We start from the raw sequence: 72,089 nt of genomic DNA, 5'->3' as shown, positions 1-72,089 counted from the left end.
GTGTGTATTAACTTGTTGCGATTCGTTTTATCCGCTATGTGCAAACTTGAATCGCAGTTCTGAGCCTAACCCGCGCAAGCTGGATTACCGCGTTTTGCACATCATGCCTAAAAGGGCCTGTAAGACTTTGTGTGTATTAACTTGTTGCGATTCGTTTGAGCCGCTACTTGCAAACTTGAATCGCAGTTCTGCGCATAATGCGCGCTACTTGGAGTGACTCCGTTTTGCACATCGTGCCTAAAAGTGCCTGTAAGGGGTTGTGTGTATTAACGTGTTGCGATTCGTTTGAGCCGCTATGTGCAAACTTGAATAGCAGTTCTGAGCCTAACCCGCGCAAACTGGATGACCCCGGTTTGCACATCATGCCTAAAAGTGCCTATAAGGCTTTGTGTGTATTAACTTGTTGCGATTCGTTTGAGCCGCTACGTGCAAACTTGAATCGCAGTTCTGCGCCTAATGCGCGCTACTTGGAGTGAACCCGTTTTGCACATCATGCCTAAAAGTGCCTGTAAGGGGTTGTGTGTATTAACGCGTTGCGATTCGTTTGAGCCGCTATGTGCAAACTTGAATATCAGTTCTGAGCCTAACCCGCGCAAGCTGGATGACCCCGTATTGCACATCATGCTTAAAAGTGCCTATAAGGCATTGTGTGTATTAACTTGTTGCGATACGTTTCAGCCGCTACGTGCAAACTTAAATCGCAGTTCTGAGCCTAACCCACGCAAGCTGGATGACCCCGGTTTGCACATCATGCCTAAAAGTGCCTATAAGGCTTTGTGTGTATTAACTTATTGCGATTCGTTTTAGCCTATGTGCAAACTTGAATCGCAGTTCTGAGCCTAATTCGCGCTACTTGGAGTGAATCCGTTTTGCACATCATGCCTAAAAGTGCCTGTAAGGGTTTGTGTGTATTAACGTGTTGCGATTAGTTTGAGTCGCTATGTGCAAACTTGAATAGCAGTTCTGAGCCTAACCCGCGCAAACTGGATGACCCCGTTTTGCACATCATGCCTAACAGTGCCTGTAAGGCTTTGTGTGTATTAACTTGTTGCGATTCGTTTTAGCCGCTATGTGCAAACTTAAATCGCATTTCTGAGCCTAACCCACGCAAGCTGGATGACCGCCTTTTGCACATCATGCCTAAAAGTGCCTGTAAGGCTTTGTGTGTAATAACTTGTTGCGATTCGTTTGAGCCGCTATGTGCAAACTTGAATAGCAGTTCTGAGCCTAACCCGCGCAAGCTGGATGACCCCGTTTTGCACATCATGCCTAAAAGTGCCTATAAGGCTTTGTGTGTATTAACTTGTTGCGATTCGTTTGAGCCGCTACGTGCAAACCTGAATCGCAGTTCTGCGCCTAAGGCGCGCTTCTTGGAGTGACTCCGTTTTGCACATCATGCCTAAAAGTGCCTGTAAGGGGTGGTGTGTATTAACGCGTTGCGATTCGTTTGAGCCGCTATGTGCAAACTTGAATAGCAGTTCTGAGCCTAACCCGGGCAAGCTGGATGACTGCGTTTTGCACATCATGCCTAAAAGTGCCTGTACGGCTTTGTGTGTATTAACTTATTGCGATTCGTTTTAGCCAATGTGCGAACTTGAATCGCAGTTCTGAGCCTAATTCGCGCAAACTGGATGATTTCGGTTTGCACATCATGCCTAAAAGTGCCTATAAGGCTTTGTGTGTATTAACTTGTTGCGATTCGTTTTAGCCGCTATGTGCAAACTTGAATCGCAGTTCTGAGCCTAACCCGCGCAAGCTGGATTACCTGCACATCATGCCTAAAAGGGCCTGTAAGACTTTGTGTGTATTAACTTGTTGCGATTCGTTTGAGCCGCTACGTGCAAACTTGAATCGCAGTTCTGCGCCTAATGCGCGCTACTTGGAGTGACTCCGTTTTGCACATCATGCCTAAAAGTGCCTGTAAGGGGTTGTGTGTATTAACGCGTTGCGATGCGTTTGAGCCGCTATGTGCAAACTTGAATAGCAGTTCTGAGCCTAACCCGCGCAAACTGGATGACCCCGTTTTGCACATTATGCCTAAAAGTGCCTCTAAGGCTTTGTGTGTATTAACTTGTTGCGATTCGTTTGAGCCGCTACGTGCAAACTTGAATCGCAGTTCTGCGCCTAATGCGCGCTACTTGGAGTGACTCCGTTTTGCACATCATGCCTAAAGGTGCCTGTAAGGGGTTGTGTGTATTAACGCGTTGCGATTTGTTTGAGCCGCTATTTGCAAACTTGAATAGCAGTTCTGAGCCTAACCCGCGCAAGCTGGATGACCCCGTATTGCACATCATGCTTAAAAGTGCCTATAAGGCATTGCGTGTATTAACTTGTTGCGATTCGTTTCAGCCGCTACGTGCAAACTTAAATCGCAGTTCTGAGCCTAACCCACGCAAGCTGGATGACCGCGTTTTGCACATCATGCCTAAAAGTGCCTGTAAGGCTCTGTGTGCATTAACTTATTGCGATTCGTTTTAGCCTATGTGCGAACTTGAATCGCAGTTCTGAGCCTAATTCGCGCTACTTGGAGTGACTCCGTTTTGCACATCATGCCTAAAAGTGCCTGTAAGGGGTTGTGTGTATTAACGTGTTGCGATTCGTTTGAGCGTTATGTGCAAACTTGAATAGCAGTTCTGAGCCTAACCCGCGCAAACTGGATGACCCCGTTTTGCACATCATGCCTAAAAGTGCCTCTAAGGCTTTGTGTGTATTAACTTGTTGCGATTCGTTTGAGCCGCTATGTGCAAACTTGAATAGCAGTTCTGAGCCTAACCCGCGCAAGCTGGATGACCCCGTATTGCACATCAAGCCTAAAAGTGCCTATAAGGCTTTGTGTGTATTAACTTGTTGCGATTCGTTTTAGCCGCTATGTGCAAACTTGAATCGCATTTCTGAGCCTAACCCGCGCAAGCTGGATTACCGCGTTTTGCACATCATGCCTAAAAGCGCCTGTAAGACTTTGTGTGTATTAACTTGTTGCGATTCGTTTGAGCCGCTACGTGCAAACTTGAATCGCTGTTCTGCGCCTAATGCGCGCTACTTGGAGTGACTCCGTTTTGCACATCATGCCTAAAAGTGCCTGTAAGGGGTTGTGTGTATTAACGTGTTGCGATTCGTTTGAGCCGCTATGTGCAAACTTGAATAGCAGTTCTGAGCCTAACCCGCGCAAACTGGATGACCCCGTTATGCACATCATGCCTAAAAGTGCCTGTACGGCTTTGTGTGTATTAACTTATTGCGATTCGTTTTAGCCAATGTGCGAACTTGAATCGCAGTTCTGAGCCTAATTCGCGCTACTTGGAGTGACTCCGTTTTGCACATCATGCCTAAAAGTGCCTGTAAGGGGTTGCGTGTATTAACGTGTTGCGATTCGTTTGAGCCGCTATGTGCAAACTTGAATAGCAGTTCTGAGCCTAACCCGCGCAAGCTGGATGACCCCGTATTGCACATCAAGCCTAAAAGTGCCTATAAGGCTTTGTGTGTATTAACTTGTTGCGATTCGTTTTAGCCGCTATGTGCAAACTTGAATCGCATTTCTGAGCCTAACCCGCGCAAGCTGGATTACCGCGTTTTGCACATCATGCCTAAAAGCGCCTGTAAGACTTTGTGTGTATTAACTTGTTGCGATTCGTTTGAGCCGCTACGTGCAAACTTGAATCGCAGTTCTGCGCCTAATGCGCGCTACTTGGAGGGACTCCGTTTTGCACATCACGCCTAAAAGTGCCTGTAAGGGGTTGTGTGTATTAACGCGTTGCGATTCGTTTGAGCCGCTATGTGCAAACTTGAATAGCAGTTCTGAGCCTAACCCGCGCAAGCTGGATGACCGCGTTTTGCGCATCATGCCTAAAAGTGCCTCTACGGCTTTGTGTGTATTAACTTATTGCGATTCGTTTTAGCCAATGTGCGAACTTGAATCGCAGTTCTGAGCCTAATTCGCGCTACTTGGAGTGACTCCGTCTTGCACATCATGCCTAAAAGTGCCTGTAAGGGGTTGCGTGTATTAACGTGTTGCGATTCGTTTGAGCCGCTATGTGCAAACTTGAATAGCAGTTCTGAGCCTAACCCGCGTAAACTGGATGACCCCGGTTTGCACATCATGCCTAAAAGTGCCTATAAGGCTTTGTGTGTATTAACTTGTTGCGATTCGTTTTAGCCGCTATGTGCAAACTTGAATCGCAGTTCTGAGCCTAACCCGCGCAAGCTGGACTACCGCGTTTTGCACATCATGCCTAAAAGGGCCTGTAAGACTTTGTGTGTATTAACTTGTTGCGATTCGTTTGAGCCGCTACGTGCAAACTTGAATCGCAGTTCTGCGCGTAATGCGCGCTACTTGGAGTGACTCCGTTTTGCAAATCATGCCTAAAAGTGCCTGTAAGGGGTTGTGTGTATTAACGCGTTGCGATGCGTTTGAGCCGCTATGTGCAAACTTGAATAGCAGTTCTGAGCCTCACCCGCGCAAACTGGATGACCCCGTTTTGCACATCATGCCTAAAAGTGCCTCTAAGGCTTTGTGTGTATTAACTTGTTGCGATTCGTTTGAGCCGCTACGTGCAAACTTGAATCGCAGTTCTGCGCCTAATGCGCGCTACTTGGAGTGACTCCGTTTTGCACATCATGCCTAAAAGTGCCTGTAAGAGGTTGTGTGTATTAACCCGTTGCGATTCGTTTGAGCCGCTATGTGCAAACTTGAATAGCAGTTCTGAGCCTAACCCGCGCAAGCTGGATGACCCCGTATTGCACATCATGCTTAAAAGTGCCTATAAGGCATTGTGTGTATTAACTTGTTGCGATTCGTTTCAGCCGCTACGTGCAAACTTGAATCGCAGTTCTGAGCCTAACCCACGCAAGCTGGATGACCGCGTTTTGCACATCATGCCTAAAAGTGCCTGTAAGGCTTTGTGTGTATTAACTTATTGCGATTCGTTTTAGCCTATGTGCAAACTTGAATCGCAGTTCTGAGCCTAATTCGCGCTACTTGGAGTGACTCCGTTTTGCACATCATGCCTAAAAGTGCCTGTAAGGGGTTGTGTGTATTAACGTGTTGCGATTAGTTTGAGCCGCTATGTGCAAACTTGAATAGCAGTTCTGAGCCTAACCCGCGCAAACTGGATGACCCCGTTTTGACAATCATGCCTAAAAGTGCCTCTAAGGCTTTGTGTGTATTAACTTGTTGCGATTCGTTTCAGCCGCTATGTGCAAACTTGAATCGCAGTTCTGAGCCTAACCCGCGCAAGCTGTATTACCGCGTTATGCACATCATGCCTAAAAGGGCCTGTAAGACTTTGTGTGTATTAACTTGTTGCGATTCGTTTGAGCCGCTACGTGCAAATTTGAATCGCAGTTCTGCGCCTAATGCGCGCTACTTGGAGTGACTCCGTTTTGCACATCATGCCTAAAAGTGCCTGTAAGGGGTTGTGTGTATTAACGCGTTGCGATTCGTTTGAGCCGCCATGTGCAAACTTGAATAGAAGTTCTGAGCCTAACCCGCGCAAGGTGGATGACCCCGTATTGCACATCATGCTTAAAAGTGCCTATAAGGCATTGTGTGTATTAACTTGTTGCGATTTGTTTCAGCCGCTACGTGCAAACTTAAATCGCAGTTCTGAGCCTAACCCACGCAAGCTGGATGACCGCGTTTTGCACATCATGCCTAAAAGTGCCTGTAAGGCTTTGTGTGTATTAACTTATTGCGATTCGTTTTAGCCTATGTGCAAACTTGAATCGCAGTTCTGAGCCTAATTCGCGCAAACTGGATGACCCCGTTTTGCACATCATGCCTAAAAGTGCCTCTAAGGCTTTGTGTGTATTAACTTGTTGCGATTCGTTTGAGCCGCTATGTGCAAACTTGAATAGCAGTTCTGAGCCTAACCCACGCAAGCTGGATGACCGCGTTTTGCACATCATGCCTAAAAGTGCCTGTACGGCTTTGTGTGTATTAACTTATTGCGATTCGTTTTAGCCAATGTGCGAACTTGAATCGCAGTTCTGCGCCTAATGCGCGCTACTTGGAGTGACTCCGTTTTGCACATCATGCCTAAAAGTGCCTGTAAGGGGTTGTGTGTATTAACGCGTTGCGATTCGTTTGAGCCGCTATGTGCAAACTTGAATAGAAGTTCTGAGCCTAACCCGCGCAAGCTGGATGACCCCGTATTGCACATCATGCTTAAAAGTGCCTATAAGGCATTGTGTGTATTAACTTGTTGCGATTCGTTTCAGCCGCTACGTGCAAACTTAAATGACCGCATTTTGCACATCATGCCTAAAAGTGCCTGTAAGGCTTTGTGTGTATTAACTTATTGTGATTCGTTTTAGCCTATGTGCAAACTTGAATCGCAGTTCTGAGCCTAATTCGCGCTACTTGGAGTGACTCCGTTTTGCACATCATGCCTAAAAGTGCCTGTAAGGGTTTGTGTGTATTAACGTGTTGCGATTAGTTTGAGTCGCTATGTGCAAACTTGAATAGCAGTTCTGAGCCTAACCCGCGCAAACTGGATGACCCCGTTTTGCACATCATGCCTAAAAGTGCCTTTAAGGCTTTGTGTGTATTATCTTGTTGCGATTCGTTTCAGCCGCTACGTGCAAACTTAAATCGCAGTTCTGAGCCTAATTCGCGCAAGCTGGATGACCGCGTTTTGCACATCATGCCTAAAAGTGCCTATAAGGCTTTGTGTGTTGCGATTCGTTTCAACCGCTACGTGCAAACTTAAATAGCAGTTCTGAGCCTAACCCACGCAAGCTGGATGACCGCGTTTTGCACATCATGCCTAACAGTGCCTGTAAGGCTTTGTGTGTATTAACTTGTTGCGATTCGTTTTAGCCGCTATGTGCAAACTTAAATCGCAGTTCTGAGCCTAACCCACGCAAGCTGGATGACCGCCTTTTGCACATCATGCCTAAAAGTGCCTGTAAGGCTTTGTGTGTATTAACTTGTTGCGATTCGTTTGAGCCGCTATGTGCAAACTTGAATAGCAGTTCTGAGCCTAACCCGCGCAAGCTGGATGACCCCGTTTTGCACATCATGCCTAAAAGTGCCTATAAGGCTTTGTGTGTATTAACATGTTGCGATTCGTTTCAGCCGCTAGGTGCAAACTTAAATCGCAGTTCTGAGCCTAACCCACGCAAGCTTGATGACCGCGTTTTGCACATCATGCCTAAAAGTGCCTGTACGGCTTTGTGTGTATTAACTTATTGCGATTCGTTTCAGCCAATGTGCGAACTTGAATCGCAGTTCTGAGCCTAATTCGCGCTACTTGGAGTGACTCCGTTTTGCACATCATGCCTAAAAGTGCCTGTAAGGGGTTGTGTGTATTAACTTGTTGCGATTCGTTTGAGCCGCTATGTGCAAACTTGAATAGCAGTTCTGAGCCTAACCCGCGCAAACTGGATGACCCCGGTTTGCACATCATGCCTAAAGGTGCCTATAAGGCTTTGTGTGTATTAACTTGTTGCGATTCGTTTTATCCGCTATGTGCAAACTTGAATCGCAGTTCTGAGCCTAACCCGCGCAAGCTGGATTACCGCGTTTTGCACATCATGCCTAAAAGGGCCTGTAAGACTTTGTGTGTATTAACTTGTTGCGATTCGTTTGAGCCGCTACGTGCAAACCTGAATCGCAGTTCTGCGCCTAATGCGCGCTTCTTGGAGTGACTCCGTTTTGCACATCATGCCTAAAAGTGCCTGTAAGGGGTTGTGTGTATTAACTTGTTGCGATTCGTTTGAGCCGCTATGTGCAAACTTGAATAGCAGTTCTGAGGCTAACCCGCGCAAACTGGATGACCCCGGTTTGCACATCATGCCTAAAGGTGCCTATAAGGCTTTGTGTGTATTAACTTGTTGCGATTCGTTTTATCCGCTATGTGCAAACTTGAATCGCAGTTCTGAGCCTAATTCGCGCTACTTGGAGTGACTCCGTTTTGCACATCATGCCTAAAAGTGCCTGTAAGGGTTTGTGTGTATTAACGTGTTGCGATTAGTTTGAGTCGCTATGTGCAAACTTGAATAGCAGTTCTGAGCCTAACCCGCGCAAACTGGATGACCCCGTTTTGCACATCATGCCTAAAAGTGCCTCTAAGGCTTTGTGTGTATTATCTTGTTGCGATTCGTTTCAGCCGCTAGGTGCAAACTTAAATCGCAGTTCTGAGCCTAATTCGCGCAAGCTGGATGACCGCGTTTTGCACATCATGCATAAAAGTGCCTATAAGGCTTTGTGTGTTGCGATTCGTTTCAACCGCTACGTGCAAACTTGAATAGCAGTTCTGAGCCTAACCCACGCAAGCTGGATGACCGCGTTTTGCACATCATGCCTAAAAGTGCCTGTACGGCTTTGTGTGTATTAACTTATTGCGATTCGTTTTAGCCAATGTGCGAACTTGAATCGCAGTTCTGCGCCTAATGCGCGCTACTTGGAGTGACTCCGTTTTGCACATCATGCCTAAAAGTGCCTGTAAGGGGTTGTGTGTATTAACGCGTTGCGATTCGTTTGAGCCGCTATGTGCAAACTTGAATAGAAGTTCTGAGCCTAACCCGCGCAAGCTGGATGACCCCGTATTGCACATCATGCTTAAAAGTGCCTATAAGGCATTGTGTGTATTAACTTGTTGCGATTCGTTTCAGCCGCTACGTGCAAACTTAAATGACCGCATTTTGCACATCATGCCTAAAAGTGCCTGTAAGGCTTTGTGTGTATTAACTTATTGTGATTCGTTTTAGCCTATGTGCAAACTTGAATCGCAGTTCTGAGCCTAATTCGCGCTACTTGGAGTGACTCCGTTTTGCACATCATGCCTAAAAGTGCCTGTAAGGGTTTGTGTGTATTAACGTGTTGCGATTAGTTTGAGTCGCTATGTGCAAACTTGAATAGCAGTTCTGAGCCTAACCCGCGCAAACTGGATGACCCCGTTTTGCACATCATGCCTAAAAGTGCCTTTAAGGCTTTGTGTGTATTATCTTGTTGCGATTCGTTTCAGCCGCTACGTGCAAACTTAAATCGCAGTTCTGAGCCTAATTCGCGCAAGCTGGATGACCGCGTTTTGCACATCATGCCTAAAAGTGCCTATAAGGCTTTGTGTGTTGCGATTCGTTTCAACCGCTACGTGCAAACTTAAATAGCAGTTCTGAGCCTAACCCACGCAAGCTGGATGACCGCGTTTTGCACATCATGCCTAACAGTGCCTGTAAGGCTTTGTGTGTATTAACTTGTTGCGATTCGTTTTAGCCGCTATGTGCAAACTTAAATCGCAGTTCTGAGCCTAACCCACGCAAGCTGGATGACCGCCTTTTGCACATCATGCCTAAAAGTGCCTGTAAGGCTTTGTGTGTATTAACTTGTTGCGATTCGTTTGAGCCGCTATGTGCAAACTTGAATAGCAGTTCTGAGCCTAACCCGCGCAAGCTGGATGACCCCGTTTTGCACATCATGCCTAAAAGTGCCTATAAGGCTTTGTGTGTATTAACATGTTGCGATTCGTTTCAGCCGCTAGGTGCAAACTTAAATCGCAGTTCTGAGCCTAACCCACGCAAGCTTGATGACCGCGTTTTGCACATCATGCCTAAAAGTGCCTGTACGGCTTTGTGTGTATTAACTTATTGCGATTCGTTTCAGCCAATGTGCGAACTTGAATCGCAGTTCTGAGCCTAATTCGCGCTACTTGGAGTGACTCCGTTTTGCACATCATGCCTAAAAGTGCCTGTAAGGGGTTGTGTGTATTAACTTGTTGCGATTCGTTTGAGCCGCTATGTGCAAACTTGAATAGCAGTTCTGAGCCTAACCCGCGCAAACTGGATGACCCCGGTTTGCACATCATGCCTAAAGGTGCCTATAAGGCTTTGTGTGTATTAACTTGTTGCGATTCGTTTTATCCGCTATGTGCAAACTTGAATCGCAGTTCTGAGCCTAACCCGCGCAAGCTGGATTACCGCGTTTTGCACATCATGCCTAAAAGGGCCTGTAAGACTTTGTGTGTATTAACTTGTTGCGATTCGTTTGAGCCGCTACGTGCAAACCTGAATCGCAGTTCTGCGCCTAATGCGCGCTTCTTGGAGTGACTCCGTTTTGCACATCATGCCTAAAAGTGCCTGTAAGGGGTTGTGTGTATTAACTTGTTGCGATTCGTTTGAGCCGCTATGTGCAAACTTGAATAGCAGTTCTGAGGCTAACCCGCGCAAACTGGATGACCCCGGTTTGCACATCATGCCTAAAGGTGCCTATAAGGCTTTGTGTGTATTAACTTGTTGCGATTCGTTTTATCCGCTATGTGCAAACTTGAATCGCAGTTCTGAGCCTAATTCGCGCTACTTGGAGTGACTCCGTTTTGCACATCATGCCTAAAAGTGCCTGTAAGGGTTTGTGTGTATTAACGTGTTGCGATTAGTTTGAGTCGCTATGTGCAAACTTGAATAGCAGTTCTGAGCCTAACCCGCGCAAACTGGATGACCCCGTTTTGCACATCATGCCTAAAAGTGCCTCTAAGGCTTTGTGTGTATTATCTTGTTGCGATTCGTTTCAGCCGCTAGGTGCAAACTTAAATCGCAGTTCTGAGCCTAATTCGCGCAAGCTGGATGACCGCGTTTTGCACATCATGCATAAAAGTGCCTATAAGGCTTTGTGTGTTGCGATTCGTTTCAACCGCTACGTGCAAACTTAAATCGCAGTTCTGAGCCTAACCCACGCAAGCTGGATGACCGCGTTTTGCACATCATGCCTAACAGTGCCTGTAAGGCTTTGTGTGTATTAACTTGTTGCGATTCGTTTGAGCCGCTACGTGCAAACTTGAATCGCAGTTCTGCGCCTAATGCGCGCTACTTGGAGGGACTCCGTTTTGCACATCACGCCTAAAAGTGCCTGTAAGGGGTTGTGTGTATTAACGCGTTGCGATTCGTTTGAGCTGCTATGTGCAAACTTGAATAGCAGTTCTGAGCCTAACCCGCGCAAGCTGGATGACCGCGTTTTGCGCATCATGCCTAAAAGTGCCTCTACGGCTTTGTGTGTATTAACTTATTGCGATTCGTTTTAGCCAATGTGCGAACTTGAATCGCAGTTCTGAGCCTAATTCGCGCTACTTGGAGTGACTCCGTCTTGCACATCATGCCTAAAAGTGCCTGTAAGGGGTTGCGTGTATTAACGTGTTGCGATTCGTTTGAGCCGCTATGTGCGAACTTGAATAGCAGTTCTGAGCCTAACCCGCGTAAACTGGATGACCCCGGTTTGCACATCATGCCTAAACGTGCCTATCAGGCTTTGTGTGTATTAACTTGTTGCGATTCGTTTTAGCCGCTATGTGCAAACTTGAATCGCAGTTCTGAGCCTAACCCTCGCAAGCTGGACTACCGCGTTTTGCACATCATGCCTAAAAGGGCCTGTAAGACTGTGTGTATTAACTTGTTGCGATTCGTTTGAGCCGCTACGTGCGAACTTGAATCGCAGTTCTGCGCCTAATGCGCGCTACTTGGAGTGACTCCGTTTTGCACATCATGCCTAAAAGTGCCTGTAAGGGGTTGTGTGTATTAACGCGTTGCGATGCGTTTGAGCCGCTATGTGCAAACTTGAATAGCAGTTCTGAGCCTCACCCACGCAAACTGGATGACCCCGTTTTGCACATCATGCCTAAAAGTGCCTCTAAGGCTTTGTGTGTATTAACTTGTTGCGATTCGTTTGAGCCGCTACGTGCAAACTTGAATAGCAGTTCTGCGCCTAATGCGCGCTACTTGGAGTGACTCCGTTTTGCACATCATGCCTAGAAGTGCCTGTAATGGGTTGTGTGTATTAACCCGTTGCGATTCGTTTGAGCCGCTATGTGGAAACTTGAATAGCAGTTCTGAGCCTAACCCGCGCAAGCTGGATGACCCCGTATTGCACATCATGCTTAAAAGTGCCTATAAGGCATTGTGTGTATTAACTTGTTGCGATTCGTTTCAGCCGCTACGTGCAAACTTGAATCGCAGTTCTGCGCCTAATGCGCGCTACTTGGAGTGACTCCGTTTTGCACATCATGCCTAAAAGTGCCTGTAAGGTGTTGTGTGTATTAACGCGTTGCGATTCGTTTGAGCCGCTACGTGCAAACTTAAATCGCAGTTCTGAGCCTAACCCACGCAAGCTGGATGACCGCGTTTTGCACATCATGCCTAAAAGTGCCTGTAAGGCTTTGTGTGTATTAACTTATTGCGATTCGTTTTAGCCTATGTGCAAACTTGAATCGCAGTTCTGAGCCTAATTCGCGCTACTTGGAGTGACTCCGTTTTGCACATCATGCCTAAAAGTGCCTGTAAGGGGTTGTGTGTATTAACGTGTTGCGATTAGTTTGAGCCGCTATGTGCAAACTTGAATAGCAGTTCTGAGCCTAACCCGCGCAAACTGGATGACCCCGTTTTGCACATCATGCCTAAAAGTGCCTCTAAGGCTTTGTGTGTATTAACTTGTTGCGATTCGTTTCAGCCGCTATGTGCAAACTTGAATCGCAGTTCTGAGCCTAACCCGCGCAAGCTGTATTACCGCGTTATGCACATCATGCCTAAAAGGGCCTGTAAGGCTTTGTGTGTATTAACTTGTTGCGATTCGTTTGAGCCGCTACGTGCAAATTTGAATCGCAGTTCTGCGCCTAATGCGCGCTACTTGGAGTGACTCCGTTTTGCACATCATGCCTAAAAGTGCCTGTAAGGGGTTGTGTGTATTAACGCGTTGCGATTCGTTTGAGCCGCTATGTGCAAACTTGAATAGAAGTTCTGAGCCTAACCCGCGCAAGCTCGATGACCCCGTATTGCACATCATGCTTAAAAGTGCCTATAAGGCATTGTGTGTATTAACTTGTTGCGATTCGTTTCAGCCGCTACGTGCAAACTTAAATCGCAGTTCTGAGCCTTACCCACGCAAGCTGGATGACCGCGTTTTGCACATCATGCCTAAAAGTGCCTGTAAGGCTTTGTGTGTATTAACTTATTGCGATTCGTTTTAGCCTATGTGCAAACTTGAATCGCAGTTCTGAGCCTAATTCGCGCAAACTGGATGACCCCGTTTTGCACATCATGCCTAAAAGTGCCTCTAAGGCTTTGTGTGTATTAACTTGTTGCGATTCGTTTGAGCCGCTATGTGCAAACTTGAATAGCAGTTCTGAGCCTAACCCACGCAAGCTGGATGACCGCGTTTTGCACATCATGCCTAAAAGTGCCTGTACGGCTTTGTGTGTATTAACTTATTGCGATTCGTTTTAGCCAATGTGCGAACTTGAATCGCAGTTCTGCGCCTAATGCGCGCTACTTGGAGTGACTCCGTTTTGCACATCATGCCTAAAAGTGCCTGTAAGGGGTTGTGTGTATTAACGCGTTGCGATTCGTTTGAGCCGCTATGTGCAAACTTGAATAGAAGTTCTGAGCCTAACCCGCGCAAGCTGGATGACCCCGTATTGCACATCATGCTTAAAAGTGCCTATAAGGCTTTGTGTGTATTAACTTGTTGCGATTCGTTTCAGCCGCTACGTGCAAACTTAAATGACCGCATTTTGCACATCATGCCTAAAAGTGCCTGTAAGGCTTTGTGTGTATTAACTTATTGCGATTCGTTTTAGCCTATGTGCAAACTTGAATCGCAGTTCTGAGCCTAATTCGCGCTACTTGGAGTGACTCCGTTTTGCACATCATGCCTAAAAGTGCCTGTAAGGGTTTGTGTGTATTAACTTGTTGCGATTAGTTTGAGTCGCTATGTGCAAACTTGAATAGCAGTTCTGAGCCTAACCCGCGCAAACTGGATGACCCCGTTTTGCACATCATGCCTAAAAGTGCCTCTAAGGCTTTGTGTGTATTATCTTGTTGCGATTCGTTTCAGCCGCTACGTGCAAACTTAAATCGCAGTTCTGAGCCTAATTCGCGCAAGCTGGATGACCGCGTTTTGCACATCATGCCTAAAAGTGCCTATAAGGCTTTGTGTGTTGCGATTCGTTTCAACCGCTACGTGCCAACCTAAATCGCAGTTCTGAGCCTAACCCACGCAAGCTGGATGACCGCGTTTTGCACATCATGCCTAACAGTGCCTGTAAGGCTTTGTGTGTATTAACTTGTTGCGATTCGTTTTAGCCGCTATGTGCAAACTTAAATCGCAGTTCTGAGCCTAACCCACGCAAGCTGGATGACTGCCTTTTGCACATCATGCCTAAAAGTGCCTGTAAGGCTTTGTGTGTATTAATTTGTTGCGATTCGTTTGAGCCGCTATGTGCAAACTTGAATAGCAGTTCTGAGCCTAACCCGCGCAAGCTGGATGACCCCGTTTTGCACATCATGCCTAAAAGTGCCTATAAGGCTTTGTGTGTATTAACATGTTGCGATTCGTTTCAGCCGCTAGGTGCAAACTTAAATCGCAGTTCTGAGACTAACCCACGCAAGCTTGATGACCGCGTTTTGCACATCATGCCTAAAAGTGCCTGTACGGCTTTGTGTGTATTAACTTATTGCGATTCGTTTCAGCCAATGTGCGAAATTGAATCGCAGTTCTGAGCCTAATTCGCGCTACTTGGAGTGACTCCGTTTTGCACATCATGCCTAAAGGTGCCTATAAGGCTTTGTGTGTATTAACTTGTTGCGATTCGTTTTATCCGCTATGTGCAAACTTGAATCGCAGTTCTGAGCCTAACCCGCGCAAGCTGGATTACCGCGTTTTGCACATCATGCCTAAAAGGGCCTGTAAGACTTTGTGTGTATTAACTTGTTGCGATTCGTTTGAGCCGCTACGTGCAAACCTGAATCGCAGTTCTGCGCCTAATGCGCGCTTCTTGGAGTGACTCCGTTTTGCACATCATGCCTAAAAGTGCCTGTAAGGGGTTGTGTGTATTAACTTGTTGCGATTCGTATGAGCCGCTATGTGCAAACTTGAATAGCAGTTCTGAGCCTAACCCGCGCAAACTGGATGACCCCGGTTTGCACATCATGCCTAAAGGTGCCTATAAGGCTTTGTGTGTATTGTTGCGATTCGTTTTATCCGCTATGTGCAAACTTGAATCGCAGTTCTGAGCCTAATTCGCGCTACTTGGAGTGACTCCGTTTTGCACATCATGCCTAAAAGTGCCTGTAAGGGTTTGTGTGTATTAACGTGTTGCGATTAGTTTGAGTCGCTATGTGCAAACTTGAATAGCAGTTCTGAGCCTAACCCGCGCAAACTGGATGACCCCGTTTTGCACATCATGCCTAAAAGTGCCTCTAAGGCTTTGTGTGTATTATCTTGTTGCGATTCGTTTCAGCCGCTACGTGCAAACTTAAATCGCAGTTCTGAGCCTAATTCGCGCAAGCTGGATGACCGCGTTTTGCACATCATGCATAAAAGTGCCTATAAGGCTTTGTGTGTTGCGATTCGTTTCAACCGCTACGTGCAAACTTAAATCGCAGTTCTGAGCCTAACCCACGCAAGCTGGATGACCGCGTTTTGCACATCATGCCTAACAGTGCCTGTAAGGCTTTGTGTGTATTAACTTATTGCGATTCGTTTTAGCCTATGTGCGAACTTGAATCGCAGTTCTGCGCCTAATGCGCGCTACTTGGAGGGACTCCGTTTTGCACATCACGCCTAAAAGTGCCTGTAAGGGGTTGTGTGTATTAACGCGTTGCGATTCGTTTGAGCTGCTATGTGCAAACTTGAATAGCAGTTCTGAGCTTAACCCGCGCAAGCTGGATGACCGCGTTTTGCGCATCATGCCTAAAAGTGCCTCTACGGCTTTGTGTGTATTAACTTATTGCGATTCGTTTTAGCCAATGTGCGAACTTGAATCGCAGTTCTGAGCCTAATTCGCGCTACTTGGAGTGACTCCGTCTTGCACATCATGCCTAAAAGTGCCTGTAAGGGGTTTCGTGTATTAACGTGTTGCGATTCGTTTGAGCCGCTATGTGCGAACTTGAATAGCAGTTCTGAGCCTAACCCGCGTAAACTGGATGACCCCGGCTTGCACATCATGCCTAAACGTGCCTATCAGGCTTTGTGTGTATTAACTTGTTGCGATTCGTTTTAGCCGCTATGTGCAAACTTGAATCGCAGTTCTGCGCCTAATGCGCGCTACTTGGAGTGACTCCGTTTTGCACGTCATGCCTAAAAGTGCCTGTAAGGGGTTGTGTGTATTAACGCGTTGCGATGCGTTTGAGCCGCTATGTGCAAACTTGAATAGCAGTTCTGAGCCTCACCCACGCAAACTGGATGACCCCGTTTTGCACATCATGCCTAAAAGTGCCTCTAAGGCTTTGTGTGTATTAACTTGTTGCGATTCGTTTGAGCCGCTACGTGCAAACTTGAATCGCAGTTCTGAGCCTAATTCGCGCAAACTGGATGACCCCGTTTTGCACATCATGCCTAAAAGTGCCTCTAAGGCTTTGTGTGTATTAACTTGTTGCGATTCGTTTGAGCCGCTATGTGCAAACTTGAATAGCAGTTCTGAGCCTAACCCACGCAAGCTGGATGACCGCGTTTTGCAAATCATGCCTAAAAGTGCCTGTACGGCTTTGTGTGTATTAACTTATTGCGATTCGTTTTAGCCAATGTGCGAACTTGAATCGCAGTTCTGCGCCTAATGCGCGCTACTTGGAGTGACTCCGTTTTGCACATCATGCCTAAAAGTGCCTGTAAGGGGTTGTGTGTATTAACGCGTTGCGATTCGTTTGAGCCGCTATGTGCAAACTTGAATAGAAGTTCTGAGCCTAACCCGCGCAAGCTGGATGACCCCGTATTGCACATCATGCTTAAAAGTGCCTATAAGGCATTGTGTGTATTAACTTGTTGCGATTCGTTTCAGCCGCTACGTGCAAACTTAAATCGCAGTTCTGAGCCTAACCCACGCAAGCTGGATGACCGCATTTTGCACATCATGCCTAAAAGTGCCTGTAAGGCTTTGTGTGTATTAACTTATTGCGATTCGTTTTAGCCTATGTGCAAACTTGAATCGCAGTTCTGAGCCTAATTCGCGCTACTTGGAGTGACTCCGTTTTGCACATCATGCCTAAAAGTGCCTGTAAGGGTTTGTGTGTATTAACGTGTTGCGATTAGTTTGAGTCGCTATGTGCAAACTTGAATAGCAGTTCTGAGCCTAACCCGCACAAACTGGATGACCCCGTTTTGCACATCATGCCTAAAAGTGCCTCTAAGGCTTTGTGTGTATTATCTTGTTGCGATTCGTTTCAGCCGCTACGTGCAAACTTAAATCGCAGTTCTGAGCCTAATTCGCGCAAGCTGGATGACCGCGTTTTGCACATCATGCCTAAAACTGCCTATAAGGCTTTGTGTGTTGCGATTCGTTTCAACCGCTACGTGCAAACTTAAATCGCAGTTCTGAGCCTAACCCACGCAAGCTGGATGACCGCGTTTTGCACATCATGCCTAACAGTGCCTGTAAGGCTTTGTGTGTATTAACTTGTTGCGATTCGTTTTAGCCGCTATGTGCAAACTTAAATCGCAGTTCTGAGCCTAACCCACGCAAGCTGGATGACCGCCTTTTGCACATCATGCCTAAAAGTGCCTGTAAGGCTTTGTGTGTATTAACTTGTTGCGATTCGTTTGAGCCGCTATGTGCAAACTTGAATAGCAGTTCTGAGCCTAACCCGCGCAAGCTGGATGACCCCGTTTTGCACATCATGCCTAAAAGTGCCTATAAGGCTTTGTGTGTATTAACATGTTGCGATTCGTTTCAGCCGCTAGGTGCAAACTTAAATCGCAGTTCTGAGACTAACCCACGCAAGCTTGATGACCGCGTTTTGCACATCATGCCTAAAAGTGCCTGTACGGCTTTGTGTGTATTAACTTATTGCGATTCGTTTCAGCCAATGTGCGAAATTGAATCGCAGTTCTGAGCCTAATTCGCGCTACTTGGAGTGACTCCGTTTTGCACATCATGCCTAAAGGTGCCTATAAGGCTTTGTGTGTATTAACTTGTTGCGATTCGTTTTATCCGCTATGTGCAAACTTGAATCGCAGTTCTGAGCCTAACCCGCGCAAGCTGGATTACCGCGTTTTGCACATCATGCCTAAAAGGGCCTGTAAGACTTTGTGTGTATTAACTTGTTGCGATTCGTTTGAGCCGCTACGTGCAAACCTGAATCGCAGTTCTGCGCCTAATGCGCGCTTCTTGGAGTGACTCCGTTTTGCACATCATGCCTAAAAGTGCCTGTAAGGGGTTGTGTGTATTAACTTGTTGCGATTCGTATGAGCCGCTATGTGCAAACTTGAATAGCAGTTCTGAGCCTAACCCGCGCAAACTGGATGACCCCGGTTTGCACATCATGCCTAAAGGTGCCTATAAGGCTTTGTGTGTATTGTTGCGATTCGTTTTATCCGCTATGTGCAAACTTGAATCGCAGTTCTGAGCCTAATTCGCGCTACTTGGAGTGACTCCGTTTTGCACATCATGCCTAAAAGTGCCTGTAAGGGTTTGTGTGTATTAACGTGTTGCGATTAGTTTGAGTCGCTATGTGCAAACTTGAATAGCAGTTCTGAGCCTAACCCGCGCAAACTGGATGACCCCGTTTTGCACATCATGCCTAAAAGTGCCTCTAAGGCTTTGTGTGTATTATCTTGTTGCGATTCGTTTCAGCCGCTACGTGCAAACTTAAATCGCAGTTCTGAGCCTAATTCGCGCAAGCTGGATGACCGCGTTTTGCACATCATGCATAAAAGTGCCTATAAGGCTTTGTGTGTTGCGATTCGTTTCAACCGCTACGTGCAAACTTAAATCGCAGTTCTGAGCCTAACCCACGCAAGCTGGATGACCGCGTTTTGCACATCATGCCTAACAGTGCCTGTAAGGCTTTGTGTGTATTAACTTATTGCGATTCGTTTTAGCCTATGTGCGAACTTGAATCGCAGTTCTGCGCCTAATGCGCGCTACTTGGAGGGACTCCGTTTTGCACATCACGCCTAAAAGTGCCTGTAAGGGGTTGTGTGTATTAACGCGTTGCGATTCGTTTGAGCTGCTATGTGCAAACTTGAATAGCAGTTCTGAGCTTAACCCGCGCAAGCTGGATGACCGCGTTTTGCGCATCATGCCTAAAAGTGCCTCTACGGCTTTGTGTGTATTAACTTATTGCGATTCGTTTTAGCCAATGTGCGAACTTGAATCGCAGTTCTGAGCCTAATTCGCGCTACTTGGAGTGACTCCGTCTTGCACATCATGCCTAAAAGTGCCTGTAAGGGGTTTCGTGTATTAACGTGTTGCGATTCGTTTGAGCCGCTATGTGCGAACTTGAATAGCAGTTCTGAGCCTAACCCGCGTAAACTGGATGACCCCGGCTTGCACATCATGCCTAAACGTGCCTATCAGGCTTTGTGTGTATTAACTTGTTGCGATTCGTTTTAGCCGCTATGTGCAAACTTGAATCGCAGTTCTGCGCCTAATGCGCGCTACTTGGAGTGACTCCGTTTTGCACGTCATGCCTAAAAGTGCCTGTAAGGGGTTGTGTGTATTAACGCGTTGCGATGCGTTTGAGCCGCTATGTGCAAACTTGAATAGCAGTTCTGAGCCTCACCCACGCAAACTGGATGACCCCGTTTTGCACATCATGCCTAAAAGTGCCTCTAAGGCTTTGTGTGTATTAACTTGTTGCGATTCGTTTGAGCCGCTACGTGCAAACTTGAATCGCAGTTCTGAGCCTAATTCGCGCAAACTGGATGACCCCGTTTTGCACATCATGCCTAAAAGTGCCTCTAAGGCTTTGTGTGTATTAACTTGTTGCGATTCGTTTGAGCCGCTATGTGCAAACTTGAATAGCAGTTCTGAGCCTAACCCACGCAAGCTGGATGACCGCGTTTTGCAAATCATGCCTAAAAGTGCCTGTACGGCTTTGTGTGTATTAACTTATTGCGATTCGTTTTAGCCAATGTGCGAACTTGAATCGCAGTTCTGCGCCTAATGCGCGCTACTTGGAGTGACTCCGTTTTGCACATCATGCCTAAAAGTGCCTGTAAGGGGTTGTGTGTATTAACGCGTTGCGATTCGTTTGAGCCGCTATGTGCAAACTTGAATAGAAGTTCTGAGCCTAACCCGCGCAAGCTGGATGACCCCGTATTGCACATCATGCTTAAAAGTGCCTATAAGGCATTGTGTGTATTAACTTGTTGCGATTCGTTTCAGCCGCTACGTGCAAACTTAAATCGCAGTTCTGAGCCTAACCCACGCAAGCTGGATGACCGCATTTTGCACATCATGCCTAAAAGTGCCTGTAAGGCTTTGTGTGTATTAACTTATTGCGATTCGTTTTAGCCTATGTGCAAACTTGAATCGCAGTTCTGAGCCTAATTCGCGCTACTTGGAGTGACTCCGTTTTGCACATCATGCCTAAAAGTGCCTGTAAGGGTTTGTGTGTATTAACGTGTTGCGATTAGTTTGAGTCGCTATGTGCAAACTTGAATAGCAGTTCTGAGCCTAACCCGCGCAAACTGGATGACCCCGTTTTGCACATCATGCCTAAAAGTGCCTCTAAGGCTTTGTGTGTATTATCTTGTTGCGATTCATTTCAGCCGCTACGTGCAAACTTAAATCGCAGTTCTGAGCCTAATTCGCGCAAGCTGGATGACCGCGTTTTGCACATCATGCCTAAAACTGCCTATAAGGCTTTGTGTGTTGCGATTCGTTTCAACCGCTACGTGCAAACTTAAATCGCAGTTCTGAGCCTAACCCACGCAAGCTGGATGACCGCGTTTTGCACATCATGCCTAACAGTGCCTGTAAGGCTTTGTGTGTATTAACTTGTTGCGATTCGTTTTAGCCGCTATGTGCAAACTTAAATCGCAGTTCTGAGCCAAACCCACGCAAGCTGGATGACCGCCTTTTGCACATCATGCCTAAAAGTGCCTGTAAGGCTTTGTGTGTATTAACTTGTTGCGATTCGTTTGATTCGCTATGTGCAAACTTGAATAGCAGTTCTGAGCCTAACCCGCGCAAGCTGGATGACCCCGTTTTGCACATCATGCCTAAAAGTGCCTATAAGGCTTTGTGTGTATTAACATGTTGCGATTCGTTTCAGCCGCTAGGTGCAAACTTAAATCGGCTTTGTGTGTATTAACTTATTGCGATTCGTTTCAGCCAATGTGCGAACTTGAATCGCAGTTCTGAGCCTAACCCGCGCAAACTGGATGACCCCGGTTTGCACATCATGCCTAAAGGTGCCTATAACGCTTTGTGTGTATTAACTTGTTGCGATTCGTTTTATCCGCTATGTGCAAACTTGAATCGCAGTTCTGAGCCTAACCCGCGCAAGCTGGATTACCGCGTTTTGCACATCATGCCTAAAAGGGCCTGTAAGACTGTGTGTATTAACTTGTTGCGATTCGTTTGAGCCGCTACGTGCAAACCTGAATCGCAGTTCTGCGCCTAATGCGCGCTTCTTGGAGTGACTCCGTTTTGCACATCATGCCTAAAGGTGCCTGTAAGGGGTTGTGTGTATTAACGCGTGGCGATTCGTTTGAGCCCCTATGTGCAAACTTGAATAGCAGTTCTGAGCCTAACCCGCGCAAGCTGGATGACCGCGTTTTGCACATCATGCTTAAAAGTGCCTGTACGGCTTTGTGTGTATTAACTTATTGCGATTCGTTTTAGCCAATGTGCGAACTTGAATCGCAGTTCTGAGCCTAATTCGCGCTACTTGGAGTGACCCCGTTTTGCACATCATGCCTAAAAGTGCCTCTAAGGCTTTGTGTGTATTAACTTGTTGCGATTCGTTTGAGCCGCTATGTGCAAACTTGAATAGCAGTTCTGAGCCTAACCCACGCAAGCTGGATGACCGCGTTTTGCACATCATGCCTAAAAGTGCCTGTACGGCTTTGTGTGTATCAACTTATTGCGATTCGTTTTAGCCAATGTGCGAACTTGAATCGCAGTTCTGAGCCTAATTCGCGCTACTTGGAGTGACTCCGTTTTGCACATCATGCCTAAAAGTGCCTGTAAGGGGTTGTGTGTATTAACGTGTTGCGATTCGTTTGAGCCGCTATGTGCAAACTTGAATAGCAGTTCTGAGCCTAACCCGCGCAAACTGGATGACCCCGGCTTGCACATCATGCCTAAAAGTGCCTATAAGGCATTGTGTGTATTAACTTGTTGCGATTCGTTTCAGCCGCTACGTGCAAACTTAAATCGCAGTTCTGAGCCTAACCCACGCAAGCTGGATGACCGCGTTTTGCACATCATGCCTAAAAGTGCCTGTAAGGCTTTGTGTGTATTAACTTATTGCGATTCGTTTTAGCCTATGTGCAAACTTGAATCGCAGTTCTGAGCCTAATTCGCGCTACTTGGAGTGAATCCGTTCTGCACATCATGCCTAAAAGTGCCTGTAAGGAGTTGTGTGTATTAACGCTTTGCGATTCGTTTGAGCCGCTATGTGCAAACTTGAATAGAAGTTCTGAGCCTAACCCGCGCAAGCTGGATGACCCCTTATTGCACATCATGCATAAAAGTGCCTATAAGGCATTGTGTGTATTAACTTGTTGCGATTCGTTTGAGTCGCTATGTGGAAACTTGAATAGCAGTTCTGAGCCTAACCCGCGCAAACTGGATGACCCCGTTTTGCACATCATGCCTAAAAGTGCCTCTAAGGCTTTGTGTGTATTAACTTGTTGCGATTCGTTTCAGCCGCTACGTGCAAACTTAAATCGCAGTTCTGAGCCTAATTCGCGCAAGCTGGATGACCGCGTTTTGCACATCATGCCTAAAAGTGCCTACAGGCTTTGTGTGTATTAACTTGTTGCGATTCGTTTCAACCGCTACGTGCAAACTTAAATCGCAGTTCTGAGCCTAACCCACGCAAGCTGGATGACCGCGTTTTGCACATCATGCCTAACAGTGCCTGTAAGGCTTTGTGTGTATTAACTTGTTGCGATTCGTTTTAGCCGCTATGTGCAAACTTAATCGCAGTTCTGAGCCTAACCCACGCAAGCTGGATGACCGCCTTTTGCACATCATGCCTAAAAGTGCCTGTAAGGCTTTGTGTGTATTAACTTGTTGCGATTCGTTTGAGCCGCTATGTGCAAACTTGAATAGCAGTTCTGAGCCTAACCCGCGCAAGCTGGATGACCCCGTTTTGCACATCATGCCTAAAAGTGCCTATAAGGCTTTGTGTGTATTAACTTGTTGCGATTCGTTTCAGCCGCTAGGTGCAAACTTAAATCGCAGTTCTGAGCCTAACCCACGCAAGCTTGATGACCGCGTTTTGCACATCATGCCTAAAAGTGCCTGTACGGCTTTGTGTGTATTAACTTATTGCGATTCGTTTTTGCCAATGTGCGAACTTGAATCGCAGTTCTGAGCCTAATTCGCGCTACTTGGAGTGACTCCGTTTTGCACATCATGCCTAAAAGTGCCTGTAAGGGGTTGTGTGTATTAACTTGTTGCGATTCGTTTGAGCCGCTATGTGCAAACTTGAATAGCAGTTCTGAGCCTCACCCGCGCAAACTGGATGACCCCGGTTTGCACATCATGCCTAAAAGTGCCTATAAGGCTTTGTGTGTATTAACTTGTTGCGATTCGTTTTATCCCCTATGTGCAAACTTGAATCGCAGTTCTGAGCCTAATTCGCGCAAGCTGGATGACCGCGTATTGCACATCATGCTTAAAAGTGCCTATAAGGCATTGTGTGTATTAACTTGTTGCGATTCGTTTCAGCCGCTACGTGCAAACTTAAATCGCAGTTCTGAGCCTAACCCACGCAAGCTGGATGACCGCGTTTTGCACATCATGCCTAAAAGTGCCTGTAAGGCTTTGTGTGTATTAACTTATTGCGATTCGTTTTAGCCTATGTGCAAACTTGAATCGCAGTTCTGAGCCTAATTCGCGCAAACTGGATGACCCCGTTTTGCACATCATGCCTAAAAGTGCCTCTAAGGCTTTGTGTGTATTAACTTGTTGCGATTCGTTTGAGCCGCTATGTGCAAACTTGAATAGCAGTTCTGAGCCTAACCCACGCAAGCTGGATGACCGCGTTTTGCACATCATGCCTAAAAGTGCCTGTACGGCTTTGTGTGTATTAACTTATTGCGATTCGTTTTAGCCAATGTGCGAACTTGAATCGCAGTTCTGCGCCTAATGCGCGCTACTTGGAGTGACTCCGTTTTGCACATCATGCCTAAAAGTGCCTGTAAGGGGTTGTGTGTATTAACGCGTTGCGATTCGTTTGAGCCGCTATGTGCAAACTTGAATAGAAGTTCTGAGCCTAACCCGCGCAAGCTGGATGACCCCGTATTGCACATCATGCTTAAAAGTGCCTATAAGGCATTGTGTGAGTTCTGAGCCTAACCCACGCAAGCTGGATGACCGCATTTTGCACATCATGCCTAAAAGTGCCTGTAAGGCTTTGTGTGTATTAACTTATTGCGATTCGTTTTAGCCTATGTGCAAACTTGAATCGCAGTTCTGAGCCTAATTCGCGCTACTTGGAGTGACTCCGTTTTGCACATCATGCCTAAAAGTGCCTGTAAGGGTTTGTGTGTATTAACGTGTTGCGATTAGTTTGAGTCGCTATGTGCAAACTTGAATAGCAGTTCTGAGCCTAACCCGCGCAAACTGGATGACCCCGTTTTGCACATCATGCCTAAAAGTGCCTCTAAGGCTTTGTGTGTATTATCTTGTTGCGATTCGTTTCAGCCGCTACGTGCAAACTTAAATCGCAGTTCTGAGCCTAATTCGCGCAAGCTGGATGACCGCGTTTTGCACATCATGCCTAAAACTGCCTATAAGGCTTTGTGTGTTGCGATTCGTTTCAACCGCTACGTGCAAACTTAAATCGCAGTTCTGAGCCTAACCCACGCAAGCTGGATGACCGCGTTTTGCACATCATGCCTAACAGTGCCTGTAAGGCTTTGTGTGTATTAACTTGTTGCGATTCGTTTTAGCCGCTATGTGCAAACTTAAATCGCAGTTCTGAGCCTAACCCACGCAAGCTGGATGACCGCCTTTTGCACATCATGCCTAAAAGTGCCTGTAAGGCTTTGTGTGTATTAACTTGTTGCGATTCGTTTGAGCCGCTATGTGCAAACTTGAATTGCAGTTCTGAGCCTAACCCGCGCAAGCTGGATGACCCCGTTTTGCACATCATGCCTAAAAGTGCCTATAAGGCTTTGTGTGTATTAACATGTTGCGATTCGTTTCAGCCGCTAGGTGCAAACTTAAATCGCAGTTCTGAGCCTAACCCACGCAAGCTTGATGACCGCGTTTTGCACATCATGCCTAAAAGTGCCTGTACGGCTTTGTGTGTATTAACTTGTTGCGATTCGTTTGAGCCGCTACGTGCAAACCTGAATCGCAGTTCTGCGCCTAATGCGCGCTTCTTGGAGTGACTCCGTTTTGCACATCATGCCTAAAGGTGCCTGTAAGGGGTTGTGTGTATTAACGCGTGGCGATTCGTTTGAGCCCCTATGTGCAAACTTGAATAGCAGTTCTGAGCCTAACCCGCGCAAGCTGGATGACCGCGTTTTGCACATCATGCTTAAAAGTGCCTGTACGGCTTTGTGTGTATTAACTTATTGCGATTCGTTTTAGCCAATGTGCGAACTTGAATCGCAGTTCTGCGCCTAATGCGCGCTACTTGGAGTGACCCCGTTTTGCACATCATGCCTAAAAGTGCCTGTAAGGGGTTGTGTGTATTAACGCGTTGCGATTCGTTTGAGCCGCTATGTGCAAACTTGAATATCAGTTCTGAGCCTAACCCGCGCAAGCTGGATGACCCCTTATTGCACATCATGCTTAAAAGTGCCTATAAGGCATTGTGTGTATTAACTTGTTGCGATACGTTTCAGCCGCTACGTGCAAACTTAAATCGCAGTTCTGAGCCTAACCCACGCAAGCTGGATGACCCCGGTTTGCACATCATGCCTAAAAGTGCCTATAAGGCTTTGTGTGTATTAACTTGTTGCGATTCCTTTGAGCCGCTACGTGCAAACTTGAATCGCAGTTCTGAGCCTAATTCGCGCTACTTGGAGTGAATCCGTTCTGCACATCATGCCTAAAAGTGCCTGTAAGGAGTTGTGTGTATTAACGCTTTGCGATTCGTTTGAGCCGCTATGTGCAAACTTGAATAGAAGTTCTGAGCCTAACCCGCGCAAGCTGGATGACCCCTTATTGCACATCATGCATAAAAGTGCCTATAAGGCATTGTGTGTATTAACACTTTGCGATTCGTTTGAGCCGCTATGTGCAAACTTGAATAGAAGTTCTGAGCCTAACCCGCGCAAGCTGGATGACCCCTTATTGCACATCATGCATAAAAGTGCCTATAAGGCATTGTGTGTATTAACTTGTTGCGATTCGTTTGAGTCGCTATGTGCAAACTTGAATAGCAGTTCTGAGCCTAACCCGCGCAAACTGGATGACCCCGTTTTGCACTTCATGCCTAAAAGTGCCTCTAAGGCTTTGTGTGTATTAACTTGTTGCGATTCGTTTCAGCCGCTACGTGCAAACTTAAATCGCAGTTCTGAGCCTAATTCGCGCAAGCTGGATGACCGCGTTTTGCACATCATGCCTAAAAGTGCCTGTAAGGCTTTGTGTGTATTAACTTGTTGCGATTCGTTTCAACCGCTACGTGCAAACTTAAATCGCAGTTCTGAGCCTAACCCACGCAAGCTGGATGACCGCGTTTTGCACATCATGCCTAAAAGTGCCTGTAAGGGGTTGTGTGTATTAACTTGTTGCGATTCGTTTGAGCCGCTATGTGCAAACTTGAATAGCAGTTCTGAGCCTCACCCGCGCAAACTGGATGACCCCGGTTTGCACATCATGCCTAAAAGTGCCTATAAGGCTTTGTGTGTATTAACTTGTTGCGATTCGTTTTATCCGCTATGTGCAAACTTGAATCGCAGTTCTGAGCCTAATTCGCGCAAGCTGGATGACCGCGTATTGCACATCATGCTTAAAAGTGCCTATAAGGCATTGTGTGTATTAACTTGTTGCGATTCGTTTCAGCCGCTACGTGCAAACTTAAATCGCAGTTCTGAGCCTAACCCACGCAAGCTGGATGACCGCGTTTTGCACATCATGCCTAAAAGTGCCTGTAAGGCTTTGTGTGTATTAACTTATTGCGATTCGTTTTAGCCTATGTGCAAACTTGAATCGCAGTTCTGAGCCTAATTCGCGCAAACTGGATGACCCCGTTTTGCACATCATGCCTAAAAGTGCCTCTAAGGCTTTGTGTGTATTAACTTGTTGCGATTCGTTCGAGCCGCTATGTGCAAACTTGAATAGCAGTTCTGAGCCTAACCCACGCAAGCTGGATGACCGCGTTTTGCACATCATGCCTAAAAGTGCCTGTACGGCTTTGTGTGTATTAACTTATTGCGATTCGTTTTAGCCAATGTGCGAACTTGAATCGCAGTTCTGAGCCTAATTCGCGCTACTTGGAGTGACTCCGTTTTGCACATCATGCCTAAAAGTGCCTGTAAGGGGTTGTGTGTATTAACTTGTTGCGATTCGTTTGAGCCGCTATGTGCAAACTTGAATAGCAGTTCTGAGCCTAACCCGCGCAAACTGGATGACCCCGGTTTGCACATCATGCCTAAAGGTGCCTATAAGGCTTTGTGTGTATTAACTTGTTGCGATTCGTTTTATCCGCTATGTGCAAACTTGAATCGCAGTTCTGAGCCTAACCCGCGCAAGCTGGATTACCGCGTTTTGCACATCATGCCTAAAAGGGCCTGTAAGACTTTGTGTGTATTAACTTGTTGCGATTCGTTGAGCCGCTACGTGCAAACCTGAATCGCAGTTCTGCGCCTAATGCGCGCTTCTTGGAGTGACTCCGTTTTGCACATCATGCCTAAAAGTGCCTGTAAGGGGTTGTGTGTATTAACGCGTTGCGATTCGTTTGAGCCGCTATGTGCAAACTTGAATAGCAGTTCTGAGCCTAACCCGCGCAAGCTGGATGACCGCGTTTTGCACATCATGCCTAAAAGTGCCTGTACGGCTTTGTGTGTATTAACTTATTGCGATTCGTTTTAGCCAATGTGCGAACTTGAATCGCAGTTCTGAGCCTAATTCGCGCTACTTGGAGTGACTCCGTTTTGCACATCATGCCTAAAAGTGCCTGTAAGGGGTTGTGTGTATTAACGCGTTGCGATTCGTTTGAGCCACTATGTGCAAACTTGAATAGAAGTTCTGAGCCTAACCCGCGCAAGCTGGATGACCCCGTATTGCACATCATGCTTAAAAGTGCCTATAAGGCATTGTGTGTATTAACTTGTTGCGATTCGTTTCAGCCGCTACGTGCAAACTTAAATCGCAGTTCTGAGCCTAACCCACGCAAGCTGGATGACCGCGTTTTGCACATCATGCCTAAAAGTGCCTGTAAGGCTTTGTGTGTATTAACTTATTGCGATTCGTTTTAGCCTATGTGCAAACTTGAATCGCAGTTCTGAGCCTAATTCGCGCAAACTGGATGATCCCGTTTTGCACATCATGCCTAAAAGTGCCTCTAAGGCTTTGTGTGTATTAACTTGTTGCGATTCGTTTCAGCCGCTACGTGCAAACTTAAATCGCAGTTCTGAGCCTAACCCACGCAAGCTGGATGACCGCATTTTGCACATCATGCCTAAAAGTGCCTGTAAGGCTTTGTGTGTATTAACTTATTGCGATTCGTTTTAGCCTATGTGCAAACTTGAATCGCAGTTCTGAGCCTAATTCGCGCTACTTGGAGTGACTCCGTTTTGCACATCATGCCTAAAAGTGCCTGTAAGGGTTTGTGTGTATTAACGTGTTGCGATTAGTTTGAGTCGCTATGTGCAAACTTGAATAGCGGTTCTGAGCCTAACCCGCGCAAACAGGATGACCCCGTTTTGCACATCATGCCTAAAAGTGCCTCTAAGGCTTTGTGTGTATTATCTTGTTGCGATTCGTTTCAGCCGCTACGTGCAAACTTAAATCGCAGTTCTGAGCCTAATTCGCGCAAGCTGGATGACCGCGTTTTGCACATCATGCCTAAAACTGCCTATAAGGCTTTGTGTGTTGCGATTCGTTTCAACCGCTACGTGCAAACTTAAATCGCAGTTCTGAGCCTAACCCACGCAAGCTGGATGACCGCGTTTTGCACATCATGCCTAACAGTGCCTGTAAGGCTTTGTGTGTATTAACTTGTTGCGATTCGTTTTAGCCGCTATGTGCAAACTTAAATCGCAGTTCTGAGCCTAACCCACGCAAGCTGGATGACCGCCTTTTGCACATCATGCCTAAAAGTGCCTGTAAGGCTTTGTGTGTATTAACTTGTTGCGATTCGTTTGAGCCGCTATGTGCAAACTTGAATAGCAGTTCTGAGCCTAACTCGCGCAAGCTGGATGACCCCGTTTTGCACATCATGCCTAAAAGTGCCTATAAGGCTTTGTGTGTTGCGATTCGTTTCAACCGCTACGTGCAAACTTAAATCGCAGTTCTGAGCCTAACCCACGCAAGCTGGATGACCGCGTTTTGCACATCATGCCTAACAGTGCCTGTAAGGCTTTGTGTGTATTAACATGTTGCGATTCGTTTCAGCCGCTAGGTGAAAACTTAAATCGCAGTTCTGAGCCTAACCCACGCAAGCTTGATGACCGCGTTTTGCACATCATGCCTAAAAGTGCCTGTACGGCTTTGTGTGTATTAACTTATTGCGATTCGTTTCAGCCAATGTGCGAACTTGAATCGCAGTTCTGAGCCTAATTCGCGCTACTTGGAGTGACTCCGTTTTGCACATCATGCCTAAAAGTGCCTGTAAGGGGTTGTGTGTATTAACGTGTTGCGATTAGTTTGAGTCGCTATGTGCAAACTTGAATAGCAGTTCTGAGCCTAACCCGCGCAAACTGGATGATCCCGTTTTGCACATCATGCCTAAAAGTGCCTATAAGGCTTTGTGTGTATTAACTTATTGCGATTCGTTTTAGCCTATGTGCAAACTTGAATCGCAGTTCTGAGCCTAATTCGCGCTACTTGGAGTGAATCCGTTTTGCACATCATGCCTAAAAGTGCCTGTAAGGGTTTGTGTGTATTAACGTGTTGCGATTAGTTTGAGTCGCTATGTGCAAACTTGAATAGCAGTTCTGAGCCTAACCCGCGCAAACTGGATGACCCCGTTTTGCACATCATGCCTAACAGTGCCTGTAAGGCTTTGTGTGTATTAACTTGTTGCGATTCGTTTTAGCCGCTATGTGCAAACTTAAATCACAGTTCTGAGCCTAACCCACGCAAGCTGGATGACCGCCTTTTGCACATCATGCCTAAAAGTGCCTGTAAGATTTTGTGTGTATTAACTTGTTGCGATTCGTTTGAGCCGCTATGTGCAAACTTGAATAGCAGTTCTGAGCCTAACCCGCGCAAGCTGGATGACCCCGTTTTGCACATCATGCCTAAATGTGCCTATAATGCTTTGTGTGCATTAACTTGTTGCGATTCGTTTGAGCCGCTACGTGCAAACCTGAATCGCAGTTCTGCGCCTAATGCGCGCTTCTTGGAGTGACTCCGTTTTGCACATCATGCCTAAAAGTGCCTGTAAGGGGTTGTGTGTATTAACTTGTTGCGATTCGTTTGAGCCGCTATGTGCAAACTTGAATAGCAGTTCTGAGCCTAACCCGCGCAAACTGGATGACCTCGGTTTGCACATCATGCCTAAAGGTGCCTATAAGGCTTTGTGTGTATTAACTTGTTGCGATTCGTTTTATCCGCTATGTGCAAACTTGAATCGCAGTTCTGAGCCTAACCCGCGCAAGCTGGATTACCGCGTTTTGCACATCATGCCTAAAAGGGCCTGTAAGACTTTGTGTGTATTAACTTGTTGCGATTCGTTTGAGCCGCTACGTGCAAACCTGAATAGCAGTTCTGCGCCTAATGCGCGCTTCTTGGAGTGACTCCGTTTTGCACATCATGCCTAAAAGTGCCTGTAAGGGGTTGTGTGTATTAACGCGTTGCGATTCGTTTGAGCCGCTATGTGCAAACTTGAATAGCAGTTCTGAGCCTAACCCGCGCAAGCTGGATGACCGCGTTTTGCACATCATGCCTAAAAGTGCCTGTACGGCTTTGTGTGTATTAACTTATTGCGATTCGTTTTAGCCAATGTGCGAACTTGAATCGCAGTTCTGAGCCTAATTCGCGCTACTTGGAGTGACTCCGTTTTGCACATCATGCCTAAAAGTGCCTGTAAGGGGTTGCGTGTATTAACGTGTTGCGATTCGTTTGAGCCGCTATGTGCAAACTTGAATAGCAGTTCTGAGCCTAACCCGCGCAAACTGGATGACCCCGGTTAGCACATCATGCCTAAAAGTGCCTATAAGGCTTTGTGTGTATTAACTTGTTGCGATTCGTTTTATCCGCTATGTGCAAACTTGAATCGCAGTTCTGAGCCTAACCCGCGCAAGCTGGATTACCGCGTTTTGCACATCATGCCTAAAAGGGCCTGTAAGACTTTGTGTGTATTAACTTGTTGCGATTCGTTTGAGCCGCTACGTGCAAACTTGAATCGCAGTTCTGCGCATAATGCGCGCTACTTGGAGTGACTCCGTTTTGCACATCGTGCCTAAAAGTGCCTGTAAGGGGTTGTGTGTATTAACGTGTTGCGATTCGTTTGAGCCGCTATGTGCAAACTTGAATAGCAGTTCTGAGCCTAACCCGCGCAAACTGGATGACCCCGGTTTGCACATCATGCCTAAAAGTGCCTATAAGGCTTTGTGTGTATTAACTTGTTGCGATTCGTTTGAGCTGCTACGTGCAAACTTGAATCGCAGTTCTGCGCCTAATGCGCGCTACTTGGAGTGAACCCGTTTTGCACATCATGCCTAAATGTGCCTGTAAGGGGTTGTGTGTATTAACGCGTTGCGATTCGTTTGAGCCGCTATGTGCAAACTTGAATATCAGTTCTGAGCCTAACCCGCGCAAGCTGGATGACCCCGTATTGCACATCATGCTTAAAAGTGCCTATAAGGCATTGTGTGTATTAACTTGTTGCGATACGTTTCAGCCGCTACGTGCAAACTTAAATCGCAGTTCTGAGCCTAACCCACGCAAGCTGGATGACCCCGGTTTGCACATCATGCCTAAAAGTGCCTATAAGGCTTTGTGTGTATTAACTTATTGCGATTCGTTTTAGCCTATGTGCAAACTTGAATCGCAGTTCTGAGCCTAATTCGCGCTACTTGGAGTGAATCCGTTTTGCACATCATGCCTAAAAGTGCCTGTAAGGGTTTGTGTGTATTAACGTGTTGCGATTAGTTTGAGTCGCTATGTGCAAACTTGAATAGCAGTTCTGAGCCTAACCCGCGCAAACTGGATGACCCCGTTTTGCACATCATGCCTAACAGTGCCTGTAAGGCTTTGTGTGTATTAACTTGTTGCGATTCGTTTTAGCCGCTATGTGCAAACTTAAATCGCAGTTCTGAGCCTAACCCACGCAAGCTGGATGACCGCCTTTTGCACATCATGCCTAAAAGTGCCTGTAAGATTTTGTGTGTATTAACTTGTTGCGATTCGTTTGAGCCGCTATGTGCAAACTTGAATAGCAGTTCTGAGCCTAACCCGCGCAAGCTGGATGACCCCGTTTTGCACATCATGCCTAAAAGTGCCTATAATGCTTTGTGTGTATTAACTTGTTGCGATTCGTTTGAGCCGCTACGTGCAAACCTGAATCGCAGTTCTGCGCCTAATGCGCGCTTCTTGGAGTGACTCCGTTTTGCACATCATGCCTAAAAGTGCCTGTAAGGGGTTGTGTGTATTAACTTGTTGCGATTCGTTTGAGCCGCTATGTGCAAACTTGAATAGCAGTTCTGAGCCTAACCCGCGCAAACTGGATGACCTCGGTTTGCACATCATGCCTAAAGGTGCCTATAAGGCTTTGTGTGTATTAACTTATTGCGATTCGTTTTAGCCTATGTGCAAACTTGAATCGCAGTTCTGAGCCTAATTCGCGCTACTTGGAGTGAATCCGTTTTGCACATCATGCCTAAAAGTGCCTGTAAGGGTTTGTGTGTATTAACGTGTTGCGATTAGTTTGAGTCGCTATGTGCAAACTTGAATAGCAGTTCTGAGCCTAACCCGCGCAAACTGGATGACCCCGTTTTGCACATCATGCCTAACAGTGCCTGTACGGCTTTGTGTGTATTAACTTATTGCGATTCGTTTTAGCCAATGTGCGAACTTGAATCGCAGTTCTGAGCCTAATTCGCGCTACTTGGAGTGACTCCGTTTTGCACATCATGCCTAAAAGTGCCTGTAAGGGGTTGCGTGTATTAACGTGTTGCGATTCGTTTGAGCCGCTATGTGCAAACTTGAATAGCAGTTCTGAGCCTAACCCGCGCAAACTGGATGACCCCGGTTAGCACATCATGCCTAAAAGTGCCTATAAGGCTTTGTGTGCATTAACTTGTTGCGATTCGTTTTATCCGCTATGTGCAAACTTGAATCGCAGTTCTGAGCCTAACCCGCGCAAGCTGGATTACCGCGTTTTGCACATCATGCCTAAAAGGGCCTGTAAGACTTTGTGTGTATTAACTTGTTGCGATTCGTTTGAGCCGCTACGTGCAAACTTGAATCGCAGTTCTGCGCCTAATGCGCGCTACTTGGAGTGAACCCGTTTTGCACATCGTGCCTAAAAGTGCCTGTAAGGGGTTGTGTGTATTAACGCGTTGCGATTCGTTTGAGCCGCTATGTGCAAACTTGAATATCAGTTCTGAGCCTAACCCGCGCAAGCTGGATGACCCCGTATTGCACATCATGCTTAAAAGTGCCTATAAGGCATTGTGTGTATTAACTTGTTGCGATACGTTTCAGCCGCTACGTGCAAACTTAAATCGCAGTTCTGAGCCTAACCCACGCAAGCTGGATGACCCCGGTTTGCACATCATGCCTAAAAGTGCCTATAAGGCTTTGTGTGTATTAACTTATTGCGATTCGTTTTAGCCTATGTGCAAACTTGAATCGCAGTTCTGAGCCTAATTCGCGCTACTTGGAGTGAATCCGTTTTGCACATCATGCCTAAAAGTGCCTGTAAGGGTTTGTGTGTATTAACGTGTTGCGATTAGTTTGAGTCGCTATGTGCAAACTTGAATAGCAGTTCTGAGCCTAACCCGCGCAAACTGGATGACCCCGTTTTGCACATCATGCCTAAAAGTGCCTCTAAGGCTTTGTGTGTATTATCTTGTTGCGATTCGTTTCAGCCGCTACGTGCAAACTTAAATCGCAGTTCTGAGCCTAATTCGCGCAAGCTGGATGACCGCGTTTTGCACATCATGCCTAAAACTGCCTATAAGGCTTTGTGTGTTGCGATTCGTTTCAACCGCTACGTGCAAACTTAAATCGCAGTTCTGAGCCTAACCCACGCAAGCTGGATGACCGCGTTTTGCACATCATGCCTAACAGTGCCTGTAAGGCTTTGTGTGTATTAACTTGTTGCGATTCGTTTTAGCCGCTATGTGCAAACTTAAATCGCAGTTCTGAGCCTAACCCACGCAAGCTGGATGACCGCCTTTTGCACATCATGCCTAAAAGTGCCTGTAAGGCTTTGTGTGTATTAACTTGTTGCGATTCGTTTGAGCCGCTATGTGCAAACTTGAATAGCAGTTCTGAGCCTAACCCGCGCAAGCTGGATGACCCCGTTTTGCACATCATGCCTAAAAGTGCCTATAAGGCTTTGTGTGTATTAACATGTTGCGATTCGTTTCAGCCGCTAGGTGCAAACTTAAATCGCAGTTCTGAGCCTAACCCACGCAAGCTTGATGACCGCGTTTTGCACATCATGCCTAAAAGTGCCTGTACGGCTTTGTGTGTATTAACTTATTGCGATTCGTTTCAGCCAATGTGCGAACTTGAATCGCAGTTCTGAGCCTAATTCGCGCTACTTGGAGTGACTCCGTTTTGCACATCATGCCTAAAAGTGCCTGTAAGGGGTTGTGTGTATTAACTTGTTGCGATTCGTTTGAGCCGCTATGTGCAAACTTGAATAGCAGTTCTGAGCCTAACCCGCGCAAACTGGATGACCCCGGTTTGCACATCATGCCTAAAGGTGCCTATAAGGCTTTGTGTGTATTAACTTGTTGCGATTCGTTTTATCCGCTATGTGCAAACTTGAATCGCAGTTCTGAGCCTAACCCGCGCAAGCTGGATTACCGCGTTTTGCACATCATGCCTAAAAGGGCCTGTAAGACTTTGTGTGTATTAACTTGTTGCGATTCGTTGAGCCGCTACGTGCAAACCTGAATCGCAGTTCTGCGCCTAATGCGCGCTTCTTGGAGTGACTCCGTTTTGCACATCATGCCTAAAAGTGCCTGTAAGGGGTTGTGTGTATTAACGCGTTGCGATTCGTTTGAGCCGCTATGTGCAAACTTGAATAGCAGTTCTGAGCCTAACCCGCGCAAGCTGGATGACCGCGTTTTGCACATCATGCCTAAAAGTGCCTGTACGGCTTTGTGTGTATTAACTTATTGCGATTCGTTTTAGCCAATGTGCGAACTTGAATCGCAGTTCTGAGCCTAATTCGCGCTACTTGGAGTGACTCCGTTTTGCACATCATGCCTAAAAGTGCCTGTAAGGGGTTGTGTGTATTAACGCGTTGCGATTCGTTTGAGCCGCTATGTGCAAACTTGAATAGAAGTTCTGAGCCTAACCCGCGCAAGCTGGATGACCCCGTATTGCACATCATGCTTAAAAGTGCCTATAAGGCATTGTGTGTATTAACTTGTTGCGATTCGTTTCAGCCGCTACGTGCAAACTTAAATCGCAGTTCTGAGCCTAACCCACGCAAGCTGGATGACCGCGTTTTGCACATCATGCCTAAAAGTGCCTGTAAGGCTTTGTGTGTATTAACTTATTGCGATTCGTTTTAGCCTATGTGCAAACTTGAATCGCAGTTCTGAGCCTAATTCGCGCAAACTGGATGACCCCGTTTTGCACATCATGCCTAAAAGTGCCTCTAAGGCTTTGTGTGTATTAACTTGTTGCGATTCGTTTGAGCCGCTATGTGCAAACTTGAATAGCAGTTCTGAGCCTAACCCACGCAAGCTGGATGACCGCGTTTTGCACATCATGCCTAAAAGTGCCTGTACGGCTTTGTGTGTATTAACTTATTGCGATTCGTTTTAGCCAATGTGCGAACTTGAATCGCAGTTCTGCGCCTAATGCGCGCTACTTGGAGTGACTCCGTTTTGCACATCATGCCTAAAAGTGCCTGTAAGGGGTTGTGTGTATTAACGCGTTGCGATTCGTTTGAGCCGCTATGTGCAAACTTGAATAGAAGTTCTGAGCCTAACCCGCGCAAGCTGGATGACCCCGTATTGCACATCATGCTTAAAAGTGCCTATAAGGCATTGTGTGTATTAACTTGTTGCGATTCGTTTCAGCCGCTACGTGCAAACTTAAATCGCAGTTCTGAGCCTAACCCACGCAAGCTGGATGACAGCGTTTTGCACATCATGCCTAAAACTGCCTATAAGGCTTTGTGTGTTGCGATTCGTTTCAACCGCTACGTGCAAACTTAAATCGCAGTTCTGAGCCTAACCCACGCAAGCTGGATGACCGCGTTTTGCACATCATGCCTAACAGTGCCTGTAAGGCTTTGTGTGTATTAACTTGTTGCGATTCGTTTTAGCCGCTATGTGCAAACTTAAATCGCAGTTCTGAGCCTAACCCACGCAAGCTGGATGACCGCCTTTTGCACATCATGCCTAAAAGTGCCTGTAAGGCTTTGTGTGTATTAACTTGTTGCGATTCGTTTGAGCCGCTATGTGCAAACTTGAATAGCAGTTCTGAGCCTAACTCGCGCAAGCTGGGTGACCCCGTTTTGCACATCATGCCTAAAAGTGCCTATAAGGCTTTGTGTGTATTAACATGTTGCGATTCGTTTCAGCCGCTAGGTGCAAACTTAAATCGCAGTTCTGAGCCTAACCCACGCAAGCTTGATGACCGCGTTTTGCACATCATGCCTAAAAGTGCCTGTACGGCTTTGTGTGTATTAACTTATTGCGATTCGTTTCAGCCAATGTGCGAACTTGAATCGCAGTTCTGAGCCTAATTCGCGCTACTTGGAGTGACTCCGTTTTGCACATCATGCCTAAAAGTGCCTGTAAGGGGTTGTGTGTATTAACTTGTTGCGATTCGTTTGAGCCGCTATGTGCAAACTTGAATAGCAGTTCTGAGCCTAACCCGCGCAAACTGGATGACCCCGGTTTGCACATCATGCCTAAAGGTGCCTATAAGGCTTTGTGTGTATTAACTTGTTGCGATTCGTTTTATCCGCTATGTGCAAACTTGAATCGCAGTTCTGAGCCTAACCCGCGCAAGCTGGATTACCGCGTTTTGCACATCATGCCTAAAAGGGCCTGTAAGACTTTGTGTGTATTAACTTGTTGCGATTCGTTGAGCCGCTAAGTGCAAACCTGAATCGCATTTCTGCGCCTAATGCGCGCTTCTTGGAGTGACTCCGTTTTGCACATCATGCCTAAAAGTGCCTGTAAGGGGTTGTGTGTATTAACGCGTTGCGATTCGTTTGAGCCGCTATGTGCAAACTTGAATAGCAGTTCTGAGCCTAACCCGCGCAAGCTGGATGACCGCGTTTTGCACATCATGCCTAAAAGTGCCTGTACGGCTTTGTGTGTATTAACTTATTGCGATTCGTTTTAGCCAATGTGCGAACTTGAATCGCAGTTCTGAGCCTAATTCGCGCTACTTGGAGTGACTCCGTTTTGCACATCATGCCTAAAAGTGCCTGTAAGGGGTTGCGTGTATTAACGTGTTGCGATTCGTTTGAGCCGCTATGTGCAAACTTGAATAGCAGTTCTGAGCCTAACCCGCGCAAACTGGATGACCCCGGTTAGCACATCATGCCTAAAAGTGCCTATAAGGCTTTGTGTGTATTAACTTGTTGCGATTCGTTTTATCCGCTATGTGCAAATTTGAATCGCAGTTCTGAGCCTAACCCGCGCAAGCTGGATTACCGCGTTTTGCACATCATGCCTAAAAGGGCCTGTAAGACTTTGTGTGTATTAACTTGTTGCGATTCGTTTGAGCCGCTACGTGCAAACTTGAATCGCAGTTCTGCGCATAATGCGCGCTACTTGGAGTGACTCCGTTTTGCACATCGTGCCTAAAAGTGCCTGTAAGGGGTTGTGTGTATTAACGTGTTGCGATTCGTTTGAGCCGCTATGTGCAAACTTGAATAGCAGTTCTGAGCCTAACCCGCGCAAACTGGATGACCCCGGTTTGCACATCATGCCTAAAAGTGCCTATAAGGCTTTGTGTGTATTAACTTGTTGCGATTCGTTTGAGCCGCTACGTGCAAACTTGAATCGCAGTTCTGCGCCTAATGCGCGCTACTTGGAGTGAACCCGTTTTGCACATCATGCCTAAAAGTGCCTGTAAGGGGTTGTGTGTAATAACGCGTTGCGATTCGTTTGAGCCGCTATGTGCAAACTTGAATATCAGTTCTGAGCCTAACCCGCGCAAGCTGGATGACCCCGTATTGCACATCATGCTTAAAAGTGCCTATAAGGCATTGTGTGTATTAACTTGTTGCGATACGTTTCAGCCGCTACGTGCAAACTTAAATCGCAGTTCTGAGCCTAACCCACGCAAGCTGGATGACCCCGGTTTGCACATCATGCCTAAAAGTGCCTCTAAGGCTTTGTGTGTATTAACTTATTGCGATTCGTTTTAGCCTATGTGCAAACTTGAATCGCAGTTCTGAGCCTAATTCGCGCTACTTGGAGTGAATCCGTTTTGCACATCATGCCTAAAAGTGCCTGTAAGGGTTTGTGTGTATTAACGTGTTGCGATTAGTTTGAGTCGCTATGTGCAAACTTGAATAGCAGTTCTGAGCCTAACCCGCGCAAACTGGATGACCCCGTTTTGCACATCATGCCTAACAGTGCCTGTAAGGCTTTGTGTGTATGAACTTGTTGCGATTCGTTTTAGCCGCTATGTGCAAACTTAAATCGCAGTTCTGAGCCTAACCCACGCAAGCTGGATGACCGCCTTTTGCACATCATGCCTAAAAGTGCCTGTAAGATTTTGTGTGTATTAACTTGTTGCGATTCGTTTGAGCCGCTATGTGCAAACTTGAATAGCAGTTCTGAGCCTAACCCGCGCAAGCTGGATGACCCCGTTTTGCACATCATGCCTAAAAGTGCCTATAATGCTTTGTGTGTATTAACTTGTTGCGATTCGTTTGAGCCGCTACGTGCAAACCTGAATCGCAGTCCTGCGCCTAATGCGCGCTTCTTGGAGTGACTCCGTTTTGCACATCATGCCTAAAAGTGCCTGTAAGGGGTTGTGTGTATTAACTTGTTGCGATTCGTTTGAGCCGCTATGTGCAAACTTGAATAGCAGTTCTGAGCCTAACCCGCGCAAACTGGATGACCTCGGTTTGCACATCATGCCTAAAGGTGCCTATAAGGCTTTGTGTGTATTAACTTGTTGCGATTCGTTTTATCCGCTATGTGCAAACTTGAATCGCAGTTCTGAGCCTAACCCGCGCAAGCTGGATTACCGCGTTTTGCACATCATGCCTAAAAGGGCCTGTAAGACTTTGTGTGTATTAACTTGTTGCGATTCGTTTGAGCCGCTACGTGCAAACCTGAATCGCAGTTCTGCGCCTAATGCGCGCTTCTTGGAGTGACTCCGTTTTGCACATCATGCCTAAAAGTGCCTGTAAGGGGTTGTGTGTATTAACGCGTTGCGATTCGTTTGAGCCGCTATGTGCAAACTTGAATAGCAGTTCTGAGCCTAACCCGCGCAAGCTGGATGACCGCGTTTTGCACATCATGCCTAAAAGTGCCTGTACGGCTTTGTGTGTATTAACTTATTGCGATTCGTTTTAGCCAATGTGCGAACTTGAATCGCAGTTCTGAGCCTAATTCGCGCTACTTGGAGTGACTCCGTTTTGCACATCATGCCTAAAAGTGCCTGTAAGGGGTTGCGTGTATTAACGTGTAGCGATTCGTTTGAGCCGCTATGTGCAAACTTGAATAGCAGTTCTGAGCCTAACCCGCGCAAACTGGATGACCCCGGTTAGCACATCATGCCTAAAAGTGCCTATAAGGCTTTGTGTGTATTAACTTGTTGCGATTCGTTTTATCCGCTATGTGCAAACTTGAATCGCAGTTCTGAGCCTAACCCGCGCAAGCTGGATTACCGCGTTTTGCACATCATGCCTAAAAGGGCCTGTAAGACTTTGTGTGTATTAACTTGTTGCGATTCGTTTGAGCCGCTACTTGCAAACTTGAATCGCAGTTCTGCGCATAATGCGCGCTACTTGGAGTGACTCCGTTTTGCACATCGTGCCTAAAAGTGCCTGTAAGGGGTTGTGTGTATTAACGTGTTGCGATTCGTTTGAGCCGCTATGTGCAAACTTGAATAGCAGTTCTGAGCCTAACCCGCGCAAACTGGATGACCCCGGTTTGCACATCATGCCTAAAAGTGCCTATAAGGCTTTGTGTGTATTAACTTGTTGCGATTCGTTTGAGCCGCTACGTGCAAACTTGAATCGCAGTTCTGCGCCTAATGCGCGCTACTTGGAGTGAACCCGTTTTGCACATCATGCCTAAAAGTGCCTGTAAGGGGTTGTGTGTATTAGAGCCGCTATGTGCAAACTTGAATATCAGTTCTGAGCCTAACCCGCGCAAGCTGGATGACCCCGTATTGCACATCATGCTTAAAAGTGCCTATAAGGCATTGTGTGTATTAACTTGTTGCGATACGTTTCAGCCGCTACGTGCAAACTTAAATCGCAGTTCTGAGCCTAACCCACGCAAGCTGGATGACCCCGGTTTGCACATCATGCCTAAAAGTGTCTATAAGGCTTTGTGTGTATTAACTTATTGCGATTCGTTTTAGCCTATGTGCAAACTTGAATCGCAGTTCTGAGCCTAATTCGCGCTACTTGGAGTGAATCCGTTTTGCACATCATGCCTAAAAGTGCCTGTAAGGGTTTGTGTGTATTAACGTGTTGCGATTAGTTTGAGTCGCTATGTGCAAACTTGAATAGCAGTTCTGAGCCTAACCCGCGCAAACTGGATGACCCCGTTTTGCACATCATGCCTAACAGTGCCTGTAAGGCTTTGTGTGTATTAACTTGTTGCGATTCGTTTTAGCCGCTATGTGCAAACTTAAATCGCATTTCTGAGCCTAACCCACGCAAGCTGGATGACCGCCTTTTGCACATCATGCCTAAAAGTGCCTGTAAGGCTTTGTGTGTAATAACTTGTTGCGATTCGTTTGAGCCGCTATGTGCAAACTTGAATAGCAGTTCTGAGCCTAACCCGCGCAAGCTGGATGACCCCGTTTTGCACATCATGCCTAAAAGTGCCTATAAGGCTTTGTGTGTATTAACTTGTTGCGATTCGTTTGAGCCGCTACGTGCAAACCTGAATCGCAGTTCTGCGCCTAAGGCGCGCTTCTTGGAGTGACTCCGTTTTGCACATCATGCCTAAAAGTGCCTGTAAGGGGTGGTGTGTATTAACGCGTTGCGATTCGTTTGAGCCGCTATGTGCAAACTTGAATAGCAGTTCTGAGCCTAACCCGGGCAAGCTGGATGACTGCGTTTTGCATATCATGCCTAAAAGTGCCTGTACGGCTTTGTGTGTATTAACTTATTGCGATTCGTTTTAGCCAATGTGCGAACTTGAATCGCAGTTCTGAGCCTAATTCGCGCTACTTGGAGTGACTCCGTTTTGCACATCATGCCTAAAAGTGCCTGTAAGGGGTTGCGTGTATTAACGTGTTGCGATTCGTTTGAGCCGCTATGTGCAAACTTGAATAGCAGTTCTGAGCCTAACCCGCGCAAACTGGATGATTTCGGTTTGCACATCATGCCTAAAAGTGCCTATAAGGCTTTGTGTGTATTAACTTGTTGCGATTCGTTTTAGCCGCTATGTGCAAACTTGAATCGCAGTTCTGAGCCTAACCCGCGCAAGCTGGATTACCTGCACATCATGCCTAAAAGGGCCTGTAAGACTTTGTGTGTATTAACTTGTTGCGATTCGTTTGAGCCGCTACGTGCAAACTTGAATCGCAGTTCTGCGCCTAATGCGCGCTACTTGGAGTGACTCCGTTTTGCACATCATGCCTAAAAGTGCCTGTAAGGGGTTGTGTGTATTAACGCGTTGCGATGCGTTTGAGCCGCTACGTGCAAACTTGAATAGCAGTTCTGAGCCTAACCCGCGCAAACTGGATGACCCCGTTTTGCACATTATGCCTAAAAGTGCCTCTAAGGCTTTGTGTGTATTAACTTGTTGCGATTCGTTTGAGCCGCTACGTGCAAACTTGAATCGCAGTTCTGCGCCTAATGCGCGCTACTTGGAGTGACTCCGTTTTGCACATCATGCCTAAAGGTGCCTGTAAGGGGTTGTGTGTATTAACGCGTTGCGATTTGTTTGAGCCGCTATTTGCAAACTTGAATAGCAGTTCTGAGCCTAACCCGCGCAAGCTGGATGACCCCGTATTGCACATCATGCTTAAAAGTGCCTATAAGGCATTGCGTGTATTAACTTGTTGCGATTCGTTTCAGCCGCTACGTGCAAACTTAAATCGCAGTTCTGAGCCTAACCCACGCAAGCTGGATGACCGCGTTTTGCACATCATGCCTAAAAGTGCCTGTAAGGCTCTGTGTGCATTAACTTATTGCGATTCGTTTTAGCCTATGTGCGAACTTGAATCGCAGTTCTGAGCCTAATTCGCGCTACTTGGAGTGACTCCGTTTTGCACATCATGCCTAAAAGTGCCTGTAAGGGGTTGTGTGTATTAACGTGTTGCGATTCGTTTGAGCGTTATGTGCAAACTTGAATAGCAGTTCTGAGCCTAACCCGCGCAAACTGGATGACCCCGTTTTGCACATCATGCCTAAAAGTGCCTCTAAGGCTTTGTGTGTATTAACTTGTTGCGATTCGTTTGAGCCGCTATGTGCAAACTTGAATAGCAGTTCTGAGCCTAACCCGCGCAAGCTGGATGACCCCGTATTGCACATCAAGCCTAAAAGTGCCTACAAGGCTTTGTGTGTATTAACTTGTTGCGATTCGTTTTAGCCGCTATGTGCAAACTTGAATCGCATTTCTGAGCCTAACCCGCGCAAGCTGGATTACCGCGTTTTGCACATCATGCCTAAAAGCGCCTGTAAGACTTTGTGTGTATTAACTTGTTGCGATTCGTTTGAGCCGCTACGTGCAAACTTGAATCGCTGTTCTGCGCCTAATGCGCGCTACTTGGAGTGACTCCGTTTTGCACATCATGCCTAAAAGTGCCTGTAAGGGGTTGTGTGTATTAACGTGTTGCGATTCGTTTGAGCCGCTATGTGCAAACTTGAATAGCAGTTCTGAGCCTAACCCGCGCAAACTGGATGACCCCGTTATGCACATCATGCCTAAAAGTGCCTGTACGGCTTTGTGTGTATTAACTTATTGCGATTCGTTTTAGCCAATGTGCGAACTTGAATCGCAGTTCTGAGCCTAATTCGCGCTACTTGGAGTGACTCCGTTTTGCACATCATGCCTAAAAGTGCCTGTAAGGGGTTGCGTGTATTAACGTGTTGCGATTCGTTTGAGCCGCTATGTGCAAACTTGAATAGCAGTTCTGAGCCTAACCCGCGCAAGCTGGATGACCCCGTATTGCACATCAAGCCTAAAAGTGCCTATAAGGCTTTGTGTGTATTAACTTGTTGCGATTCGTTTTAGCCGCTATGTGCAAACTTGAATCGCATTTCTGAGCCTAACCCGCGCAAGCTGGATTACCGCGTTTTGCACATCATGCCTAAAAGCGCCTGTAAGACTTTGTGTGTATTAACTTGTTGCGATTCGTTTGAGCCGCTACGTGCAAACTTGAATCGCAGTTCTGCGCCTAATGCGCGCTACTTGGAGGGACTCCGTTTTGCACATCACGCCTAAAAGTGCCTGTAAGGGGTTGTGTGTATTAACGCGTTGCGATTCGTTTGAGCCGCTATGTGCAAACTTGAATAGCAGTTCTGAGCCTAACCCGCGCAAGCTGGATGACCGCGTTTTGCGCATCATGCCTAAAAGTGCCTCTACGGCTTTGTGTGTATTAACTTATTGCGATTCGTTTTAGCCAATGTGCGAACTTGAATCGCAGTTCTGAGCCTAATTCGCGCTACTTGGAGTGACTCCGTCTTGCACATCATGCCTAAAAGTGCCTGTAAGGGGTTGCGTGTATTAACGTGTTGCGATTCGTTTGAGCCGCTATGTGCAAACTTGAATAGCAGTTCTGAGCCTAACCCGCGTAAACTGGATGACCCCGGTTTGCACATCATGCCTAAAAGTGCCTATAAGGCTTTGTGTGTATTAACTTGTTGCGATTCGTTTTAGCCGCTATGTGCAAACTTGAATCGCAGTTCTGAGCCTAACCCGCGCAAGCTGGACTACCGCGTTTTGCACATCATGCCTAAAAGGGCCTGTAAGACTTTGTGTGTATTAACTTGTTGCGATTCGTTTGAGCCGCTACGTGCAAACTTGAATCGCAGTTCTGCGCGTAATGCGCGCTACTTGGAGTGACTCCGTTTTGCAAATCATGCCTAAAAGTGCCTGTAAGGGGTTGTGTGTATTAACGCGTTGCGATGCGTTTGAGCCGCTATGTGCAAACTTGAATAGCAGTTCTGAGCCTCACCCGCGCAAACTGGATGACCCCGTTTTGCACATCATGCCTAAAAGTGCCTCTAAGGCTTTGTGTGTATTAACTTGTTGCGATTCGTTTGAGCCGCTACGTGCAAACTTGAATCGCAGTTCTGCGCCTAATGCGCGCTACTTGGAGTGACTCCGTTTTGCACATCATGCCTAAAAGTGCCTGTAAGAGGTTGTGTGTATTAACCCGTTGCGATTCGTTTGAGCCGCTATGTGCAAACTTGAATAGCAGTTCTGAGCCTAACCCGCGCAAGCTGGATGACCCCGTATTGCACATCATGCTTAAAAGTGCCTATAAGGCATTGTGTGTATTAACTTGTTGCGATTCGTTTCAGCCGCTACGTGCAAACTTGAATCGCAGTTCTGAGCCTAACCCACGCAAGCTGGATGACCGCGTTTTGCACATCATGCCTAAAAGTGCCTGTAAGGCTTTGTGTGTATTAACTTATTGCGATTCGTTTTAGCCTATGTGCAAACTTGAATCGCAGTTCTGAGCCTAATTCGCGCTACTTGGAGTGACTCCGTTTTGCACATCATGCCTAAAAGTGCCTGTAAGGGGTTGTGTGTATTAACCTGTTGCGATTAGTTTGAGCCGCTATGTGCAAACTTGAATAGCAGTTCTGAGCCTAACCCGCGCAAACTGGATGACCCCGTTTTGACAATCATGCCTAAAAGTGCCTCTAAGGCTTTGTGTGTATTAACTTGTTGCGATTCGTTTCAGCCGCTATGTGCAAACTTGAATCGCAGTTCTGAGCCTAACCCGCGCAAGCTGTATTACCGCGTTATGCACATCATGCCTAAAAGGGCCTGTAAGACTTTGTGTGTATTAACTTGTTGCGATTCGTTTGAGCCGCTACGTGCAAATTTGAATCGCAGTTCTGCGCCTAATGCGCGCTACTTGGAGTGACTCCGTTTTGCACATCATGCCTAAAAGTGCCTGTAAGGGGTTGTGTGTATTAACGCGTTGCGATTCGTTTGAGCCGCCATGTGCAAACTTGAATAGAAGTTCTGAGCCTAACCCGCGCAAGGTGGATGACCCCGTATTGCACATCATGCTTAAAAGTGCCTATAAGGCATTGTGTGTATTAACTTGTTGCGATTTGTTTCAGCCGCTACGTGCAAACTTAAATCGCAGTTCTGAGCCTAACCCACGCAAGCTGGATGACCGCGTTTTGCACATCATGCCTAAAAGTGCCTGTAAGGCTTTGTGTGTATTAACTTATTGCGATTCGTTTTAGCCTATGTGCAAACTTGAATCGCAGTTCTGAGCCTAATTCGCGCAAACTGGATGACCCCGTTTTGCACATCATGCCTAAAAGTGCCTCTAAGGCTTTGTGTGTATTAACTTGTTGCGATTCGTTTGAGCCGCTATGTGCAAACTTGAATAGCAGTTCTGAGCCTAACCCACGCAAGCTGGATGACCGCGTTTTGCACATCATGCCTAAAAGTGCCTGTACGGCTTTGTGTGTATTAACTTATTGCGATTCGTTTTAGCCAATGTGCGAACTTGAATCGCAGTTCTGCGCCTAATGCGCGCTACTTGGAGTGACTCCGTTTTGCACATCATGCCTAAAAGTGCCTGTAAGGGGTTGTGTGTATTAACGCGTTGCGATTCGTTTGAGCCGCTATGTGCAAACTTGAATAGAAGTTCTGAGCCTAACCCGCGCAAGCTGGATGACCCCGTATTGCACATCATGCTTAAAAGTGCCTATAAGGCATTGTGTGTATTAACTTGTTGCGATTCGTTTCAGCCGCTACGTGCAAACTTAAATGACCGCATTTTGCACATCATGCCTAAAAGTGCCTGTAAGGCTTTGTGTGTATTAACTTATTGTGATTCGTTTTAGCCTATGTGCAAACTTGAATCGCAGTTCTGAGCCTAATTCGCGCTACTTGGAGTGACTCCGTTTTGCACATCATGCCTAAAAGTGCCTGTAAGGGTTTGTGTGTATTAACGTGTTGCGATTAGTTTGAGTCGCTATGTGCAAACTTGAATAGCAGTTCTGAGCCTAACCCGCGCAAACTGGATGACCCCGTTTTGCACATCATGCCTAAAAGTGCCTTTAAGGCTTTGTGTGTATTATCTTGTTGCGATTCGTTTCAGCCGCTACGTGCAAACTTAAATCGCAGTTCTGAGCCTAATTCGCGCAAGCTGGATGACCGCGTTTTGCACATCATGCCTAAAAGTGCCTATAAGGCTTTGTGTGTTGCGATTCGTTTCAACCGCTACGTGCAAACTTAAATAGCAGTTCTGAGCCTAACCCACGCAAGCTGGATGACCGCGTTTTGCACATCATGCCTAACAGTGCCTGTAAGGCTTTGTGTGTATTAACTTGTTGCGATTCGTTTTAGCCGCTATGTGCAAACTTAAATCGCAGTTCTGAGCCTAACCCACGCAAGCTGGATGACCGCCTTTTGCACATCATGCCTAAAAGTGCCTGTAAGGCTTTGTGTGTATTAACTTGTTGCGATTCGTTTGAGCCGCTATGTGCAAACTTGAATAGCAGTTCTGAGCCTAACCCGCGCAAGCTGGATGACCCCGTTTTGCACATCATGCCTAAAAGTGCCTATAAGGCTTTGTGTGTATTAACATGTTGCGATTCGTTTCAGCCGCTAGGTGCACACTTAAATCGCAGTTCTGAGCCTAACCCACGCAAGCTTGATGACCGCGTTTTGCACATCATGCCTAAAAGTGCCTGTACGGCTTTGTGTGTATTAACTTATTGCGATTCGTTTCAGCCAATGTGCGAAATTGAATCGCAGTTCTGAGCCTAATTCGCGCTACTTGGAGTGACTCCGTTTTGCACATCATGCCTAAAAGTGCCTGTAAGGGGTTGTGTGTATTAACTTGTTGCGATTCGTTTGAGCCGCTATGTGCAAACTTGAATAGCAGTTCTGAGCCTAACCCGCGCAAACTGGATGACCCCGGTTTGCACATCATGCCTAAAGGTGCCTATAAGGCTTTGTGTGTATTAACTTGTTGCGATTCGTTTTATCCGCTATGTGCAAACTTGAATCGCAGTTCTGAGCCTAACCCGCGCAAGCTGGATTACCGCGTTTTGCACATCATGCCTAAAAGGGCCTGTAAGACTTTGTGTGTATTAACTTGTTGCGATTCGTTTGAGCCGCTACGTGCAAACCTGAATCGCAGTTCTGCGCCTAATGCGCGCTTCTTGGAGTGACTCCGTTTTGCACATCATGCCTAAAAGTGCCTGTAAGGGGTTGTGTGTATTAACTTGTTGCGATTCCTTTGAGCCGCTATGTGCAAACTTGAATAGCAGTTCTGAGCCTAACCCGCGCAAACTGGATGACCCCGGTTTGCACATCATGCCTAAAGGTGCCTATAAGGCTTTGTGTGTATTAACTTGTTGCGATTCGTTTTATCCGCTATGTGCAAACTTGAATCGCAGTTCTGAGCCTAATTCGCGCTACTTGGAGTGACTCCGTTTTGCACATCATGCCTAAAAGTGCCTGTAAGGGTTTGTGTGTATTAACGTGTTGCGATTAGTTTGAGTCGCTATGTGCAAACTTGAATAGCAGTTCTGAGCCTAACCCGCGCAAACTGGATGACCCCGTTTTGCACATCATGCCTAAAAGTGCCTCTAAGGCTTTGTGTGTATTATCTTGTTGCGATTCGTTTCAGCCGCTACGTGCAAACTTAAATCGCAGTTCTGAGCCTAATTCGCGCAAGCTGGATGACCGCGTTTTGCACATCATGCATAAAAGTGCCTATAAGGCTTTGTGTGTTGCGATTCGTTTCAACCGCTACGTGCAAACTTAAATCGCAGTTCTGAGCCTAACCCACGCAAGCTGGATGACCGCGTTTTGCACATCATGCCTAACAGTGCCTGTAAGGCTTTGTGTGTATTAACTTGTTGCGATTCGTTTGAGCCGCTACGTGCAAACTTGAATCGCAGTTCTGCGCCTAATGCGCGCTACTTGGAGGGACTCCGTTTTGCACATCACGCCTAAAAGTGCCTGTAAGGGGTTGTGTGTATTAACGCGTTGCGATTCGTTTGAGCTGCTATGTGCAAACTTGAATAGCAGTTCTGAGCCTAACCCGCGCAAGCTGGATGACCGCGTTTTGCGCATCATGCCTAAAAGTGCCTCTACGGCTTTGTGTGTATTAACTTATTGCGATTCGTTTTAGCCAATGTGCGAACTTGAATCGCAGTTCTGAGCCTAATTCGCGCTACTTGGAGTGACTCCGTCTTGCACATCATGCCTAAAAGTGCCTGTAAGGGGTTGCGTGTATTAACGTGTTGCGATTCGTTTGAGCCGCTATGTGCGAACTTGAATAGCAGTTCTGAGCCTAACCCGCGTAAACTGGATGACCCCGGTTTGCACATCATGCCTAAACGTGCCTATCAGGCTTTGTGTGTATTAACTTGTTGCGATTCGTTTTAGCCGCTATGTGCAAACTTGAATCGCAGTTCTGAGCCTAACCCTCGCAAGCTGGACTACCGCGTTTTGCACATCATGCCTAAAAGGGCCTGTAAGACTGTGTGTATTAACTTGTTGCGATTCGTTTGAGCCGCTACGTGCAAACTTGAATCGCAGTTCTGCGCCTAATGCGCGCTACTTGGAGTGACTCCGTTTTGCACATCATGCCTAAAAGTGCCTGTAAGGGGTTGTGTGTATTAACGCGTTGCGATGCGTTTGAGCCGCTATGTGCAAACTTGAATAGCAGTTCTGAGCCTCACCCACGCAAACTGGATGACCGCGTTTTGCACATCATGCCTAAAAGTGCCTCTAAGGCTTTGTGTGTATTAACTTGTTGCGATTCGTTTGAGCCGCTACGTGCAAACTTGAATAGCAGTTCTGCGCCTAATGCGCGCTACTTGGAGTGACTCCGTTTTGCACATCATGCCTAAAAGTGCCTGTAATGGGTTGTGTGTATTAACCCGTTGCGATTCGTTTGAGCCGCTATGTGGAAACTTGAATAGCAGTTCTGAGCCTAACCCGCGCAAGCTGGATGACCCCGTATTGCACATCATGCTTAAAAGTGCCTATAAGGCATTGTGTGTATTAACTTGTTGCGATTCGTTTCAGCCGCTACGTGCAAACTTGAATCGCAGTTCTGCGCCTAATGCGCGCTACTTGGAGTGACTCCGTTTTGCACATCATGCCTAAAAGTGCCTGTAAGGTGTTGTGTGTATTAACGCGTTGCGATTCGTTTGAGCCGCTATGTGCAAACTTGAATAGAAGTTCTGAGCCTAACCCGCGCAAGCTGGATGACCCCGTATTGCACATCATGCTTAAAAGTGCCTATAAGGCATTGTGTGTATTAACTTGTTGCGATTCGTTTCAGCCGCTACGTGCAAACTTAAATCGCAGTTCTGAGCCTAACCCACGCAAGCTGGATGACCGCGTTTTGCACATCATGCCTAAAAGTGCCTGTAAGGCTTTGTGTGTATTAACTTATTGCGATTCGTTTTAGCCTATGTGCAAACTTGAATCGCAGTTCTGAGCCTAATTCGCGCTACTTGGAGTGACTCCGTTTTGCACATCATGCCTAAAAGTGCCTGTAAGGGGTTGTGTGTATTAACGTGTTGCGATTAGTTTGAGCCGCTATGTGCAAACTTGAATAGCAGTTCTGAGCCTAACCCGCGCAAACTGGATGACCCCGTTTTGCACATCATGCCTAAAAGTGCCTCTAAGGCTTTGTGTGTATTAACTTGTTGCGATTCGTTTCAGCCGCTATGTGCAAACTTGAATCGCAGTTCTGAGCCTAACCCGCGCAAGCTGTATTACCGCGTTATGCACATCATGCCTAAAAGGGCCTGTAAGGCTTTGTGTGTATTAACTTGTTGCGATTCGTTTGAGCCGCTACGTGCAAATTTGAATCGCAGTTCTGCGCCTAATGCGCGCTACTTGGAGTGACTCCGTTTTGCACATCATGCCTAAAAGTGCCTGTAAGGGGTTGTGTGTATTAACGCGTTGCGATTCGTTTGAGCCGCTATGTGCAAACTTGAATAGAAGTTCTGAGCCTAACCCGCGCAAGCTCGATGACCCCGTATTGCACATCATGCTTAAAAGTGCCTATAAGGCATTGTGTGTATTAACTTGTTGCGATTCGTTTCAGCCGCTACGTGCAAACTTAAATCGCAGTTCTGAGCCTAACCCACGCAAGCTGGATGACCGCGTTTTGCACATCATGCCTAAAAGTGCCTGTAAGGCTTTGTGTGTATTAACTTATTGCGATTCGTTTTAGCCTATGTGCAAACTTGAATCGCAGTTCTGAGCCTAATTCGCGCAAACTGGATGACCCCGTTTTGCACATCATGCCTAAAAGTGCCTCTAAGGCTTTGTGTGTATTAACTTGTTGCGATTCGTTTGAGCCGCTATGTGCAAACTTGAATAGCAGTTCTGAGCCTAACCCACGCAAGCTGGATGACCGCGTTTTGCACATCATGCCTAAAAGTGCCTGTACGGCTTTGTGTGTATTAACTTATTGCGATTCGTTTTAGCCAATGTGCGAACTTGAATCGCAGTTCTGCGCCTAATGCGCGCTACTTGGAGTGACTCCGTTTTGCACATCATGCCTAAAAGTGCCTGTAAGGGGTTGTGTGTATTAACGCGTTGCGATTCGTTTGAGCCGCTATGTGCAAACTTGAATAGAAGTTCTGAGCCTAACCCGCGCAAGCTGGATGACCCCGTATTGCACATCATGCTTAAAAGTGCCTATAAGGCTTTGTGTGTATTAACTTGTTGCGATTCGTTTCAGCCGCTACGTGCAAACTTAAATGACCGCATTTTGCACATCATGCCTAAAAGTGCCTGTAAGGCTTTGTGTGTATTAACTTATTGCGATTCGTTTTAGCCTATGTGCAAACTTGAATCGCAGTTCTGAGCCTAATTCGCGCTACTTGGAGTGACTCCGTTTTGCACATCATGCCTAAAAGTGCCTGTAAGGGTTTGTGTGTATTAACTTGTTGCGATTAGTTTGAGTCGCTATGTGCAAACTTGAATAGCAGTTCTGAGCCTAACCCGCGCAAACTGGATGACCCCGTTTTGCACATCATGCCTAAAAGTGCCTCTAAGGCTTTGTGTGTATTATCTTGTTGCGATTCGTTTCAGCCGCTACGTGCAAACTTAAATCGCAGTTCTGAGCCTAATTCGCGCAAGCTGGATGACCGCGTTTTGCACATCATGCCTAAAAGTGCCTATAAGGCTTTGTGTGTTGCGATTCGTTTCAACCGCTACGTGCCAACCTAAATCGCAGTTCTGAGCCTAACCCACGCAAGCTGGATGACCGCGTTTTGCACATCATGCCTAACAGTGCCTGTAAGGCTTTGTGTGTATTAACTTGTTGCGATTCGTTTTAGCCGCTATGTGCAAACTTAAATCGCAGTTCTGAGCCTAACCCACGCAAGCTGGATGACTGCCTTTTGCACATCATGCCTAAAAGTGCCTGTAAGGCTTTGTGTGTATTAATTTGTTGCGATTCGTTTGAGCCGCTATGTGCAAACTTGAATAGCAGTTCTGAGCCTAACCCGCGCAAGCTGGATGACCCCGTTTTGCACATCATGCCTAAAAGTGCCTATAAGGCTTTGTGTGTATTAACATGTTGCGATTCGTTTCAGCCGCTAGGTGCAAACTTAAATCGCAGTTCTGAGACTAACCCACGCAAGCTTGATGACCGCGTTTTGCACATCATGCCTAAAAGTGCCTGTACGGCTTTGTGTGTATTAACTTATTGCGATTCGTTTCAGCCAATGTGCGAAATTGAATCGCAGTTCTGAGCCTAATTCGCGCTACTTGGAGTGACTCCGTTTTGCACATCATGCCTAAAGGTGCCTATAAGGCTTTGTGTGTATTAACTTGTTGCGATTCGTTTTATCCGCTATGTGCAAACTTGAATCGCAGTTCTGAGCCTAACCCGCGCAAGCTGGATTACCGCGTTTTGCACATCATGCCTAAAAGGGCCTGTAAGACTTTGTGTGTATTAACTTGTTGCGATTCGTTTGAGCCGCTACGTGCAAACCTGAATCGCAGTTCTGCGCCTAATGCGCGCTTCTTGGAGTGACTCCGTTTTGCACATCATGCCTAAAAGTGCCTGTAAGGGGTTGTGTGTATTAACTTGTTGCGATTCGTTGAGCCGCTATGTGCAAACTTGAATAGCAGTTCTGAGCCTAACCCGCGCAAACTGGATGACCCCGGTTTGCACATCATGCCTAAAGGTGCCTATAAGGCTTTGTGTGTATTAACTTGTTGCGATTCGTTTTATCCGCTATGTGCAAACTTGAATCGCAGTTCTGAGCCTAATTCGCGCTACTTGGAGTGACTCCGTTTTGCACATCATGCCTAAAAGTGCCTGTAAGGGTTTGTGTGTATTAACGTGTTGCGATTAGTTTGAGTCGCTATGTGCAAACTTGAATAGCAGTTCTGAGCCTAACCCGCGCAAACTGGATGACCCCGTTTTGCACATCATGCCTAAAAGTGCCTCTAAGGCTTTGTGTGTATTATCTTGTTGCGATTCGTTTCAGCCGCTACGTGCAAACTTAAATCGCAGTTCTGAGCCTAATTCGCGCAAGCTGGATGACCGCGTTTTGCACATCATGCATAAAAGTGCCTATAAGGCTTTGTGTGTTGCGATTCGTTTCAACCGCTACGTGCAAACTTAAATCGCATTTCTGAGCCTAACCCACGCAAGCTGGATGACCGCGTTTTGCACATCATGCCTAACAGTGCCTGTAAGGCTTTGTGTGTATTAACTTGTTGCGATTCGTTTGAGCCGCTACGTGCAAACTTGAATCGCAGTTCTGCGCCTAATGCGCGCTACTTGGAGGGACTCCGTTTTGCACATCACGCCTAAAAGTGCCTGTAAGGGGTTGTGTGTATTAACGCGTTGCGATTCGTTTGAGCTGCTATGTGCAAACTTGAATAGCAGTTCTGAGCCTAACCCGCGCAAGCTGGATGACCGCGTTTTGCGCATCATGCCTAAAAGTGCCTCTACGGCTTTGTGTGTATTAACTTATTGCGATTCGTTTTAGCCAATGTGCGAACTTGAATCGCAGTTCTGAGCCTAATTCGCGCTACTTGGAGTGACTCCGTCTTGCACATCATGCCTAAAAGTGCCTGTAAGGGGTTTCGTGTATTAACGTGTTGCGATTCGTTTGAGCCGCTATGTGCGAACTTGAATAGCAGTTCTGAGCCTAACCCGCGTAAACTGGATGACCCCGGCTTGCACATCATGCCTAAACGTGCCTATCAGGCTTTGTGTGTATTAACTTGTTGCGATTCGTTTTAGCCGCTATGTGCAAACTTGAATCGCAGTTCTGCGCCTAATGCGCGCTACTTGGAGTGACTCCGTTTTGCACATCATGCCTAAAAGTGCCTGTAAGGGGTTGTGTGTATTAACGCGTTGCGATGCGTTTGAGCCGCTATGTGCAAACTTGAATAGCAGTTCTGAGCCTCACCCACGCAAACTGGATGACCCCGTTTTGCACATCATGCCTAAAAGTGCCTCTAAGGCTTTGTGTGTATTAACTTGTTGCGATTCGTTTGAGCCGCTACGTGCAAACTTGAATAGCAGTTCTGCGCCTAATGCGCGCTACTTGGAGTGACTCCGTTTTGCACATCATGCCTAAAAGTGCCTGTAATGGGTTGTGTGTATTAACCCGTTGCGATTCGTTTGAGCCGCTATGTGGAAACTTGAATAGCAGTTCTGAGCCTAACCCGCGCAAGCTGGATGACCCCGTATTGCACATCATGCTTAAAAGTGCCTATAAGGCATTGTGTGTATTAACTAGTTGCGATTCGTTTCAGCCGCTACGTGCAAACTTGAATCGCAGTTCTGCGCCTAATGCGCGCTACTTGGAGTGACTCCGTTTTGCACATCATGCCTAAAAGTGCCTGTAAGGGGTTGTGTGTATTAACGCGTTGCGATTCGTTTGAGCCGCTATGTGCAAACTTGAATAGAAGTTCTGAGCCTAACCCGCGCAAGCTGGATGACCCCGTATTGCACATCATGCTTAAAAGTGCCTATAAGGCATTGTGTGTATTAACTTGTTGCGATTCGTTTCAGCCGCTACGTGCAAACTTAAATCGCAGTTCTGAGCCTAACCCACGCAAGCTGGATGACCGCGTTTTGCACATCATGCCTAAAAGTGCCTGTAAGGCTTTGTGTGTATTAACTTATTGCGATTCGTTTTAGCCTATGTGCAAACTTGAATCGCAGTTCTGAGCCTAATTCGCGCTACTTGGAGTGACTCCGTTTTGCACATCATGCCTAAAAGTGCCTGTAAGGGGTTGTGTGTATTAACGTGTTGCGATTAGTTTGAGCCGCTATGTGCAAACTTGAATAGCAGTTCTGAGCCTAACCCGCGCAAACTGGATGACCCCGTTTTGCACATCATGCCTAAAAGTGCCTCTAAGGCTTTGTGTGTATTAACTTGTTGCGATTCGTTTCAGCCGCTATGTGCAAACTTGAATCGCAGTTCTGAGCCTAACCCGCGCAAGCTGTATTACCGCGTTATGCACATCATGCCTAAAAGGGCCTGTAAGACTTTGTGTGTATTAACTTGTTGCGATTCGTTTGAGCCGCTACGTGCAAATTTGAATCGCAGTTCTGCGCCTAATGCGCGCTACTTGGAGTGACTCCGTTTTGCACATCATGCCTAAAAGTGCCTGTAAGGGGTTGTGTGTATTAACGCGTTGCGATTCGTTTGAGCCGCTATGTGCAAACTTGAATAGAAGTTCTGAGCCTAACCCGCGCAAGCTCGATGACCCCGTATTGCACATCATGCTTAAAAGTGCCTATAAGGCATTGTGTGTATTAACTTGTTGCGATTCGTTTCAGCCGCTACGTGCAAACTTAAATCGCAGTTCTGAGCCTAACCCACGCAAGCTGGATGACCGCGTTTTGCACATCATGCCTAAAAGTGCCTGTAAGGCTTTGTGTGTATTAACTTATTGCGATTCGTTTTAGCCTATGTGCAAACTTGAATCGCAGTTCTGAGCCTAATTCGCGCAAACTGGATGACCCCGTTTTGCACATCATGCCTAAAAGTGCCTCTAAGGCTTTGTGTGTATTAACTTGTTGCGATTCGTTTGAGCCGCTATGTGCAAACTTGAATAGCAGTTCTGAGCCTAACCCACGCAAGCTGGATGACCGTGTTTTGCACATCATGCCTAAAAGTGCCTGTACGGCTTTGTGTGTATTAACTTTTTGCGATTCGTTTTAGCCAATGTGCGAACTTGAATCGCAGTTCTGCGCCTAATGCGCGCTACTTGGAGTGACTCCGTTTTGCACATCATGCCTAAAAGTGCCTGTAAGGGGTTGTGTGTATTAACGCGTTGCGATTCGTTTGAGCCGCTATGTGCAAACTTGAATAGAAGTTCTGAGCCTAACCCGCGCAAGCTGGATGACCCCGTATTGCACATCATGCTTAAAAGTGCCTATAAGGCATTGTGTGTATTAACTTGTTGCGATTCGTTTCAGCCGCTACGTGCAAACTTAAATGACCGCATTTTGCACATCATGCCTAAAAGTGCCTGTAAGGCTTTGTGTGTATTAACTTATTGCGATTCGTTTTAGCCTATGTGCAAACTTGAATCGCAGTTCTGAGCCTAATTCGCGCTACTTGGAGTGACTCCGTTTTGCACATCATGCCTAAAAGTGCCTGTAAGGGTTTGTGTGTATTAACTTGTTGCGATTAGTTTGAGTCGCTATGTGCAAACTTGAATAGCAGTTCTGAGCCTAACCCGCGCAAACTGGATGACCCCGTTTTGCACATCATGCCTAAAAGTGCCTCTAAGGCTTTGTGTGTATTATCTTGTTGCGATTCGTTTCAGCCGCTACGTGCAAACTTAAATCGCAGTTCTGAGCCTAATTCGCGCAAGCTGGATGACCGCGTTTTGCACATCATGCCTAAAAGTGCCTATAAGGCTTTGTGTGTTGCGATTCGTTTCAACCGCTACGTGCCAACCTAAATCGCAGTTCTGAGCCTAACCCACGCAAGCTGGATGACCGCGTTTTGCACATCATGCCTAACAGTGCCTGTAAGGCTTTGTGTGTATTAACTTGTTGCGATTCGTTTTAGCCGCTATGTGCAAACTTAAATCGCAGTTCTGAGCCTAACCCACGCAAGCTGGATGACTGCCTTTTGCACATCATGCCTAAAAGTGCCTGTAAGGCTTTGTGTGTATTAATTTGTTGCGATTCGTTTGAGCCGCTATGTGCAAACTTGAATAGCAGTTCTGAGCCTAACCCGCGCAAGCTGGATGACCCCGTTTTGCACATCATGCCTAAAAGTGCCTATAAGGCTTTGTGTGTATTAACATGTTGCGATTCGTTTCAGCCGCTAGGTGCAAACTTAAATCGCAGTTCTGAGACTAACCCACGCAAGCTTGATGACCGCGTTTTGCACATCATGCCTAAAAGTGCCTGTACGGCTTTGTGTGTATTAACTTATTGCGATTCGTTTCAGCCAATGTGCGAAATTGAATCGCAGTTCTGAGCCTAATTCGCGCTACTTGGAGTGACTCCGTTTTGCACATCATGCCTAAAGGTGCCTATAAGGCTTTGTGTGTATTAACTTGTTGCGATTCGTTTTATCCGCTATGTGCAAACTTGAATCGCAGTTCTGAGCCTAACCCGCGCAAGCTGGATTACCGCGTTTTGCACATCATGCCTAAAAGGGCCTGTAAGACTTTGTGTGTATTAACTTGTTGCGATTCGTTTGAGCCGCTACGTGCAAACCTGAATCGCAGTTCTGCGCCTAATGCGCGCTTCTTGGAGTGACTCCGTTTTGCACATCATGCCTAAAAGTGCCTGTAAGGGGTTGTGTGTATTAACTTGTTGCGATTCGTTTGAGCCGCTATGTGCAAACTTGAATAGCAGTTCTGAGCCTAACCCGCGCAAACTGGATGACCCCGGTTTGCACATCATGCCTAAAGGTGCCTATAAGGCTTTGTGTGTATTAACTTGTTGCGATTCGTTTTATCCGCTATGTGCAAACTTGAATCGCAGTTCTGAGCCTAATTCGCGCTACTTGGAGTGACTCCGTTTTGCACATCATGCCTAAAAGTGCCTGTAAGGGTTTGTGTGTATTAACGTGTTGCGATTAGTTTGAGTCGCTATGTGCAAACTTGAATAGCAGTTCTGAGCCTAACCCGCGCAAACTGGATGACCCCGTTTTGCACATCATGCCTAAAAGTGCCTCTAAGGCTTTGTGTGTATTATCTTGTTGCGATTCGTTTCAGCCGCTACGTGCAAACTTAAATCGCAGTTCTGAGCCTAATTCGCGCAAGCTGGATGACCGCGTTTTGCACATCATGCATAAAAGTGCCTATAAGGCTTTGTGTGTTGCGATTCGTTTCAACCGCTACGTGCAAACTTAAATCGCAGTTCTGAGCCTAACCCACGCAAGCTGGATGACCGCGTTTTGCACATCATGCCTAACAGTGCCTGTAAGGCTTTGTGTGTATTAACTTGTTGCGATTCGTTTTAGCCGCTATGTGCAAACTTAAATCGCAGTTCTGAGCCTAACCCACGCAAGCTGGATGACCGCCTTTTGCACATCATGCCTAAAAGTGCCTGTAAGGCTTTGTGTGTATTAACTTGTTGCGATTCGTTTGAGCCGCTATGTGCAAACTTGAATAGCAGTTCTGAGCCTAACCCGCGCAAGCTGGATGACCCCGTTTTGCACATCATGCCTAAAAGTGCCTGTACGGCTTTGTGTGTATTAACTTATTGCGATTCGTTTCAGCCAATGTGCGAACTTGAATCGCAGTTCTGAGCCTAATTCGCGCTACTTGGAGTGACTCCGTTTTGCACATCATGCCTAAAAGTGCCTGTAAGGGGTTGTGTGTATTAACTTGTTGCGATTCGTTTTATCCGCTATGTGCAAACTTGAATCGCAGTTCTGAGCCTAACCCGCGCAAGCTGGATTACCGCGTTTTGCACATCATGCCTAAAAGGGCCTGTAAGACTTTGTGTGTATTAACTTGTTGCGATTCGTTTGAGCCGCTACGTGCAAACCTGAATCGCAGTTCTGCGCCTAATGCGCGCTTCTTGGAGTGACTCCGTTTTGCACATCATGCCTAAAAGTGCCTGTAAGGGGTTGTGTGTATTAACGCGTTGCGATTCGTTTGAGCCGCTATGTGCAAACTTGAATAGCAGTTCTGAGCCTAACCCGCGCAAGCTGGATGACCGCGTTTTGCACATCATGCCTAAAAGTGCCTGTACGGCTTTGTGTGTATTAACTTATTGCGATTCGTTTTAGCCTATGTGCAAACTTGAATCGCAGTTCTGAGCCTAATTCGCGCAAACTGGATGACCCCGTTTTGCACATCATGCCTAAAAGTGCCTCTAAGGCTTTGTGTGTATTAACTTGTTGCGATTCGTTTGAGCCGCTATGTGCAAACTTGAATAGCAGTTCTGAGCCTAACCCACGCAAGCTGGATGACCGCGTTTTGCACATCATGCCTAAAAGTGCCTGTACGGCTTTGTGTGTATTAACTTATTGCGATTCGTTTTAGCCAATGTGCGAACTTGAATCGCAGTTCTGCGCCTAATGCGCGCTACTTGGAGTGACTCCGTTTTGCACATCATGCCTAAAAGTGCCTGTAAGGGGTTGTGTGTATTAACGCGTTGCGATTCGTTTGAGCCGCTATGTGCAAACTTGAATAGAAGTTCTGAGCCTAACCCGCGCAAGCTGGATGACCCCGTATTGCACATCATGCTTAAAAGTGCCTATAAGGCTTTGTGTGTATTAACTTGTTGCGATTCGTTTCAGCCGCTACGTGCAAACTTAAATGACCGCATTTTGCACATCATGCCTAAAAGTGCCTGTAAGGCTTTGTGTGTATTAACTTATTGCGATTCGTTTTAGCCTATGTGCAAACTTGAATCGCAGTTCTGAGCCTAATTCGCGCTACTTGGAGTGACTCCGTTTTGCACATCATGCCTAAAAGTGCCTGTAAGGGTTTGTGTGTATTAACTTGTTGCGATTAGTTTGAGTCGCTATGTGCAAACTTGAATAGCAGTTCTGAGCCTAACCCGCGCAAACTGGATGACCCCGTTTTGCACATCATGCCTAAAAGTGCCTCTAAGGCTTTGTGTGTATTATCTTGTTGCGATTCGTTTCAGCCGCTACGTGCAAACTTAAATCGCAGTTCTGAGCCTAATTCGCGCAAGCTGGATGACCGCGTTTTGCACATCATGCCTAAAAGTGCCTATAAGGCTTTGTGTGTTGCGATTCGTTTCAACCGCTACGTGCCAACCTAAATCGCAGTTCTGAGCCTAACCCACGCAAGCTGGATGACCGCGTTTTGCACATCATGCCTAACAGTGCCTGTAAGGCTTTGTGTGTATTAACTTGTTGCGATTCGTTTTAGCCGCTATGTGCAAACTTAAATCGCAGTTCTGAGCCTAACCCACGCAAGCTGGATGACTGCCTTTTGCACATCATGCCTAAAAGTGCCTGTAAGGCTTTGTGTGTATTAATTTGTTGCGATTCGTTTGAGCCGCTATGTGCAAACTTGAATAGCAGTTCTGAGCCTAACCCGCGCAAGCTGGATGACCCCGTTTTGCACATCATGCCTAAAAGTGCCTATAAGGCTTTGTGTGTATTAACATGTTGCGATTCGTTTCAGCCGCTAGGTGCAAACTTAAATCGCAGTTCTGAGACTAACCCACGCAAGCTTGATGACCGCGTTTTGCACATCATGCCTAAAAGTGCCTGTACGGCTTTGTGTGTATTAACTTATTGCGATTCGTTTCAGCCAATGTGCGAAATTGAATCGCAGTTCTGAGCCTAATTCGCGCTACTTGGAGTGACTCCGTTTTGCACATCATGCCTAAAGGTGCCTATAAGGCTTTGTGTGTATTAACTTGTTGCGATTCGTTTTATCCGCTATGTGCAAACTTGAATCGCAGTTCTGAGCCTAACCCGCGCAAGCTGGATTACCGCGTTTTGCACATCATGCCTAAAAGGGCCTGTAAGACTTTGTGTGTATTAACTTGTTGCGATTCGTTTGAGCCGCTACGTGCAAACCTGAATCGCAGTTCTGCGCCTAATGCGCGCTTCTTGGAGTGACTCCGTTTTGCACATCATGCCTAAAAGTGCCTGTAAGGGGTTGTGTGTATTAACTTGTTGCGATTCGTTTGAGCCGCTATGTGCAAACTTGAATAGCAGTTCTGAGCCTAACCCGCGCAAACTGGATGACCCCGGTTTGCACATCATGCCTAAAGGTGCCTATAAGGCTTTGTGTGTATTAACTTGTTGCGATTCGTTTTATCCGCTATGTGCAAACTTGAATCGCAGTTCTGAGCCTAATTCGCGCTACTTGGAGTGACTCCGTTTTGCACATCATGCCTAAAAGTGCCTGTAAGGGTTTGTGTGTATTAACGTGTTGCGATTAGTTTGAGTCGCTATGTGCAAACTTGAATAGCAGTTCTGAGCCTAACCCGCGCAAACTGGATGACCCCGTTTTGCACATCATGCCTAAAAGTGCCTCTAAGGCTTTGTGTGTATTATCTTGTTGCGATTCGTTTCAGCCGCTACGTGCAAACTTAAATCGCAGTTCTGAGCCTAATTCGCGCAAGCTGGATGACCGCGTTTTGCACATCATGCATAAAAGTGCCTATAAGGCTTTGTGTGTTGCGATTCGTTTCAACCGCTACGTGCAAACTTAAATCGCAGTTCTGAGCCTAACCCACGCAAGCTGGATGACCGCGTTTTGCACATCATGCCTAACAGTGCCTGTAAGGCTTTGTGTGTATTAACTTGTTGCGATTCGTTTGAGCCGCTACGTGCAAACTTGAATCGCAGTTCTGCGCCTAATGCGCGCTACTTGGAGGGACTCCGTTTTGCACATCACGCCTAAAAGTGCCTGTAAGGGGTTGTGTGTATTAACGCGTTGCGATTCGTTTGAGCTGCTATGTGCAAACTTGAATAGCAGTTCTGAGCCTAACCCGCGCAAGCTGGATGACCGCGTTTTGCGCATCATGCCTAAAAGTGCCTCTACGGCTTTGTGTGTATTAACTTATTGCGATTCGTTTTAGCCAATGTGCGAACTTGAATCGCAGTTCTGAGCCTAATTCGCGCTACTTGGAGTGACTCCGTCTTGTACATCATGCCTAAAAGTGCCTGTAAGGGGTTTCGTGTATTAACGTGTTGCGATTCGTTTGAGCCGCTATGTGCGAACTTGAATAGCAGTTCTGAGCCTAACCCGCGTAAACTGGATGACCCCGGCTTGCACATCATGCCTAAACGTGCCTATCAGGCTTTGTGTGTATTAACTTGTTGCGATTCGTTTTAGCCGCTATGTGCAAACTTGAATCGCAGTTCTGCGCCTAATGCGCGCTACTTGGAGTGACTCCGTTTTGCACATCATGCCTAAAAGTGCCTGTAAGGGGTTGTGTGTATTAACGCGTTGCGATGCGTTTGAGCCGCTATGTGCAAACTTGAATAGCAGTTCTGAGCCTCACCCACGCAAACTGGATGACCCCGTTTTGCACATCATGCCTAAAAGTGCCTCTAAGGCTTTGTGTGTATTAACTTGTTGCGATTCGTTTGAGCCGCTACGTGCAAACTTGAATAGCAGTTCTGCGCCTAATGCGCGCTACTTGGAGTGACTCCGTTTTGCACATCATGCCTAAAAGTGCCTGTAATGGGTTGTGTGTATTAACCCGTTGCGATTCGTTTGAGCCGCTATGTGGAAACTTGAATAGCAGTTCTGAGCCTAACCCGCGCAAGCTGGATGACCCCGTATTGCACATCATGCTTAAAAGTGCCTATAAGGCATTGTGTGTATTAACTTGTTGCGATTCGTTTCAGCCGCTACGTGCAAACTTGAATCGCAGTTCTGCGCCTAATGCGCGCTACTTGGAGTGACTCCGTTTTGCACATCATGCCTAAAAGTGCCTGTAAGGGGTTGTGTGTATTAACGCGTTGCGATTCGTTTGAGCCGCTATGTGCAAACTTGAATAGAAGTTCTGAGCCTAACCCGCGCAAGCTGGATGACCCCGTATTGCACATCATGCTTAAAAGTGCCTATAAGGCATTGTGTGTATTAACTTGTTGCGATTCGTTTCAGCCGCTACGTGCAAACTTAAATCGCAGTTCTGAGCCTAACCCACGCAAGCTGGATGACCGCGTTTTGCACATCATGCCTAAAAGTGCCTGTAAGGCTTTGTGTGTATTAACTTATTGCGATTCGTTTTAGCCTATGTGCAAACTTGAATCGCAGTTCTGAGCCTAATTCGCGCTACTTGGAGTGACTCCGTTTTGCACATCATGCCTAAAAGTGCCTGTAAGGGGTTGTGTGTATTAACGTGTTGCGATTAGTTTGAGCCGCTATGTGCAAACTTGAATAGCAGTTCTGAGCCTAACCCGCGCAAACTGGATGACCCCGTTTTGCACATCATGCCTAAAAGTGCCTCTAAGGCTTTGTGTGTATTAACTTGTTGCGATTCGTTTGAGCCGCTACGTGCAAATTTGAATCGCAGTTCTGCGCCTAATGCGCGCTACTTGGAGTGACTCCGTTTTGCACATCATGCCTAAAAGTGCCTGTAAGGGGTTGTGTGTATTAACGCGTTGCGATTCGTTTGAGCCGCTATGTGCAAACTTGAATAGAAGTTCTGAGCCTAACCCGCGCAAGCTCGATGACCCCGTATTGCACATCATGCTTAAAAGTGCCTATAAGGCATTGTGTGTATTAACTTGTTGCGATTCGTTTCAGCCGCTACGTGCAAACTTAAATCGCAGTTCTGAGCCTAACCCACGCAAGCTGGATGACCGCGTTTTGCACATCATGCCTAAAAGTGCCTGTAAGGCTTTGTGTGTATTAACTTATTGCGATTCGTTTTAGCCTATGTGCAAACTTGAATCGCAGTTCTGAGCCTAATTCGCGCAAACTGGATGACCCCGTTTTGCACATCATGCCTAAAAGTGCCTCTAAGGCTTTGTGTGTATTAACTTGTTGCGATTCGTTTGAGCCGCTATGTGCAAACTTGAATAGCAGTTCTGAGCCTAACCCACGCAAGCTGGATGACCGCGTTTTGCACATCATGCCTAAAAGTGCCTGTACGGCTTTGTGTGTATTAACTTATTGCGATTCGTTTTAGCCAATGTGCGAACTTGAATCGCAGTTCTGCGCCTAATGCGCGCTACTTGGAGTGACTCCGTTTTGCACATCATGCCTAAAAGTGCCTGTAAGGGGTTGTGTGTATTAACGCGTTGCGATTCGTTTGAGCCGCTATGTGCAAACTTGAATAGAAGTTCTGAGCCTAACCCGCGCAAGCTGGATGACCCCGTATTGCACATCATGCTTAAAAGTGCCTATAAGGCATTGTGTGTATTAACTTGTTGCGATTCGTTTCAGCCGCTACGTGCAAACTTAAATGACCGCATTTTGCACATCATGCCTAAAAGTGCCTGTAAGGCTTTGTGTGTATTAACTTATTGCGATTCGTTTTAGCCTATGTGCAAACTTGAATCGCAGTTCTGAGCCTAATTCGCGCTACTTGGAGTGACTCCGTTTTGCACATCATGCCTAAAAGTGCCTGTAAGGGTTTGTGTGTATTAACTTGTTGCGATTAGTTTGAGTCGCTATGTGCAAACTTGAATAGCAGTTCTGAGCCTAACCCGCGCAAACTGGATGACCCCGTTTTGCACATCATGCCTAAAAGTGCCTCTAAGGCTTTGTGTGTATTATCTTGTTGCGATTCGTTTCAGCCGCTACGTGCAAACTTAAATCGCAGTTCTGAGCCTAATTCGCGCAAGCTGGATGACCGCGTTTTGCACATCATGCCTAAAAGTGCCTATAAGGCTTTGTGTGTTGCGATTCGTTTCAACCGCTACGTGCCAACCTAAATCGCAGTTCTGAGCCTAACCCACGCAAGCTGGATGACCGCGTTTTGCACATCATGCCTAACAGTGCCTGTAAGGCTTTGTGTGTATTAACTTGTTGCGATTCGTTTTAGCCGCTATGTGCAAACTTAAATCGCAGTTCTGAGCCTAACCCACGCAAGCTGGATGACTGCCTTTTGCACATCATGCCTAAAAGTGCCTGTAAGGCTTTGTGTGTATTAATTTGTTGCGATTCGTTTGAGCCGCTATGTGCAAACTTGAATAGCAGTTCTGAGCCTAACCCGCGCAAGCTGGATGACCCCGTTTTGCACATCATGCCTAAAAGTGCCTATAAGGCTTTGTGTGTATTAACATGTTGCGATTCGTTTCAGCCGCTAGGTGCAAACTTAAATCGCAGTTCTGAGACTAACCCACGCAAGCTTGATGACCGCGTTTTGCACATCATGCCTAAAAGTGCCTGTACGGCTTTGTGTGTATTAACTTATTGCGATTCGTTTCAGCCAATATGCGAAATTGAATCGCAGTTCTGAGCCTAATTCGCGCTACTTGGAGTGACTCCGTTTTGCACATCATGCCTAAAGGTGCCTATAAGGCTTTGTGTGTATTAACTTGTTGCGATTCGTTTTATCCGCTATGTGCAAACTTGAATCGCAGTTCTGAGCCTAACCCGCGCAAGCTGGATTACCGCGTTTTGCACATCATGCCTAAAAGGGCCTGTAAGACTTTGTGTGTATTAACTTGTTGCGATTCGTTTGAGCCGCTACGTGCAAACCTGAATCGCAGTTCTGCGCCTAATGCGCGCTTCTTGGAGTGACTCCGTTTTGCACATCATGCCTAAAAGTGCCTGTAAGGGGTTGTGTGTATTAACTTGTTGCGATTCGTTTGAGCCGCTATGTGCAAACTTGAATAGCAGTTCTGAGCCTAACCCGCGCAAACTGGATGACCCCGGTTTGCACATCATGCCTAAAGGTGCCTATAAGGCTTTGTGTGTATTAACTTGTTGCGATTCGTTTTATCCGCTATGTGCAAACTTGAATCGCAGTTCTGAGCCTAATTCGCGCTACTTTGGAGTGACTCCGTTTTGCACATCATGCCTAAAAGTGCCTGTAAGGGTTTGGTGTATTAACGTGTTGCGATTAGTTTGAGTCGCTATGTGCAAACTTGAATAGCAGTTCTGAGCCTAACCCGCGCAAACTGGATGACCCCGTTTTGCACATCATGCCTAAAAGTGCCTCTAAGGCTTTGTGTGTATTATCTTGTTGCGATTCGTTTCAGCCGCTACGTGCAAACTTAAATCGCAGTTCTGAGCCTAATTCGCGCAAGCTGGATGACCGCGTTTTGCACATCATGCATAAAAGTGCCTATAAGGCTTTGTGTGTTGCGATTCGTTTCAACCGCTACGTGCAAACTTAAATCGCAGTTCTGAGCCTAACCCACGCAAGCTGGATGACCGCGTTTTGCACATCATGCCTAACAGTGCCTGTAAGGCTTTGTGTGTATTAACTTGTTGCGATTCGTTTTAGCCGCTATGTGCAAACTTAAATCGCAGTTCTGAGCCTAACCCACGCAAGCTGGATGACCGCCTTTTGCACATCATGCCTAAAAGTGCCTGTAAGGCTTTGTGTGTATTAACTTGTTGCGATTCGTTTGAGCCGCTATGTGCAAACATGAATAGCAGTTCTGAGCCTAACCCGCGCAAGCTGGATGACCCCGTTTTGCACATCATGCCTAAAAGTGCCTGTACGGCTTTGTGTGTATTAACTTATTGCGATTCGTTTCAGCCAATGTGCGAACTTGAATCGCAGTTCTGAGCCTAATTCGCGCTACTTGGAGTGACTCCGTTTTGCACATCATGCCTAAAAGTGCCTGTAAGGGGTTGTGTGTATTAACTTGTTGCGATTCGTTTTATCCGCTATGTGCAAACTTGAATCGCAGTTCTGAGCCTAACCCGCGCAAGCTGGATTACCGCGTTTTGCACATCATGCCTAAAAGGGCCTGTAAGACTTTGTGTGTATTAACTTGTTGCGATTCGTTTGAGCCGCTACGTGCAAACCTGAATCGCAGTTCTGCGCCTAATGCGCGCTTCTTGGAGTGACTCCGTTTTGCACATCATGCCTAAAAGTGCCTGTAAGGGGTTGTGTGTATTAACGCGTTGCGATTCGTTTGAGCCGCTATGTGCAAACTTGAATAGCAGTTCTGAGCCTAACCCGCGCAAGCTGGATGACCGCGTTTTGCACATCATGCCTAAAAGTGCCTGTACGGCTTTGTGTGTATTAACTTATTGCGATTCGTTTTAGCCAATGTGCGAACTTGAATCGCAGTTCTGAGCCTAATTCGCGCTACTTGGAGTGACTCCGTTTTGCACATCATGCCTAAAAGTGCCTGTAAGGGGTGTCGTGTATTAACGTGTTGCGATTCGTTTGAGCCGCTATGTGCAAACTTGAATAGCAATTCTGAGCCTAACCCGCGCAAACTGGATGACCCCGGTAAGCACATCATGCCTAAAAGTGCCTATAAGGCTTTGTGTGTATTAACTTGTTGCGATTCGTTTTATCCGCTATGTGCAAACTTGAATCGCAGTTCTGAGCCTAACCCGCGCAAGCTGGATTACCGCGTTTTGCACATCATGCCTAAAAGGGCCTGTAAGACTTTGTGTGTATTAACTTGTTGCGATTCGTTTGAGCCGCTACGTGCAAACTTGAATCGCAGTTCTGCGCATAATGCGCGCTACTTGGAGTGACTCCGTTTTGCACATCGTGCCTAAAAGTGCCTGTAAGGGGTTGTGTGTATTAACGTGTTGCGATTCGTTTGAGCCGCTATGTGCAAACTTGAATAGCAGTTCTGAGCCTAACCCGCGCAAACTGGATGACCCCGGTTTGCACATCATGCCTAAAAGTGCCTATAAGGCTTTGTGTGTATTAACTTGTTGCGATTCGTTTGAGCCGCTACGTGCAAACTTGAATCGCAGTTCTGCGCCTAATGCGCGCTACTTGGAGTGAACCCGTTTTGCACATCATGCCTAAAAGTGCCTGTAAGGGGTTGTGTGTATTAACGCGTTGCGATTCGTTTGAGCCGCTATGTGCAAACTTGAATATCAGTTCTGAGCTTAACCCGCGCAAGCTGGATGACCCCGTATTGCACATCATGCTTAAAAGTGCCTATAAGGCATTGTGTGTATTAACTTGTTGCGATACGTTTCAGCCGCTACGTGCAAACTTAAATCGCAGTTCTGAGCCTAACCCACGCAAGCTGGATGACCCCGGTTTGCACATCATGCCTAAAAGTGCCTATAAGGCTTTGTGTGTATTAACTTGTTGCGATTCGTTTGAGCCGCTACGTGCAAACTTGAATCGCAGTTCTGCGCCTAATGCGCGCTACTTGGAGTGACCCCGTTTTGCACATCATGCCTAAAAGTGCCTGTAAGGGGTTGTGTGTATTAACTTGTTGCTATTCGTTTGAGCCGCTATGTGCAAACTTGAATAGCAGTTCTGAGCCTAACCCGCGCAAACTGGATGACCCCGTTTTGCACATCATGCCTAAAAGTGCCTCTAAGGCTTTGTGTGTATAAACTTGTTGCGATTCGTTTCAGCCGCTATGTGCAAACTTAAACCGCAGTTCTGAGCCTAACCCACGCAAGCTGGATGACCGCGTTTTGCACATCATGCCTAAAAGTGCCTATAAGGCTTTGTGTGTATTAACTTGTTGCGATTCGTTTCAGCCGCTACGTGCAAACTAAATCGCAGTTCTGAGCCTAACCCAAGCAAGCTGGATGACCGCGTTTTGCACATCATGCCTAAATGTGCCTGTAAGGCTTTGTGTGTATTAACTTGTTGCGATTCGTTTGAGCCGCTATGTGCAAATTTGAATAGCAGTTCTGAGCCTAACCCGCACAAGCTGGATGACCGCGTTTTGCACATCATGCCTAAAAGTGTCTGTACGGCTTTGTGTGTATTAACTTGTTGCGATTCGTTTCAGCCGCTACGTGCAAACTTAAATCGCAGTTCTGAGCCTAACCCACGCAAGCTGGATGACCGAGTTTTGCACATCATGCCTAAAAGTGCCTGTAAGGCTTTGTGTGTATTAACTTCTTGCGATTCGTTTTAGCCTATGTGCGAACTTGAATCGCAGTTCTGAGCCTAATTCGCGCTACTTGGAGTGACTCCGTTTTGCACATCATGCCTAAAAGTGCCTGTAAGGGGTTGTGTGTATTAACTTGTTGCTATTCGTTTGAGCCGCTATGTGCAAACTTGAATAGCAGTTCTGAGCCTAACCCGCGCAAACTGGATGTCCCCGTTTTGCACATCATTCCTAAAAGTGCCTCTAAGGCTTTGTGTGTATTAACTTGTTGCGATTCGTTTGAGCCGCTATGTGCAAACTTGAATAGCAGTTCTGAGCCTAACCCACGCAAGCTGGATGACCGCGTTTTGCACATCATGCCTAAAAGTGCCTGTACGGCTTTGTGTGTATTAACTTATTGCGATTCGTTTTAGCCAATGTGCGAACTTGAATCGCAGTTCTGAGCCTAATTCGCGCTACTTGGAGTGACTCCGTTTTGCACATCATGCCTAAAAGCGCCTGTAAGGGGTTGTGTGTATTAACGTGTTCCGATTCGTTGGTGCCGCTATGTGCAAACTTGAATAGCAGTTCTGAGCCTAACCCGCGCAAACTGGATGACCCCGGCTTGCACATCATGCCTAAAAGTGCCTATAAGGCTTTGTGTGTATTAACTTGTTGCGATTCGTTTTAGCCGCTATGTGCAAACTTGAATCGCAGTTCTGAGCCTAACCCGCGCAAGCTGGATTACCGCGTTTTGCACATCATGCCTAAAAGGGCCTGTAAGACTTTGTGTGTATTAACTTGTTGCGATTCGTTTGAGCCGCTACGTGCAAACTTGAATCGCAGTTCTGCGCCTAATGCGATCTACTTGGAGTGACTCCGTTTTGCACATCATGCCTAAAAGTGCCTGTAAGGAGTTGTGTGTATTAACGCTTTGCGATTCGTTTGAGCCGCTATGTGCAAACTTGAATCGCAGTTCTGCGCCGAATGCGCGCTACTTGGAGTGACCCCGTATTGCACATCATGCTTAAAAGTGCCTATAAGGCATTGTGTGTATTAACTTGTTGCGATTCGTTTTATCCGCTATGTGCAAACTTGAATCGCAGTTCTGAGCCTAATTCGCGCTACTTGGAGTGACTCCGTTTTGCACATCATGCCTAAAAGTGCCTGTAAGGGTTTGTGTGTATTAACGTGTTGCGATTAGTTTGAGTCGCTATGTGCAAACTTGAATAGCAGTTCTGAGCCTAACCCGCGCAAACTGGATGACCCCGTTTTGCACATCATGCCTAAAAGTGCCTCTAAGGCTTTGTGTGTATTATCTTGTTGCGATTCGTTTCAGCCGCTACGTGCAAACTTAAATCGCAGTTCTGAGCCTAATTCGCGCAAGCTGGATGACCGCGTTTTGCACATCATGCATAAAAGTGCCTATAAGGCTTTGTGTGTTGCGATTCGTTTCAACCGCTACGTGCAAACTTAAATCGCAGTTCTGAGCCTAACCCACGCAAGCTGGATGACCGCGTTTTGCACATCATGCCTAACAGTGCCTGTAAGGCTTTGTGTGTATTAACTTGTTGCGATTCGTTTCAGCCGCTACGTGCAAACTTGAATCGCAGTTCTGCGCCTAATGCGCGCTACTTGGAGGGACTCCGTTTTGCACATCACGCCTAAAAGTGCCTGTAAGGGGTTGTGTGTATTAACGCGTTGCGATTCGTTTGAGCTGCTATGTGCAAACTTGAATAGCAGTTCTGAGCCTAACCCGCGCAAGCTGGATGACCGCGTTTTGCGCATCATGCCTAAAAGTGCCTCTACGGCTTTGTGTGTATTAACTTATTGCGATTCGTTTTAGCCAATGTGCGAACTTGAATCGCAGTTCTGAGCCTAATTCGCGCTACTTGGAGTGACTCCGTCTTGCACATCATGCCTAAAAGTGCCTGTAAGGGGTTGCGTGTATTAACGTGTTGCGATTCGTTTGAGCCGCTATGTGCGAACTTGAATAGCAGTTCTGAGCCTAACCCGCGTAAACTGGATGACCCCTGTTTGCACATCATGCCTAAACGTGCCTATCAGGCTTTGTGTGTATTAACTTGTTGCGATTCGTTTTAGCCGCTATGTGCAAACTTGAATCGCAGTTCTGAGCCTAACCCTCGCAAGCTGGACTACCGCGTTTTGCACATCATGCCTAAAAGGGCCTGTAAGACTGTGTGTATTAACTTGTTGCGATTCGTTTGAGCCGCTACGTGCAAACTTGAATCGCAGTTCTGCGCCTAATGCGCGCTACTTGGAGTGACTCCGTTTTGCACATCATGCCTAAAAGTGCCTGTAAGGGGTTGTGTGTATTAACGCGTTGCGATGCGTTTGAGCCGCTATGTGCAAACTTGAATAGCAGTTCTGAGCCTCACCCACGCAAACTGGATGACCCCGTTTTGCACATCATGCCTAAAAGTGCCTCTAAGGCTTTGTGTGTATTAACTTGTTGCGATTCGTTTGAGCCGCTACGTGCAAACTTGAATAGCAGTTCTGCGCCTAATGCGCGCTACTTGGAGTGACTCCGTTTTGCACATCATGCCTAAAAGTGCCTGTAATGGGTTGTGTGTATTAACCCGTTGCGATTCGTTTGAGCCGCTATGTGGAAACTTGAATTGCAGTTCTGAGCCTAACCCGCGCAAGCTGGATGACCCCGTATTGCACATCATGCTTAAAAGTGCCTATAAGGCATTGTGTGTATTAACTTGTTGCGATTCGTTTCAGCCGCTACGTGCAAACTTGAATCGCAGTTCTGCGCCTAATGCGCGCTACTTGGAGTGACTCCGTTTTGCACATCATGCCTAAAAGTGCCTGTAAGGGGTTGTGTGTATTAACGCGTTGCGATTCGTTTGAGCCGCTATGTGCAAACTTGAATAGAAGTTCTGAGCCTAACCCGCGCAAGCTGGATGACCCCGTATTGCACATCATGCTTAAAAGTGCCTATAAGGCATTGTGTGTATTAACTTGTTGCGATTCGTTTCAGCCGCTACGTGCAAACTTAAATCGCAGTTCTGAGCCTAACCCACGCAAGCTGGATGACCGCGTTTTGCACATCATGCCTAAAAGTGCCTGTAAGGCTTTGTGTGTATTAACTTATTGCGATTCGTTTTAGCCTATGTGCAAACTTGAATCGCAGTTCTGAGCCTAATTCGCGCTACTTGGAGTGACTCCGTTTTGCACATCATGCCTAAAAGTGCCTGTAAGGGGTTGTGTGTATTAACGTGTTGCGATTAGTTTGAGCCGCTATGTGCAAACTTGAATAGCAGTTCTGAGCCTAACCCGCGCAAACTGGATGACCCCGTTTTGCACATCATGCCTAAAAGTGCCTCTAAGGCTTTGTGTGTATTAACTTGTTGCGATTCGTTTCAGCCGCTATGTGCAAACTTGAATCGCAGTTCTGAGCCTTACCCGCGCAAGCTGTATTACCGCGTTATGCACATCATGCCTAAAAGGGCCTGTAAGACTTTGTGTGTATTAACTTGTTGCGATTCGTTTGAGCCGCTACGTGCAAATTTGAATCGCAGTTCTGCGCCTAATGCGCGCTACTTGGAGTGACTCCGTTTTGCACATCATGCCTAAAAGTGCCTGTAAGGGGTTGTGTGTATTAACGCGTTGCGATTCGTTTGAGCCGCTATGTGCAA

The sequence above is a fragment of the Amblyomma maculatum genome, chromosome 1 (assembly GCF_055883805.1).
Source record: "Amblyomma maculatum isolate TAMU_Amacu chromosome 1, ASM5588380v1, whole genome shotgun sequence".
NCBI lineage: Eukaryota > Metazoa > Arthropoda > Arachnida > Ixodida > Ixodidae > Amblyomma > Amblyomma maculatum.
Note: the sequence above shows the minus strand (reverse complement) of the source record.